A 65,523-nucleotide genomic window follows, 5' to 3' on the forward strand; every position below is an offset into this window, starting at 1 on the left:
TTTCTTCATGGAGAACTTGAAGAAGAGATATATATGCTCTAATCAGAAGGTTTTGAAGAACAAGAAAAAGAAAATTTGGTTTGCAAGTTAACTAAATCTCTGTATAGTCTAAAGCAGGCGCCAAGGTGTTGGTACAAGAGATTTGATTCTTTCATTATCAGCCTTTGATACAACAGACTTATTTCAAATCATTGTACCTATTTCAAGAGGTTTGGTGATAATGATTTCATCATTCTGCGGTTGTGTGTGGATGACATATTGGTGGTCGGTCCCAACAAAGATCAAATTCAAGAATTGAAGTCGCAGTTGTCTAGGAATCTTGATATGAAAGACTTGGGACCAGCAAACAATATTTTAGGGATGCAAATTTATAGAGAAAAAAAGGATAGGAAGATTTGGCTATCGCAAATGAATTATTTGAAGAAGATATTGCAATGCTTCACCATGCAAGAATGTAAGCCAATTTCAACTCCATTTCCTATGAATTTTAAATTATCCTTAAGTATGTGCCCTAGTAGTGAAACAGAGAGGATAGAAATGTCTTGAGTACCATATGCATCCGCGGTTGGAAGCCTTATGTATGCCATGATCTGTACAAGGCCAAATATTGTTCAAATAGTTGTGGTGGTAAGTCGATTTATAGCAGATCCGGGTAAAGAGTATTGGAATGTTTTTAAGAGGATATTGAGATACATCAAAGGGACCTCGAATGCTACATTATATTTTGGAGGATCCGAATTCATTGTCAATGAATATGTTACTTTGGACTTTGTAGGTGATCTTGATAAATGAAAATCTACTACAGGCTATGTGTTTACACTTGCAGGAGAACTTGAGAGCTGACTATCTAAGTTACAGACTGTTCTAGCTCTATCTACTATAGAAGCTGAATATATAGCAGCTACATAAGCATGTAAGGAAGCTATTTGGATGCAAAGGTTAATGGAGAAATTCGGACACAAACAACAGAAGATTTCTGTATATTGTGACAGTCAGGGTGCCTTGCACATTGTAAGGAATCCTACCTTTTATTCAAGAACAAAATATATTGGCATACAATATCACTTTGTTCGGGAAGTAGTAGAGGAAGGAAGTGTTGATATGCAGAAGATTCACAATAAAGATAACCTAGCAGATGCCATTACAAAACCAATCAATACTGAAAAGTTTGAATGGAGTAGATCTTCATATGGCCTATCGAATACATGAGCAATATAAATTTTGAAAATTTACCAAAATTAACTTTAAGTGGGAGATTGTAAAAATAATAAAGTTAATTTTGTAGTTAGAAAGCTAATACCATTTTTACGGTAAACAAATGGACGGAGAGAAGCTCCTAATTAATAACAATTATTAATTGTTTGGTATAGAAGAGAGAACAAGGTCATTGCTATGTTACGAGTGGTTTACATACAAGAAGTTTATCTATAAATTAAGTTCTTTTCTTTTTTTGTTTTTCATCAAGTCATCCAAAGAGAAAAACATAGGCTTCTTTGAGTAAGTTTTCTCTTATATATGTAGAGAGAAGTGTATTCTCTTTTTTGTCAAGAGAGAGTATTATTGTAATCTCCTTGTGATAGAGAGAAGTTGTAATTCTGAAAGAAAATTATTTTATACAAATTCTAATTTTTCATCTCTATATTTTATTGTGTCATTTGTCTAGTACGTAACATGGAGTTCAGGGTTGGCCATAGATTCAAAAGCAGAGATGCAGTACTACAGGGGGTGAAGAATTATAGCATCCACAGAAGTGCGGACTACCGAGTTGTGGAGTCGGATCGATTAAAGTACAATGTGCGTTGCCGACAACACGAAGCAGGCTACCTTTGGTATTTCTGGGTTGCTCTCTGACATAATCTCAGATATTGGTAAGTTCAAGTTTAATCGTGATCTATATTCTCAGTTATCATTTTTATGGTTGGTGTACTGTGAAACATGGTTGTTATACTTCGTTAGGGAGGACCGTAAGGTGGGAGGCACGCACACGTGTTTAGCATCCACCATGTCTCAGGACCACCAACAGTTGGACAGCAGTCTCATCTGTCGTGTCATCCTCCCGTTCATACAATTCACCCCGTCTATCAAGATATCTACCCTACAAAATACAGTTAGGCAAAGCTATTGATGAGCGGATAATTTGTACGCTTTTTGGCATTGTTTTTAGTATGCTTTTAGTATCTTTTAGTTAGTTTTTATTATATTTTTATTAGTTTTTAGTTAAAATTCACTTTTCTGGACTTTACTATGAGTTTGTGTGTTTTTCTGTGATTTCAGGTATTTTCTGGCTGAAATTGAGGGATCTGAGCAAAAATCTGATTCAGAGACTCAAAAGGACTGCAGATGCTATTGGATTCTGACCTCCCTGCACTCGAAGTAGATTTTCTGGAGCTACAGAAGCTCAATTGGCGCGCTCTCAACGGCGTTGGAAAGTAGACATCCTGGGCTTTCCAGCAATATATGATAGTCCATACTTTGCCCAAGATTTGATGGCCCAAACCGGCGTTCAAAGTCACCTACAGAAATTCCAGCGTTAAACGCCGGAACTGGCACCTAAATGGGAGTTAAACGCCCAAACTGGCACCAAAGCTGGCGTTTAACTCCAAGGAGAGTCTCTACACGAAAATGCTTCATTGCTCAGCCCAAGCACACACCAAGTGGGCCCGGAAGTGGATTTCTATGACATTTACTCATCTTTGTACACCTTAGGCTACTAGTTTTCTATAAGTAGGACCTTTTACTATTGTATTTTCATCTTTGGATTATTTTTAGATCCTTTGATCATCTTTGGACATCTAGTTCTTAGATCATTTGGGGGCTGGCCTCATGGCCATGCCTAAACCTTGTTCTTATGTATTTTCAACGGTGGAGTTTCTACACACCATAGATTAAGGTGTGGAGCTCTGCTGTACCTCGAGTATTAATGCAATTACTATTGTTCTTCTATTCAATTCCGCTTGTTCTTGTTCCAAGATATCACTTGTTCTTCAACTTGATGAATGTGATGATCCGTGACACTCATCATCATTCTCACTCATGAACAAGGTGACTGACAACCACTGTTGTTCTACAAGCATACGAGGCTTAGTGAATATCTCTTGGATTCCTGATACACGATGCATGGTTGATCGCCTGACAACCGAGTGCTCGCCTGACAAACGAGCCAGCCATTCCGTGAGATCAGAGTCTTCGTGGTATAGGCGAGAACTGATGGCGGCATTCAAGAAAATCCGGAAGGTCTAACCTTGTCTGTGGTATTCTGAGTAGGATTCAATGATTGAATGACTATGACGTGCTTCAAACTCCTAGCAGGCGGGGCGTTAGTGACAGACGCAAAAGAATCGATGGATTTTATTCTGGCCTGACCGAGAACCGACAGCTGATTACCCATGCTGTGACAGAGCATAGGCAACGTTTTCACTGAGAGGATGGGAGGTAGCCACTGACAACGGTGAAACCCTACATGAGCTTGCCATGGAAAGGAGTAAGAAGGATTGGATGAAGACAGTAGGAAAGCAGAGAGACGGAAGGGAAGGCATCTTCATTCGCTTATCTGAAGCTCTCACCAATGATATACATAAGTATCTCTATCCTTTATCTTTATGCTTTATTCGTTTATCACTATACCCAATTGAGTCTGCCTGACTGAGATTTACAAGGTGACCATAGCTTGCTTCATAGCAACAATCTCCGTGGGATCGACCCTTACTCGCGTAAGGTTTATTACTTGGACGACCCAGTGCACTTGCTGGTTAGTTGTGTGAAGTTGTGTTTATGCCATGGTATTGAGCACCAAGTCTTTGGAGCCATTACCGGGGATTATTTGAATATGGACAAAGTAGTGATCACAATTTCGTGCACCAGCTATCACTTCAAACCATCATACAGAAAGGTCTTGATGGCGAAGTAAAAGGCAATTACGTAGATATACAGCGATTGGGAAGAGTCATACAATAAGGTGCCAAAGTTACTGTAAGCACTGCAGAGTTGTTGTCCCGGGACAGTATGTAAGATCAGTGTTGTACCGTACCAAGTATGGAAGTCACGAAAACATCCACCAACGGACTCTCCGTTAGCGCGTAGCTCGAGGTGGTAGGCGATGTCATGTAGTGTGATCGTCCATGCACCCCACGGCATGTGGAAGGTGTGGCTGGATGCCAGCACTCCATAAATGCTGTGATCATGGAGTTATCGAAGACAAAGTCCCTCGGTACCACGACGTCGCCAAGTCCAACCTTCCTCATGTAGGGGAGAATGGCGTCCGGTGATGGGAGTTTATGACTAACTCTCCTGGGCAGAAGTAGGCGACCCATCTGGTAAACAATAAAAAATCCAAATCAGGAGTTTGTCATTGTCAACCTATAAAGCTACAAAACTTCCAGTTTACATAATCCTACCAATAGATGTTTACATAACAACTTAAATTGAATTATAAAATTAAGTTAACAAATAACTAAAAATACATCTATATTGTAAAATCATTTAAATACAACCGGTTACTTATTGAATGAATAACTAAATTAATAAACATCTATATAATTAAATTTAAATAAAAATATATAAATAAAAAATTCGTAACTAAATTCACAAATGTCTATGTAATTTAAAATAAATAAACATAATCACTTAAATAAATAACAACAATATTAATTTTTCATCTAATTCATAACGTAGATTACGTAAAAGCATTTACCAAAATAAGGAACAATGACTACATGGTGCGGAATTTATAACCACAGACTAACCGACAAGTGCACTGGGTCGTACCAAGTAATACCTCAGGTGAGTGAGGGTCGATCCCACGAGAATTGATGGACTAAGCAATAACGGTTAAATGATTTACTTAGTTAGGCAAGCGGAAAAGAGTGTTGGATGTTCAAAGAGCATTTAAATAATAAATTCAGAAAATTGGAAGACATGTATGTAAATAAGTTGAGAACCAAATATGGGGAAACAGTTAAGGTTTCAGAGATATCTATTTTCTGGATTGACTTTTCTTATTAATTTATTTTAATCATGCAAGATTTAATTCATGGCAAACTACATGTGACCATACGCTAATTCCTTAGACCTTCCTAGTCTCCTCTAAAATTCATCAACTGCCAATTCCTTGGTCAATTAATTCAAATTAGATGGTGATGATCAAATTCCAGTTTATATGCCACAAAAATCCTAATTACCCAAATATAAGAGGATTATATGTCACGTATCCTGTTAAGTCCAGATAATTAGAAGTTTAGGAGAATATGTTTTCAAGCTGTTGTTCAATTAAAGAGCTTTTCCAAGTTATACAAGAACTCAATTAGAACATGGGTCATACTTCCGTTCCACCCAAATTCATAAACTAAAGAACGAAAATAATTCTTGAAATATAAATCAAAACATGAATTAAAATAGAAAAATAATAATATCAATTCATATAATAGATAGAGCTCCTAACCTTAACAGTGGAGGTTTAGTTGCTCATGGTTAAGAGAGAAAACTAGGATTGTAAATTGAGCTGAGGTAGAATGAAAAGTTAACTAATGGAATCCCCTAAAAAGGAAGTTTCTTTCCCTTTTATATCTAATCCTAATAAATTTAAAATCTTGTTTCTAAAAACTAAAATAATATCTTTTCCTAATTTAAAGATAAAAATAAAGTTTTAAATCAGAATTAACTAAATAATCAGCAAGTATTCAATTGATGGATGGGGACCACTTGCTTTGTAGGGTCCACACTTAACTTGGGAAGTAACAGGAAGTGTTCTCCTGAGTCCTCCATTCTGCAGCCTCTAATATGTGTTTTCTGAGCTGAAAACTGGGTCAAAAACAGCCCAGAAATCGCTCCCAGTGTTTTCTGCATTTTCTGCACGTGGCGCATGTCACGCGTACACGTCAGCCACGCGTACGCGTTAAGTACGCGCACGCGTTGCTGTGCAACTTTGCTTTTCACACGTACGCGTCAGGCACGTGCACACGTCGCCATGAAAAGTTCCAAATCACGCGCACGCATCCGGTACGCGCACGCGTCGCTCCTCGTTGTCATCTCCTTTAATTCTTGTGCTGCAGAAACTCCATCAAATCGAGATGAATGCTACCTAAAATAAACAGAATTGCACAAGACTCAAAGTAGCATCCATAGTGGCTAAAAGACAATTAATTCTTGACTAAACTTAACAAATTAAATGCAAATTCTCTAGGAAAAGATAAGAAAGATGCTCACGCATTATTACACCTTCAAGTTAGTAACTTAATATAAGTTATAACAACTTAAAATTAAAAATTCAGGGATTTTTATATTGGCTAAATACAAACTTTTACATATTCGGATGTAATTAAGTTTACCAATACTTTTTTATAACCCTTTTTTCATAACTAAAGTCATTAAAAAAAGGTTTAATTACTCTGTTGATCCCTATAGTTTCACGAAAATTTTAATTAAATCCCTATACTTTTTTTCTTTTCAATTGAGTCCTTATATGTTGATTTTTTTTCAATTAAATCCCTACCGTGATAAAAACGTCTAAAATAACATAATATTTTCTTAAAAAAACGAATATTCTCTCTTTTAGGATAGCAGAACACTCTTATATTTTTAAAATTCCAAAAAATCCTTCTCACTTCCACACTCACATCTCTTCAGCCGTGACTTCTTTATCGAGCTCTCTCCAGATCTGCCGCACGGTGCCCTCTCGCTGCGCCTCCTCCTCTCGGCATCCCTATCGTGCCCCCATCGAGTGTTCCCCTCTCATCCCCAGTTCTCGAGATCCATACTCCTTCATCCAAGGTGTGCGAAATCCCTCACCTCTGCGTTACCCTGCTCCTCCAAGTGGATTGTCGAGTCACGCCGCTGCCATCCATGGTGCTCTCACCGGCGTCGAAGTTGAGCATCTCCTCGATCACGTGCGGAACCGTCACACCGTCCTCCACCGTGAGCCAATCTGACCTATCGCCCCAATCTGACCTATTGCGGCATCTCCCCTTTCACTGGTTCGCTCTTCGACACTGATCTTTCCTTCTTGTTTTCAATCTTGGTTCAGAATTTTGAGCAAGAATTTGGATTTGTCTTTTATTAGTTGGGTTTAATTGCTGCTGTTTAGAGTTAGGGATTTGATCATGTGACTTGATCCACTATGGGCAAGCTCAGTTGGCTAATCCTTATTCCGTTTCATTCATTACTTTAACTATTTGGACTGGTGAGAGTTGATGATATAGATTGCTAATTGAGTTAGATTAACTAACAGATTGTAATTTTTTCTTTTAAATTATGATTTTAATTAGAGTAATCATACATCTGTATATGATCAGCAAGAATGAATTGCTCAAGGTTGACTGGTTCTCAATAAAGCATGTCTTAATCGCATCCAATTGAACTAATTTTTAAAGATCCTGTAATTTTCAATCGAATGTTCATTTTTGCCTGTTTTCTCCCATTGTTCTTGCTGCTTAGTTCCTAGGAAGGTTGCATTATTAGAGTATTTCGTTTATTTTGTGCAGTTAGTTGAATTTATGAAAGCCCATTGATTGGATTTTCTATATATTGTGAACCTAGTTATATTCCATGTTTGTGCAGTTCATTGAATTTATGAAAGCCCATTATTATTTATGTGAAATTAGAAAATAACACTAAATTAATTTGTGCAGGTAGCTAACTTAGTTGGTTTATGTATTAATTATTGGTAAAGAATTTGTTTTACAGAAGGGAGGATTTATCTGCCTTTACAAGTATGAATAATAATGGAGTTATTATAGACTTTGCAGGTTTATGTGCAAATGATGCCAGGATTATTTATGAGCTCTGTTATATGCTTGATTAGTATTATGCCAGGATTATTTATTATAAAACTCTATATGCCCGAATTTTCACATACACTATACACTAAGAATGAAAGAAAAAAAATTGTTCAAGAATTGACTCAGACTATTCGTTGATTTTTACTACTCATACTATCTTTGTGTGTGTGTCCAAACTTCTAAACCTATATTAGTCTTTCCTCTCTTTTATGTATATAGCAATTTTTCAGTGAGCTTTCACTTTATATAATGATAATAATAAAGCTAAATAACAATAAATGATTATATAATGGATCTTTTACATGAGTGTAATGTTCTTGTGAGTCATCAAGAGGAGTTTTTCCCATATCACTATATGTAATGGATTTTAGTTCATCTGCTCCTCCAACAGCTGGAGTAAAAAAATTGAATTGTTCACTCCAACCATATGTAATGGATCTTAGTTCATCTGCTATTTTCATTCCAACCGGTTGTCCTCACCAAGTCAGAAATCTGAAGGTAAGAACATACATGATGCATTAGTCACATCTTTAGTGTGCTGAGTTGTTTCTTTATATATCTGCAATATTTTAATTCAATAAAAATATAAAGAATTTTCTTTTGTGAAGTGAGCCGGATGAAATTGCTAATCATATTCAATGTTCACGATTAGTGTTTGTGATCTTTACTCCTATTTGATTTGCATTGTGATGCATGCATGATTTGATTACAATGTTCACTTTGATAAGGCATTGTTAGATTATTGTTTTTAGGTTCATGAATCATGACTATGAATTTAAGTTTATTATTTGATTTACTAAATTGGTGATTTTTATACAGGTCTGGGAAAAGTGAGGTTCGGGATGGTTGCATATAGTTACTAATGAACTGAAATCTGCTCTCTCAGAATTTTTCTTGGCTCAAAACCGTCCGTTATCAATGTTATTATTGATTTCTATGCTAGTTCAGGGAGTGGGAGGCTGCAAAACAAGAACTGATTTTCAGATTTTAAATTTCAATAACACAAATTACATATCCTTGTGATTTTTTATTGTGTACCATGATATGATAAAGACACAAATTATATTCTATGAATCCACACAAATGTAAAATGTTACATTATCATAATGAATACTTGAAGGATGAAAAATGAATTTTATATATGCTTATTACTATTATTTCTATTTCATTTTATCCATTCTTTTTTTTAGGTTTTTAAGATAAGATATTTTGAAAGAAAAAAAAGTATTTTTGGTACAATTTGTATATAAATAAGCAAAAAAATGATAGTGACAAAATAAAATGGATTATAAGAATATTTTTCATGTCTTAGAATCATTGAATAGGGATTATAGGAATATCTTTCATTGAATATTTATAGTTTCACCGAATTTTCAATTAAGTCCATATATATTTTTTCTTTTCAATTAGGTCCCTAAGGGTATAAAAGTAATTTTACAATTCACTAACATTTTTTTGACGTTTAACGTTAATAGGGACTAAATTGGAAAAAAAATAAACATATAGGGACCCAATTAAAAGGAAAAAAAGTATAAGGACCTAATTAAAAATTTCGCGAAAATATAGGGACCAACAGTAGTTAGACATAAAAAAAACTTAGTAACCTACATCAAAAGAAAACAAACCGAAATAAATATTTAATTACCAAATCCATGTCAAAGTATGCATAATATCACAGTGGGTTGTTCAAACCATTCCGAACAATATATTCCTATTCATAATATCTACTGCACACTACTTCTATAAAAATACTCATACAATGGTAACACATTTTATGTTTAACATAAACATCAAAAGAAGTACAAGACCAACCTCAAAGTCGGCTGCCCCGACAACGTGCCACGTCGCGTTTAGCCTATTGATGTTCGCATCGTGTTGATCGACGCGCACCATAATCTTGAAATAAGTCGTAAATTTGATTAGAGAAGGATAAAAGAGGGAGAAACGTCCAGGAAATGTGCGGTTTAACCGTTTAAGGTTCTCCTCGTGAACGAAACTTCTGTATATAGGCACCTCTATGTCTTCTTTCATTTACAGTGTAAACAAAATAATAATACACGTATTTTATTTACACCGTAAACAAAATAAGTTCGTTAAACAATACGTGTGTAAATGTCATACGGCCACCACGTTTTCAGTCTTATTTTGTTTACAGTGTAAACAAAATACGTGTAATATTATTTCATTTACACGGTAAACAAAAAAAATGGAGTGCATTTTCATAAAAAGACTTAAAAATATTTATGTCAGTAAATAAAATATTTATTTAATTTATTTAAAAAAATCCCATGCTTATGATATATTATAATAAAATACAATGTTTATTAATTAAAGAATATGAATTATAAAAAACATCTATGTTGTAGTATTATATTTATTTATGAAAGTGTTGGCAGAATTATAAGTATTGCTGCTACTATGTGAATGGGTAATGGGTTCTCTATCAACTATGGTGGAAAAAACTCTTTCCACTTTGTATTATTACGGTAGAGTAGTGGACAACTTCCCATATTGCCAAAGGCTCAATAAAATGCTGATCAACGCTAGCAATTATAATTCGAGAACAAGAGTTTTAAATATCATTAGAGAACAAAAGTCACAATTTTTCTTCTACTAAGATTAGTATTTTTCACAATATATTTGTTTTAACCTGTGAGTTATGGATTATTTCACAGATAAACCTGTTTGAGACTACCAATTTTAAGTGCTTAGACAAATTCTTCTTGAAAATTTCTTTATGCTAATGCACATGAATAATGAATTAACTTGCATATATGGTGGTTAAGAATAGTGCAATATTGCCCTTTACTGAATTATAGTGTATGGAATATTGATCGAGGTCGAAATTGTTTGTCACAATTAATTTTTAATAAATTATTTTTTAAAAAATAAAAAAATATGATTTGGCTTAGTATTCTTTTAACAGATATTCTTTATGTATAAGTCATTATTCCAAATAAATTCATACAAGTCTTTTTAACCTAACTAGAATGAGACCTGCGCAATGCGCGGGGCGGTAAATTAATGATAGTATATAATAAATATTAAAATTTGTTATGTTTTGTAGAAATAAATTAAATATATACAAATTAAAGATAAATTTAAAAAGTGTTTTATTTAAAATAATTTGTAGTATAAAAAATTTGGATGTTGAAGTTGTAAAGAGTAACATTTTTTATTTGATGGTTTGATTTTTGCATTTGTTTTAGTTGGTGGTTTGAAGTAGTTGTGCCCAATAATTTTTTTGCTTCGCCATCAAATAGTACAAAAGTTGTTGTAACACTTTGATCTGAAATCTTTAATTGAATTCTGAACCTAAAATAAATATTGGGTTAGAAACTAATAATTTGATAGATGGAATTATGAAAAGTATATAGAATTACCTTATTGTTGGATATTGTGGTGTTTGATTACATGTGTCATAAATGTTTATTGTTTCTTTTTTTTTATATGCTTTTTTCTGACACTTTTCACATTCAACATAGTTTCATCCAAATTTGTCATCAATTTTGTTTATAGTTGCTAAAGTTTCATTTCTTCTTTTCTGGAGTCTTAATAAATGACTTGCTGTCTAGATTCATGAGATCCATCGAAGACGACAACTAGTTGAGAGACATAGACATTAGTTTCTTGAGTATGAATTGATTGAGAATAAGTTGAGGAATTTTTTTCTTTTTTTTAGATAATTACATCTCCACCCAATTCCAAACAAAGTGGGAGTAGTTCCAAAAAACAGTAATAAAAACAGAGCAATAATTACAAAAAAAACATAAAAACTAGCATAAAACAGCAAATGGGAAGCAAAAGAATATAATGATTTTAGCTACTCCAAAGACACTTCAAGATGAACCCGATCAGTCATACAACATCAGATCATGATCATTCTCCTTCCAACTTTTACTCTGCATAATTATTGGCCTTTTTCATAGATCAGTAAATCATGCATCAAATATCAACTTCACTTGTCTTCTTATTCACCTTAGACTTGATATTTGCACTCATAAGTACATCAATTACTCCTATATTGTCGATCTTGACACCATCGATTTGTGCATTCTACAACTTTCTCCTTTAACTTCTCTAATACCAACACTCCATTATTAAAGACAATGTTATTTCTACATCTCTATGTGCACCATATTACAGAAAAAAATAACACCATCCACACTTCCTTCATATTTTTTCTTATCTTTCTATCCATCCACACCTCAAAGCATTCTTTGGTGGTTCCTGGCCAAACCCAAATCACACTCCAATCTACCAAGATTGATCTCCACAACTTTCATATACAATCACATGAAAAAAAATAAGTGATGTACCATCTCCAATCTATTATTACATAAGACACAAAAGGATTCCGCTTCTGGTACAATCTTAAACTTACATAATCTATCTCTAGTATTCAATCTTTCTAAAATTACAAACCACATCAGCAACTCAACCTGTGGAGGATTTGTTTTCTTGTGAACATTAAATTTATAGAGTGTGCATTGTGTAGTTTAAAGTTACAGTGTTAGACTGTTAGTGTTATGCGAGATATGATGAAAATTGGGAGAGAACAGTGTTGTTTTCGAACGGAGGAGATCAGAGACCATTTCGTCCCTTGTTAGAGTTGTCAGGGACTATTTTGTCCTCCGTTAGAATTAACGGAGTAAAGGATCTAAGTGACTGCCGGAGTTAATTGTTAGGGACTAATTGAGTAATTAATTTTAGTTAGGAACTAAAATGTCCAGTCTAAAATTCTTTGAGGACCAAAATGAGTATATACTCTTTTTAATTTCTTCTTTGAAAAATGAAACTCACTCCAATGAATTGTTTTTTATTTTTTTTTAAGTACAATTTGCTCCAAGTGAATTGCTTTTTTAAAAAAATTTAAAATTTGTCTTTATATTTTGTTTTCTTATTTTCATAAATTGAATTCAAGAATTTATAAATAACTTACTTTTTCAACTAATTATATTTTTATTATTTTAGCACATATTCAATATATAAAAAGTGAATCAATAAATACGTTAGTGTTTATTTGTATGTTTTTAACAAACTTTAATTATTAAAATCAATTTTTACTAAAAATTATATACAAATAAATTTTTAGTATTATTTAATAAAAACATGAAAATGTCTAAAATTTTTTAAAATTCTTAGATCATTTATAGAAGAACAATCTAATTTAGAAATTAATTTTTTTATAAAAGAAAAATTTAGAATTTAATTTGATAATTAAAATTTATAAAGTACATGGAAAACTTTTTCGAGACTGAATCATATATTATTCAAAATTTTTTCAAATGTAGTTAGTTTTCTTATAAATCAAACCAAACCAAACCAAACGGTAAGTTTATTTAGTCGAAAAACTACGTCGTTTCATGTTTTTAAAATTTTCGGTTTAATGATCCGAAAGAACCCTAAACCCCAAAACCTCATTTCACTTTCCGAGACCTCAGTAGCTCCACTGATCCTCCCAGTGCCAAGCCAGTCCGCCACCGCTGCCTCATCGTCGGCCGCCTCTGATCGCCGGAAAACAAGACCGGCATCGACGAAGTTACCTCCAGCTCAGGAAAGCGAACGACGTCCGTGCAGGTTAGGGTTAATATGCTATTCTTTTTTTAGTTCGATATGCTTCTCTCTGTTATTTTTTTCCTTGCTTCTCTTTGGGAAGCGTTGTTGACTTGTTGTGTTGTTCCAGAACAGTGTTATTGTGTGTGAAATAATGTAGAAACTGTTTAATTATTTATGAGTTTTCACAAGCTTCAAGAACGTATTCTGTTGCTGTTAGTGGTAGTGGAAGTGTGATACAATGTGGGCTATTTAGAGTAGTTCAAGGTTGAACTTGATATTTTTTTATTTTATTAGGTGAAAAATTAACTTCTTATCATGGTTAATTTGTGAAATTTTCGTAATATTTCTGATATATATTTCTTCGTTGCTGGCCTTTTTATTTTTTTCCCTAAATTTTTTGTATACTGGATATGGAAGGAAGCCTTGGAGTAATGATTTAAGTCTCTCCCAGTCATTTCTAGGTCACAGGCTCAAGCTGTGTAATTAGTAACTAACATTTGCATTGAGTTATGTGTTTCTTTGTTCTGTTGCACAGAGGTAGCAGGATAAGAAAGAATGGTATCTCCAAAGCTGATGGTAAGCATCCTTGAGTCAGTGCTTCTGGGGCCTTCCCCTCCCACAGCGGCCCAGCGAGTGGAGCTCCTGCATGCCATTCGCACTTCTCTCCCTTCATTCCAATCCCTCCTTTCCTATCCTGTATGTATTAACTGCCATTTCATTTCGTTTCGTTCTTTTTTTCAGCAATTTCATCCGCTTCATTTATTTATTTTTGTTTGTTCTGTGACTGACTATAGCCACCAAAGGCATCTGATCGAAGTCAAGTGCAGTCTAAATCAGTTAGGCTTCCCGATTCTCCACCTATCTCTCTTGATGACCATGATGTCCACATTGTGAGTTGCATCCCCATTCTTTCTTTCTAGTACACTTTTATTATATTTCATTTATTTTACCAAGCTTTGTGTATAATAGTCTTGATTAAGGTATTATACGCATGTATAAGTTGCCTATCCTTTTTCTATCTAATATTTGCTTTTATGAAGCATAGGCACTGAAACTGAGTGATGATCTCCATCTCAACGAAGTCGATTGTGTTCGCTTGCTAGTATCGGCTAATCAAGAGGTATGTACTTCAGCTGCTTCTATGCCTACTAACAATGTAGCCAGTCACAAATTAGAACTTTGAAGTTCAAGCTTTAGTCTGTAAAGTAACAAATTTAAAAGGTTCCAAAGTAGGAAGTACTGTATTAATTGAATCATTAATTTGCTTATATGCAGTGGGGCTTAATGGGACGAGAACCACTGGAAATTTACAGACTTGCAGCAGGACTCTGGTATACAGAGAGAAGAGATCTGATTACATCCCTTCATTTGCTTTTACGGGTATCTTCTTGCAATCCCGGCCACCATTAAGGGTCATTTGGGCATCACTTTGGACATCTGGCTTTTGGTTTTCAGGTAACACAGCTTTGTATGTTTTTTTCCCTCTACAGGCTGCGGTGCTTGATCAGGGACTTGAGGACGATATATTGGTTGACTTTCAAAAATATCTAGAAGAACTTATCAATTCTGGACTTAGACAGCGGTTGATTTCTCTTATCAAGGTTCGCATTGTGTATTATGTTATATTGCTTGGTACTTTCTGTATTACATTTTGACTTAAGAAAAAGTATCCTGAAAGTTATCTTGTTTTCTAATTGTCGGCCAGAAGAGATAAGCAAGTATACTAGAGTTTGCAGCTATTCCTTTAGTTTTGCATGATGACTATACATCTTAGTTTTTTGGTTTACATTAGTTAAGCTGTTTAAGCTGAAATGATTGGACTTGATAAAATGTTTTATTTAAACGTGAAAAAGAAAATTGTGCATGTTGGTTTTGATTTGATTAACCTCTGGGCAAAAGATGGCCTCTTTATAACCTCCGAGTAAGATTTTGAGTTTGATTATAGCCTCTTTACAATTGATGTTTGCTTAATATTTTTTATTAATGAAGATATATTAATTTTTCTCTATTGAACTTAGTTGCTTATACACAATATGTATTATAATGTTTGTTGTTTACTTTGCTCTACTATGTGCATACTGGATAACATATAAATCCTACAATAACAACATTGAAATTTGATACACTATATGGTCTCCAAGCATAGTATATTGTAAATGTTCATTATTTACCTTTACTAGATATTTAACTTATGTTGTAAAGATGTTTATACAACAGCTGGTTAGAATTTTCGTTATTTCTTTGGATGACGTAAGATATGGTGGGAGGGCCATTTTTTATCAAACTTTGATCCTAAAAATGTTTTTGTTTTGTTTTGTTGTGTGTGTGCTGAAGAATTTGCTGTTAATGTAGGAGCTTAATAGAGAAGAACCATCTGGGTTGGGTGGTCCTCAGTGTGAGCGCTATGTTCTTGATTCGAGAGGTTCTCTTGTGGAGAGACGAGCAGTGGTTGCTAGAGAAAGACTTATTTTGGGACATTGTCTTGTCCTATCAGTTCTGGTTTTGCGGACAAGTATGCATGATAGCTTTTCATGTTGATTGTTTACTTATCTAATATGACTGCTGAAGTCCTATATGGTTTATTATTGTATTCTGTGGCAGACTATATTTCTAATAGCTTATTGATTAGGGTGAGGGTGAAACTTGTATGACAATCTGTATTTTCAGGTCCAAAGGATGTAAAAGAAATATTTTCTGTTCTAAAAGATAGTGCCGATGAAGTCAGTGACAACAATGCCACTGTAAAACATCAGGTACATTTTTATAACCATTTGCTGAGATTTTTAATTTTTATGTATCATAAGTCATATAAGTTATTTTTTTGGGGTTTTGAGGTGTGGTATTTTTCGTAGCACAAGTAACTATTGAATGTACTCTATGATCTTTTGCTAAAGAGGTGGTCAAAATTTTCTCTTACTGTCTCTTCATTCATTGAACGTATTCTATTGAAAGGAAGAAAATGAGAAAAAGGCATATCAAACCCATATGTCTAAACTACATAGTGGAGGCTGGATTCATGTGCTGATACAGATATATGATTTCCCTAATTACATATTCCTCCACTGATTACATGATTCTAATATATTTTTAATGAGGATATCATTGGGGTCAAAGAGAAGAAGATTGTCATGAACCATATCTGCCCAAAATTTAGGCATTTTGGTAGAGACATGAATGGTTTTTAAATCTAGTGCACCTTCATTGTCATGATATTTTATATTCCTTTGTCAAAAGTACACTATTAAATTAGCTTGGTAAACTGATGAATGACTTCTTTTTGTTGTGTCTTTTTATGTGTTGATTTAATTTCTGAAGAAAATAAACAAAATATTGTAGATATGAAGATGTTGCAATGGATGAGTGAACATTCTAGACAAGATAAGATTAGGAAATAATCCATTAATACCTATTTCTGAAAGATGACTAGGTGGGTTTGATATATGTGGAGAAGGCATGTTGAAGGTATAGTAAGGAAAATGGATCAGATGGAGAATAGCTCTATGGCTAGGGGTAGAAGGAGAACCAGGAAAATCACAGGTGAAACTATTAAAAGAGATTTAGAGTTAATAATTTAAATATGCATGATTTTTGACTGCACACAGCAGCATTGTTTGATTCGTTTAGCTGACTTCCTGACTCCACCTTGATTGACAAGACTTCGCCTGAATATCAAGCTTTATTTGCCTTTCTGACACACGGTGTTTCTTGTTCTTGAAATTTGTGTCACTTTCTCACAGTTTTCACACTTCATTTTGCAGATTACTTTCAGTCTTCTTTTTACTCTTGTGATATCATTCATATCAGATGGTTTGAATACAGTGCCTGACAAAGCATCGGTTCTGTCTTCTAATGCCTCCTTTAGACGTGAATTTCATGAACTTGTAAGATGAAGTATTATTAATGTTTTGACCTTTGAGAAGCACTGCTTGGCTATTTTGTGCTAATTTTGGATATTGTTGATGTTGTTTCATGCTTAAGGTGATAGCTGCAGGAAATGATCCAATTGTTGATGGCTTTACTGGTGTCGTAAGGCTTGCTTGGTTGGTACATTTAATGTTAATACAAGATGGTATTGTAGCAAGGGAAACTATCTCAAGTGGCTCCTCAGATGAAACGGGTTATCTTAGCCAATGCTTGGAAGTCATATTCTCGCATAATGTTTTTCAGTTTTTACTGGATAAAGTTCTTCGTACTGCTGCCTACCAGGTTCATTTGTGATGACAGATATTTGTTTTATTTTTATTTTTCAAATTGTTTTTATACTGGAACAAATTCATCGAGTCAGAAAAAAAACTTCAATGACTTGGATATGGGATCCTCTATGAATACAAAGTTATATGAGAGCAACAGATATATACTGAAAGAGTAACTAACAAAGGAAAGGTTTCTCAATATAGCAAATACTTCGAATATCCCAACATATCTGCGACAGAATCCTTTAACAAATGATAATTTCAACACCAAATAAAGTCCAAATGCCTAATCTTATCCTACTTGACTTGATGAGAATTATGCTCACCAAGTATACCAACAGGTGGCATAGACTTTACATTGCCCAAAGATTTGATTCCCTTCATTCTCCCAAAACCAATGAAACTAGTACTAGTCATAGGAGCTGACTATTGCAACAGTATAGTGCAAAATAGATGTGAAACAGATTTAGAACTCAAACTGACCATATTGTATAGCAAGGGAAATAGTCATATGTGGCTTCAGAACCCACTAAATATCATCATGACTAATTCTTTTAAGTTTTTAGTTGAAACATATTTTTTTTTGATAAATTAAGAATTCCATTATGACGAGAGAAAAAAAATACAAAAAAGTGGGTGAATAGTATTGCCCTGTATAAAAGCAAAACACAAAACAAAAACCTACCAAAAAGCAAAGCTCTCCAATCTCTCAACATGTCCCGAAGAGAAATTCCTCTAAAAACATCATGAGCTTTATGTGAAATAGATTGAAATTCCTCTAAAAGCTTCATGAGCTTTATGTGAAATAGATGCTAAGTGTCTAATCCTATCCCATAAGACATGTATATCAGAGAATCTGTCATTAAAGGTGTGTGCATTATGCTCCAATCAGATAGTCCAAATAGTGGCAAAAATTGCATTGTTTCACATAATTTTGTTTCTTTTCTACTACCAAACCCAACAAACCTAGTCAATCAAAATATATCTAGAGTTGCAGGTCACACCCGACATTCATCAAAGATGCTAAACAAATTGTCCCATAAGAAACTAGCCATTTGGCAATGCAAAAACAGATGCGAATTTGACTCTGAATTTGCCCTTCACATAATACACACATCAGGGGAGAAGCAACAAGTCATTGGTATTAATTCTATTAAGCATAGCTGTCCATATAAAAGATTTGACTTTAGAGAGAGCTTTGGATTTCCAAATGAGTTTATCTAGACAGAAAGTAGTATTACAGGACTAAGAAAATAAATGGAAGAAAGATTTTAGCTAAAATTGCCAGAAGAGTCAATAGATTAAATCCTTTTATCAGGGATAGGAGACAAAGAAAAATCATCAATGAGGCCTAAGAACTCTGGACTTTCAAACGTGTCTATAAAGGATAAAGGAGGTTGTATTCAAGTAATGAAATAGGAATTAAAATTAGGATTTACAAGATAAAAACCCAAAGGTATCAAGGGAGGAGGAGCTTTGCTTTGTGCTAGTAAACTAATGGGCATGATGCAAGAGATTCAAATGGGTTTTTAAGTTGAGGATTCATGAATTTCAAGGTCGTTGCGGTCTCAAAGATAATTGGAACCTTTGCTTAGTTAAATTGTAGTCTAGGTAGAGGAATTTGGTAAAGTGATAAACGATTAAGGCATCAAAGGGTTTGGAGTGTTATCCGTAAGTGTTTTAGAAATGGTTTTGTTTATATTATCTGGAATAAAAAATGGCTATTTTAATTATTTATTGATTTTAGCTTTACATGATATTATACTTCACGGATGTGCATTTGAGATACCAGCTTTTTGTCTTACAGAATGAAGACGAAGATATGATCTACATGTACAATGCATATTTGCATAAGCTGATTACCTGCTTCTTGTCTAATCCACTTGCAAGGGACAAGGTCAGTGTATTTTTATATTTTATTTTCTGTATTTCATCCATAAAAAAATGTCAGTTAATTTATTTCTGACCAACTATAGAACAAGCTGATTTAGTTGGTAAAATGCATAACACATTGGGAAGTTTGGTTTTGACTGCCTGGTTACTTTATGTAGCCTCTTATCTCGTTGTAGCTGCTGTATCTGCATATTGTTGTCTGTGATTTTCATGATGGAAAGTTATTATGTTATTTGTAGCTTCCATATTTCTGCTACCCCACCTCACTAGTGTATGTTGGCTGAAGTTGAGTTTGTTTTTCCCAAAGGAAATGGATGTTAAAATTTGAAATGTGGTTTTTCCATTCTTCTTTGGTTCATTGCTAGTTCCCCTACCTGGCCTTAGAATGAAATTGCAGTGGCTTTTGTGGTTTTCAGTTGTTTTGTTTAAGGTTGATATTTCAGACCAAAGGGCCACACTTCATTATTTTGTACTCTTGGCCTGAAATTTATGTAACTGCTCAACACAAAATGCAGCTTTTATTTTGTTCAATAACTTAGATGTTTAACTGCACTTCTGATAGAAACTGACATCAAAGTAGTTGCAAAAATCTCTAGTCTCTATTACTGTAGCCACACTGCTACAAGTGTGATATCACAGTTACTGTTAATGAAAAATTATATAAGAAAAAAAATTGGACTATCCTTGAGCTCCAGTTTTGATAGGCTCAAGTTTCCCCAGTTTTCACTAATGTCTTTTCCTGCCTACTCCCAAAATTGCATTTTTGGGTTCAAATCATTTGTCTGTCATTCCCCTTGTGAACTCAGAAATAGTTTGTTATGCTTCCTTCTTTAGGTTACCCTCTTCTTTAGTGATTTTCGGTTCCTAAATCCTATAAAATTATAATTTGATTTGTGCTATTGAATTTCTTGAGGTTGATTCCCCATTTTTTTCTTGATAGAGTGAACTGGTACTAGAGCTCAAAGGACCTCCTGTGAGATTAGTTCTAGGGGATCACTTCCTCGCGTGACAGGTGTCATTGTTAGTTGGGATTTAACTACCTGACCCACAATTTACATTTCTCTACCTGTGTAACTTGCTGAGCAAGTTAGCAAGTTATCCAAGTCATTATGGCTGCTATACCATTCTACTCCCATGCCTACACTCATGCATAGTTCAACTCAGTTACTTCAATATTCATCTATCTGATTTTATTTCTCACAATACAATGCTTCATTCAAGGACCATATTGCCCATATTCCTTCCTTGGAACAGCTTGTTGACCTTCTTAAAAAAAGGCACTCAGCAATACATATTTGTGACTAATGGAGAAGATGAGATTCGAAGATTTATAGCTCCTAGCTCAGGGAAGTCCACCTAGGCAAAAATTAAGGGGCATGATATAATGAACTCATCTTATAGCTTGAGTGAGTTTATGCGAGACTAGTTTGTAGGACTAGAATCTGCAAGTGGGCAATAATAACCACAGAATGCGTTTGATACCATATTAGTATTGAGTGAGGCAGTGAGCCTATCTCAACGCCATATAGAAGTTCTCTAGACATTATCTTGAGGCATGTGGTCTCTAACTGTAGTTATTGCAGTATATCAGCATAACAATGTTTTTATTCTGCTTTGTTCTTTTTTCGTAAAAATATTCACTTATATTTTGTATACTTTTTGCAGATAAAGGAATCCAAGGAATGGACTATGAGCATGCTTAGTTCATATCGAGTTGTTGGATCACATGACTTTTCACAGGACAGTAGCACAACTTCCCGTGGCACTGAAATGAGCCCTTTACCATTTAATTCAATCTTGGACTTTGTCAGTGAAATTTATAAGGTCAGTTAGAACAATTGGCTCCTCTATTTATATACCCTAGATGAGCTAGGGGGATGGGGAAATGTTATGCATCCTTGAGCCAACAGCAGCTTCATTGTACAATGAAATATTTACACTTATTTATTCAGCAAGCAATTATGTTTTTTAGATCTGAGTTTCAGCTCATTGATATTAATTTTGTTCTGCTGTTTGATGATTGTTAGTATCTCAGTGCAAATGATTCCACTAATTAATTCTAACGGTTTTTCTTTTATCATTAGTTATCAGAAAGTTGATGTTCAAAAAAAGTAATTCTTTTTTCTGTATTTCCTTTTCTTTTTGGAACAAAAGAATAATTTAAGATGAAGAGAAGAACAATAGAAAAGAGGATAAGAGTTCCTCTATACAAAAGAAAAACAAACAAAAGATTTCTCTTTAAGAGATGCGAATCTCCATCCATGATTTCATGACCAGAGTTTGGTGCCTCAAAATCTTGATTAATTCCACTTATAATAATAATGCAAGGCATACAAACTTAGCTAATTTATGGGGAAATAAACTCATCTAAACAGTACGTATGGCTGTAACTTAACAAATATTATTGGTGTCAATTACAATCAATCCGGTTGGCATAATTGATTAAGCATAGTCTTCTTCAATCTTCAGAAAGAACCAGAGCTCTTGTCTGGCAATGATGTTTTGTGGACGTTTGTAAATTTTGCTGGAGAGGACCATACGAATTTCCAAACTCTTGTGGCTTTCTTGAATATGCTGAGCACCTTGGTAAGGAAGTTTCTGATTGCCTTAAATTGATGCTTTAGTGTTGGACTGCACCTTTTGATTCTGCTGTTTTTGTATACTTCTTTTCAGGCTTCCAGTCAAGAAGGTGCTTCGAAGGTTTATGAGTTGCTTCAAGGTAAAGCATTCCGCTCAATTGGGTGGAGTACTTTGTTTGAATGCCTAACAATTTACGATGAGAAGTTCAAACAGTCTCTTCAAACTGCTGGATCAATGTTGCCTGAAATTCAGGAGGGGGATGCAAAGGCACTTGTGGCATACTTAAATGTCCTAAAGAAGGTTTAACTTCACCTTCTTTTTCGAGTCAGCTTATGTTGTCAAACCAGTTATAATTTACACGTGCTTATACTTGTTCCTAAAAATAAAAGGGGATTCATTTCTGTTTTTAAATCTCAATCCCGTATGGCCTAACTGTAATGGTCTCTTCCACCACTTTGTCCTTCGTAGACTCTCCATGTTTTAACTTGGTTTATTATGAGTTTGTCTAAGACGAGCTGAAGTATCAGGGTTTTTTTCCTGTTTGGTATCATATTTGCATGATGCACTCATACTAGGCTAAATGCTTGGTTTAATTTGCACTATGGGGGGTCTAATTTCATTGTTCGATGAAATATTGCTATATTATTTATCTCCCAATTGTATTTTACTTTTTATTTGTCTTATATATACAGGTTATGGAAAACGGAAACCCAATAGAAAGAAAAAACTGGTTTCCTGATATTGAACCACTGTTTAAGCTTCTTGGTTATGAAAATGTACCCCCTTATTTGAAGGTAGGATTTCTTTACTGTGAGGTTCTTGTTGGAAGTCTAAAAGTGTACTTGGAGTGAAATAATTGCACTGTTATTCTAAACAATCTGTCATTGTTTGCGATGGGAATATAGGGCGCTCTGAGGAATGCAATAGTCACATTTATTCGTGTCTCTCCGATGTTGAAGGATAGTATTTGGACCTATCTTGAGCAATATGATCTGCCAGTAGTTGTGGGGCCTGATGTCCAGAATAATCCACAATCTATGGCTTCTCAGGTTGGTATATTTGTCTTACAAAATAAGTGAAGGTTTTCTTTTTAAAAGTTACATTTCATTCTCAGGAGCAAATCTTATAGAACCTCATACTGTTAGCTGCTACCTGCTAGATCAAGAAATCCATACATTATATCTCTAGGACATCCCTACTTTGCAAGCAATACATTTAAAATGTAATTATCTAATTATTTGACAGGTCTACGATATGCAATTTGAACTCAACGAAATTGAAGCAAGGAGAGAACAGTATCCTTCAACTATATCATTCCTTAATTTGATAAATGCTCTTATTGCTGAAGAAAGAGATTTGAGTGATAGAGGGAGAAGGTAGCAGTCATAGAATTTTAAGTATTTGTTGTAGTTTCTAATATCTACTCCCTTTCTTGCTTGCATGCTAAAGTCAAAGTGTTTGTTAATTTTTCAGATTTATTGGCATATTCAGATTCATCTATGACCACGTTTTTGGGCCATTTCCTCAGAGAGCCTATGCTGATCCCTGTGAAAAATGGCAGTTGGTTGTTGCTTGCCTTCAGCACTTTCATATGTGAGTTCTTTTTGTTGCGGATTTGAGAAATAATGTTCTTTCCCCCGCCCCCCCCCCCCCCCCCCCCCCTCCAATCTCTTTTGCTTAACTAGAATCAAGAGAACAGACTTCTCTATCATGTTAAGTGAAACTCATTATTTGTAATTCAAGCTTCATCAAGAGCTTGTATCAGAAGATTATTAATAGGAAGTGTTATTTTATATTTAAGTTAATAAGAGAAGTGAAGGACATTGGATGGATTAATTATGAATTTCTTTAGGCCTTTGGCAATGCAAGTACTTTGTGTGATCCACCATCATAGTTTCTTCTTGGCTCAAAGGAAGTAAGGGAACTTAAATTATTTACTTTGATAGAAAGAACGTCATACAGGAATAGTAAGTTATGGAGGTGATAAAGGGTTTTTAGGGTTCTTGGTACCGTGTTTAAGAGGTGATTAGTATGTGAATGCTCGAGAAGAAAACCTTCTCAGCTTGTGGGTTTTATATACACTGAAGTAATTGAGTAATGGGCAAAAGTAAACACGAAAGAGTATAGAAGGGACAAAAGTACACCCAAATGATTATAAAATAGTGGGATATATCCCAAAGATTATTTCCACAAGTTTAAACTGCCCTTCCATTATCTAAACTTCTTCTAGTCTAATATAAAGTTGCAGCCATGCAGTTGTAATACCTCAAATTGCTATACAATAGTTTAAAAAGCATTTCCAGTTTGCCTTTGTCTGAGTCTATTGCTGCTGATGCTGCATATATAGTTAGAAGGGCAATTTTGACTTGTGGAAACAATCTCTTGTGTGTATATGACTATTTTCTAATCTTTTGGGTGTACCTTTTCCCCCTCTATATAATTTTGTGTATACTTTTGTCTATTTACTAAAAGTAATAATTCATGATAAGTACATTGTTTTGTAATGAAGCTAATTATTCCTAATTGATACATAAAGGAACTTCACTCTTATCAACAGTTTTCCCTTTTGTATGTGTTTCTTGTGGTTGTTTTTGCGGGGCTTGTAATTTTTCCTTTAGCTTTGGGGCTTTTATTCAGGATTTATCTTCTCTTAGTATAGTCTCATCTGACACTATTTCATATTTGGGGGAATAAAAACCACAATGCAGGATTTTAAACATGTATGACATCAAGGAGGAGGACTTCGACGGTGTAGTTGATCAGTCACGACTTTCAACAGCTAAAGAAACATCACCAATTCAGTTCCAGCTCCCTGTTTTAGAATTGCTGAAAGTATGTGCTTTTACATGGTGTATAAAATTGATATTCTAATGGTCATTATCCTTAGTTCTGAATTTGCAAGTTTATAATACTAAATCTTACAGTTATGTCACTCATTTGGACAAGCATACTACTAGTGCTTGACAACCTACTATCAGCCACACAGTTTATTCCACTGCTTCGATTTCTGTTGTGTCTAATGTCAATGTTCCCGTCAATTATGACATTAGTTCCTCAATCATTTATGTGTGCTATGTATTATGGTTTTTACGAATGTTTATGTTAGTTACTTTGTCGATTAAACAATTTGATTGGTTTCAGGACTTCATGAGTGGTAAGACTTGCTTTCGGAACATTATGGGTATTATTCTGCAAGGGGTGAATTCTGTCATTGCTGAACGCAGTAGCCAAATATATGGCCAGCTTTTAGAGAATGCTGTGCAGCTTTCTCTGGAAATAATACTACTTGTCTTTGAAAAGGATTTACTTCTTTCTGATTATTGGCGTCCCCTATATCAGGTAATATTTATATTTTTACAACTGATTAGTGAATTTCCCCACGCATGCTTGATTTCCCATTTCCCTATTGCATGGCTAAAACTTATTTTGTGATTTCAATGCCATACTAATGATTTCGCCTGGATATTAATTGATGATAATAGTGCCAAGCCACACTCTCCAATGTCCTTTTTGAATTGTGGAATTAGTTTAGGAAACCGTCAATCTGTGATTTTGTTGAGATATTTTCCATTCCTGTTTCTTTTTTAAAAAGAAAAAGAGTAAGAAAAGAAAAAAAAAGGACATCCCGATGCACAAGTATCCAGCATTAACGTAGGGTCCAGGGAAGGGCCGCACCCAGAGGGTGTAATGTACGCAGCCTAACCTGATAATTACATCAGTGGCTATTTCACACGGAGACAACTCAATCGTTGCTCCAAGGCTCCCCTTCAAAAGGAAAAGAGCAGCTTTATTTTTAGTATCATATTCTATTGCATTGGATAATTGCTTATTGTGGTGTTTTTTCTTAAAAATATGCTTGCAGCCCTTGGATGTCATACTTTCTCATGATCATAATCAAATAGTGGCACTCTTGGAGTATGTAAGATATGATTTTCAGCCAAAAGTTCAACAATCCTCAATCAGAATCATGAGTATTTTAAGGCACTCAAATTACCTTCCTATTTCTTATTCTTGATGTGTAATTTTGGAGTTCTGCAAACTAGATATCATAGTGTGAAATTGATAATGTTGTTTTGGGGCCACAGTTCTCGCATGATTGGTCTTGTTCAACTCCTGCTAAAATCTAATGCTGCCAACAGCTTGATAGAAGATTATGCAGCCTGCCTTGAGTTGCGGTCGGAAGAGTCTCAAACAATTGACAATAATAATGATGATCCAGGCATTCTTATTCTGAAAGTTTGTTGCTGTCTACTGCTTGTTTTCTTTCCTCTTTCCTTATTTGTAGTCTTCCTAAATTGCCATTTGGAAATGTCGAAATTATCTTTTCAGCTTCTAATTGACAACATCGGCAGGCCAGCCCCTAATATTACTCATTTACTACTTAAATTTGACCTTGACATGCCAGTTGAGCGGACGGTTCTACAACCTAAATTCTATTACAGGTTTGGTTTGTTATCTATTGGTGCTTAATATTTTTCTTCTTGTAAATGCAAGTGTGCCCTTAAAGTTATAATGTTGTCTGCAGTTGCATGAAGGTTATTCTTGATATCTTGGACAAACTTTTGAAGCCTGATGCAAATGCTTTGCTTCATGAATTTGGTTTTCAGGTCGTAAAGTGCTCATCTTGCTTTAACAATTGTAAAATAGTAGATGAGATCTTTGCATCTTTTACCACCATTAATCATTTACGAATAAGATGTCTAAAGGAATCTTGATTGTTCTCTTGATGCAGCTCCTTTATGAGTTGTGTGTAGATCCACTAACATGTGTACCTATGATGGATCTGCTGTCGAATAGAAAGTACCAATTCTTTGTTAAGGTGCAGAATTTGGGATATATCTGGTTTTCATTATTGTGGTTCTTGTTATTGCTTATGTTTATTTTTAATTATCTAAAACTCCTTTCGTTGGTATTATATAGCACCTTGATACAATTGGTATTGCTCCACTTCCTAAACGGAACAGCAACCAGCCTCTCCGCATCAGTTCTCTTCATCAGGTCTTACCACAAACTTTCAGTTTCTCTGATTTTGTTTTCCGTTATATGATTTTGACATCTTAGAACTCTTTTCTATTGTACTGGGTATCAATTTGGTTTGACACTCTTATCACCTGCGAGTATTTATTTTGGAGTTTTGTTTTTGTTTGTTTGACAAAATAAGTATTCTATCTATTATCGATTATCAATTATCTATTATAAAAGGAGAGCCGAAAGTAATGTTATAGTGACACATAAGCTTTTAAGTTTCATAAGAAATTGCCATGTCATCCATTGCAATATCATAGAAAAAAGCATCTATCATAGAACTACATTTATACTACCATAGAGAATAATAACATCTATACTGTTAATCTAGTATTATTCTCATAATTTCACACATTAAATTATCTTATTCTACAAAAAAAATAGAGTATAAAGAATGTTCATGCATTATATTTGGAGAATAAATTTTATTTTATGAAAAATTATTTGTTTATCTATTTATCTATCTATCAATTTATTTATAATGTATAAATTAAGTAATGATACAATGAACTCTTGATTTATTAGATAACTTATAATATTGCTACATAAACATTTTAGTTAAATTGCCATTTTATAACTTTTCTATCGCATCACTTTTTATTCTTCTTATGTAGATATAAATTAGTTAATAAAACCTAATTCATTCTCTCTTTTTATTCTCATATCTATTCATATTTACTATATAAATTCACATTCACTTCACATATCTTCTATGTCTCCTCTTGCATAATCTTATGCCTCTACTCTCTCTTCTATCGTTGTTAATGTTTTGCACAATTATTTGAAAAAATTGGTTCATGACCATCACAGATCCAGGAATTTTAATATGAAGGGACTGGATTTTAGACGAACTTTTTAAATTTTTTATTATATTTTTTCATTCCATAAAAGCAATTTAGACATAACATATAGTTATTGAGTTGGTTTTTCAAAAGGTTTATCAATATATATATATTAAAAAAAATTATAAATTCTTTTTCACAATTTTATTTTTAGCATGACAGTTATATAAAAGAAATATAACAATATCAATAATATATTATGAAATTAGAAAATATCAATAATTTATAGTGTGTTTAGTTAAAAAAATATCACATCTTATTAATTAAAATTAATTCTTTCAAAAATTTTAGAAAATTTATAAACAAATTATAAACTATTAATTATGTGAAAGACACAGTACTCTAATATTTCATATCCTATTTGGAGAATAAATTTTAGTTTGTGACAATCTATTTATTTATCTAGCTATCTATTTATTATAATGTATAAAAAGAAAAATCAAATAATATACAATGAACACTCGACATATTAGATAATTTCTAATGTTGCCACATGAACATTTTAGTGAAATGCTGATTTTATAGTTTTTCTGACATCATATTACTTTTGTGTTGTACCCGCAAAAATTCATTAAAAAAAAACTAATAACAAACAACAACAAAACCTCATTTCATTAGGTGAGATCGGCTACATGAATCAAATAACGCTATTGAACTCGATCATGTATCATGTCTCCAGTGAAACTGATAGACGCAGATCTCCTTTGACTACCTCTAGGATGATTCTTGGATCTTCCTCTACCTTTTACCCCTCGTGTACCTTCCATCTCATCCACCCTCTTAACTGGATGTCTTACCGATCTTCCCACATGTCTAGATAACGTGAGACGCGTTTCTACCATCTTTTCAACGTAGGCGCTAAACCAAATTTCTCTTTTATATCTTCATTCCTTATTTTGTCTATACATGTGTGCTTGCTCATCCATCTTAGTATCATCATCTTTGCCACACTTAACTTATCGTCATGTTCACCTTTTGCTTCCTGACACTCTGTTCCATATAGCATAGTCAGTTTAATGGTAGAGCAATAAAATTAGTTCAAAAGTTACATCCCCCTCTTCTGATCTGCATACTTCTTCATTGAATTTTGTGCTTCCTGCCATGGCTGAAGGAAGAGGGTCACCTTTCAACAGAATTCGGCCCAACTCAACCATTTTGGCTGTGGCTTAGGCTTACCACTAGAGAAACACCTCAAATAAGCCTCAAGGCATCTATTGACAACTCTAGTTTGTCCATCGATTTGAGGATGATATATAGTGCTGTATTTTAACATGGTTCCAGCCAATCTTAACAGCTCAGTGCAAAGTGTTCACTGTCTCTAACCGAAGCATGGAATCCCATGCAAGCACACTACTTGCTAAGTTTATCAACCACAACAAATACAAGTTAATAATCAAATTCATCCCTGAAAGATAACCCTTTTTTTCAAATTGGTCTCCGAAAGATTTTGTTATCCATATTAGTCCCTGAATGATACAACCGTAAGTTAAATTGATCCTTTAATTAGATGTTGACGTGTCACATTAGGTGGCATGTGGTATGATGACATGGCATGTTAATGTCACGTGTCACAAAATGATTTGTTGACGTATTATGTCATGTTAAGATACAACCAATCATTTTGTGACACGTGGTTCTTCCCCCTTAATATCCTTAGATGCCTATGAAGATTCTTCTGTTAATGATGATAGTTCATGTGTGCGTTTGAGATATTCAAATAGACCTCTATAACTCGTTAGCAACTTTTATAAATGAGATTAAGTCTAGCCCATTTTCTTGTCAGTAGTCTCAATGTTACTTGTAATCTTGGGCTGACTAATTTAGAGAGTCATATTTTGATACGTTTGAGATGGGTGGTTTGTTCCATTCCTTTCTTGTTTTAGAGAGCATGGTTATTAAAACTTCTAGCTGTTGAGCTGCACGCTGGAGAAGTTAGTAGCTCAAAACATAGAGAAGCATGCCAGACAATCCTTTCTCATCTTTTTGGTCAAGGTATAACTGAAGTTGATGGACACCAAACCATGTCCCCGTTTTCATTTGAAGATACTTTGGAAACTGCTGCTATAAGAACTGTCAGCAAGAGTCAGGTAATGAAGGTCATTGAACTTTTGTTGTACTTCTTTTAATGTGGACTCTCATATCGCATGTATATTGTTGAATTTATGTTGTTTACAGTATATTATGTGCAGTATCATTTACATGCACCCTAAAGAATAGTTTCCCTCATGGCAGCTAAACACTAGCAGTTACTGTAACTAACCTTTGACCTTGGTATCCCTGCCGCCTTGTGCTATGTATTCAGTATTGTAAATGTAATTAATAACTGTTTTTCCTTAATTTTATATATCCATGGCATTCAAATTAAATGAACACTTTGGAAATACACAAATGTAAAATTATAAGGTCATTCATCCTTGATCCTTAATAATACTACTTTGTTGGTTCTGGTTTATTCATTCATTCATTTTTAGTGTTATAACAGTGTCTATATATTCACACTACTTTACTGAGGTGTTACAATATTTGGCTATCATTTGAGTCAATTATTACTACTGTGATATTGTAGTTGCATGTTTTCTATATTATTGTTTGGTTTTCATTGTGCAATACCCGGGTTTCAGAAATAACGTGGATATATTTGTCGGAACATGTGAGAATGTCTAATGTCTCATGTCATCATATAAGAGTATGTAAGATGATCTGATCAGCTGCTTTATCATGTATTCTTCTCCTGAGTTGTATTTTTCTTGAAATTCAGGTGTTAGAATTGCTTGAAGTAATCCAGTTTAGATGTCCAGACGCCACTACTAAGCTCTCAAATATTGTGTCTAGCATGAAGTATGACTTGATGGTGAGATACTTGTCCAAACTTTATTAATTCTATATTTCTTAACCCCTCCTCTCTCTCTCTCTCTCTCTCTCTCTCTCTCTCTCTCTCTCTCTCTCTCTCTCTCTCTCTCTCTCTCTCTCTCTCTCCAAAATCCATTACATTAACTTTTCAAAAATGGCTCACTCTCAAATTCAGAATATAAGTTCCAATGATCTTCAAGTCTTTGACTATCTTCAAGTCTGTAATATTCTTATGGTCGGATATCTTATTCAGGCGGAAGAAATACTTGGAAATTCTGGAAAGAGTGGTGTCTACTATTATTCTGAGAGAGGTGACCGGCTAATTGACCTTGCTACCTTTCATGACAAACTTTGGCAGGTTTATCTATTTTTCGATTCTTTATTTCTTCATAAAATATTTCTGTTTGAATTTAATTTAGTGTTGACAATATTAGGTTTCATCTGCATTCTGAACATTCTGTATTAATTTTCACTTCCTTTTTGGGACAATGTATTCATAAGAAATTTAATCTACTTTCTTGTTGTAGACATACAATTCTGCTCATCTCCAGGTGAATAATATTGGCAGTGAAGTTGAGCTAAATGATGTGAAAGAGATAATTCAACAGTTGCTGAGATGGGGGTGGAAACACAATAAAAATCTTGAGGAACAAGCTGCTCAACTGCACATGTTGACTGCCTGGTCTCAGGTTGTTGAGGTAAGCATCTTTTTATCTATTCTGTATACTCTTTTTTTAGAGGATTATTCACTGACTTAGTCGTTTTTTTAAAGGTGTCCACTTCTAGAAGATTAGCAATGCTTGAAAATCGATCTGAAATTCTGTTTCAGTGAGTTGCCACAATCCTCCATCATCAAAATAGTTATAGTGGCTCTCTGTTGTCGTGCGTTTTTGTAATCATTGAATTGCCTTGTCAGGGTCCTTGACACATCTCTTAGTGCTTCTGCTTCTCCAGACTGTTCATTGAAGATGGCATTCATACTATCACAGGTTGATAACTATTGATGTATCCTTTGGATGTGTTGAGTGAGTCATTATCCATGATATACCGGTTTATATTATTTAACATGCCTGCAATTCTCTCAGGTGGCATTGACTTGCATGGCCAAACTACGAGATGAAAGGTTTTTATTTCCTGGCAGTCTGAGTTCGGATAATATAACATGCCTCGATCTCATTGTGGGAAAACAATTATCAAATGGTGCATGCTTGACCATATTGTTTAAGCTTATCATGGCTATTCTTAGAAATGAATCGTCAGAAGCTCTTAGAAGACGGTAATTTACTAGTTGCTTAACTTATTCTGTTGGTATGGATGTACTGTGTTGCTGGCAAACTAACTTGTGCATGTTTTTGTACAGCCAATATGCCTTGCTCCTTAGCTATTTCCAGTATTGCCAGAATGTGGTTGATCCAGATGTTCCAACCACAGTTCTTCAATTCTTGCTGCTTAATGAACAAGATAATGAATATATTGATCTCCCAAAGGTTATGCAAACAAATTAGAATATCTAATTCTAGTTTATAGATTAATACATCATCATTACATCCTTTTTCTCCAATTTGTTTTTCACAGATTGATAGAGAACAGGCTGAATTGGCTCATGCAAATTTTTCTACTTTGAGGAAAGAGGCTCAGAGCATCTTGGATTTGGTTAGTTTATCATCTTGTTTTATTTGTTTCTTTATAAACATTAACTATTTACTGACATTTTTCGCTGATGTGCTTATGGTTTGTTTATATGGGGAAATTATTATTATTATTAGGGATAAGTACTGTTTTGGTTCCTAAGGTTTAGGGTCAAAATCAAATTCATCTCTAATCTTATTTTGGATTTAAAATCATCCCCAACGTTTCATTTGGTATTAAAATCGTCCTTTTAACTTTTTTCGGACAAAAATACCCTTATGTTTTTTCTTACCCTAACCCCATCATTCACCACCACCACCACCACCACCACCACCACCAGCTTTATTACCACCAATTATTCTTCTTCTCATATCTATTCATTTTAATCCATCAACAACAGCAACACAACAAAACATTTAAATTTAAAAATTTATCAACAACAACATAACATTCAAATTCAAGAACAATATCAACAACCTCATTTATTTCAAAGAGATTGAGAAGAGAGTGAGACTGCCGGGAAGAGAAGGGAAGTGAGAGAGCGAGAGGGAGAGAGCTGAAAATCATGGCCACCACCATCGAAACCGCCGCCGCTGTTGCTCTTGGAAATTGCCGCCGGAAAAGGAAGGAAAAGGAGATCTGGAACCAGAGAAGTCCCTGCAAACGCTAACAGAGAAGCTCAGCCTCAATGTTCACCACCATCTTCAACGCTTCAAAAATTTTTGTTTTAAATGCAACATCAAATCCTTCAAATTCAAAAACAACAACAAAGCATTCAGATTCTTTTAAAAAAAAAGAATGAAAATCTTAATCAATTACGGAGAAAGACAAACGAGATCCACGGCGAAGCAGAGACAGCAAGGTCGCCAGTTTGCTCCGCCACTGCTGTCGCCGGAGAAGGTCGTCAACAGCCGACAAGGTAAATGGTGACGGTGTGACGGCACCGTGACCGACGCCGAAGAGGAGGGCGACGACGGCGGAGAGAATGTCCTTCAATGGCGAGGCGAGGCGAGGGTGCGGCGTGGCAAGGCTAGGGCGACCGTCAATCTCGACGGCGGCGGGGGAGTCCTCGATGGCAGATCTCTGCCGTGGTTTCCCCTTTCAACACATGCAACAACAACACAACAACGACACCATTTTGAAGAACACCGAAATGACGGCAAGGATGCTCAGGAGGAAGAAGAGGAGTGGGTTCAGAGGGTGGTCCGATTAAGAAAAGAAGAGGAGGAGGAGGAGGAGGAGGTATTTTCTTGAATAAGGGGAGAGGACAGTCAAACAAAGAATATAAGGGGGTATTTTTGTCATTTAGAAAAATATTTTATTCAAAAGGACGATTTTAATACCAAATGAAACGTTGGGGACGATTTTAAATTCAAAATAAGATTAGGGACGAATTTGATTTTGACCCTAAACCTTAGGGACCAAAACAGTACTTATCCCTATTCTTATTATTATTATTATTATCATTATTGATAGAAAAGAATTTCATTAACATGAGGAGAATGATAATCCAAATTAAATAGGTGTTTAAGGGTTCCCCTATACAAAAGCCAAACAAAACTGAAAATTTATCAGTAAAGCATAGCCTTCCAATCTCTCAAAATGTTTAAAGGGGGAATTTGAGAGCCCCTTTTTGTCCCCTGATCAAAGAATTAAGATGGGAACTGAGAGAGAAGATTTAGGTAAAAATTTCCGTATAGATTTGGGTCCAAATCAGTCTATTTTCTCCATTAACGACTAATACATCAAATACCCACTGGATATTGTTCTATGGGTTGTTACTTCCATGTGCTACAAATTCTGTTGCTTAGTCTGCTTTTTATCCATTTTGCGTATTTTGTTTTTATTTGGATAATACCCAAGTGAATTATTTACAGTTTCAAGTGATTTGAAATTGTAGGTAATAAAAGATGCAACCCATGGCAGTGAACCGGGAAAGACTATATCTTTCTATGTTATTGATGCGCTCATTTGTATCGATCATGAGCGATATTTCTTGGGTCAACTTCAAAGTAGGGGATTTTTAAGGTCATGCTTTACAGGCATCGGCAATGTTTCCATTCAGGTATTTATTCTGTCCACCATTAAAGGTTGCTTCACCACCCTACATTGTTTTTATTTTACAGATGTAGACTAATCATCTCATTAACCAAAAAATCTGACTGATCTTTTAAGGTTACCTGTTTATTTTAGTCATGACTGATGATGGTACCATTATCGTTATGCTTTCCTTATTTCTTCAAGTGGTTTCATAATTTTGACTTAGTTTTGAAACTAAGATAGTTTCTTTTGCATACTCCTGTACATTTAATATAGCCTTGGGAGTGTATCTCTGTATATACTTGTTAGTGTTTGATGTTGCAACTGCTTTTATATTGTTGTTTCAATATAGCGCAGAAATGCCTTGTTGATACTTCTATATTTGAATTTGTTGCTTCAAAGTCTAATCAAAAGTGCTTGGAATTACCGTAATTTGTATATCTTTAGTTGATAAAAAAATAACCGAACAACACATACTAAACTTTTGACAAACGGAACTTTTGTCTGTTGATCTAGTGGCATTATCATTGCCTTCCCAATGCCTGTACCAGGGCTTGATTCCTAGCTTAGCTAGAATGTGGTACGAAAGGAACCTGTTAGTAGTGTGTGAGTTGATGTGATGATGACCCAAAAAAAAAGCTAAATCAATCATTTGGTAAGACACTTGCAACTGAAATTATTGATCTAGTGGTGATATTATCTCAATATCTTTCACCTTTGACCATCCAAATTTGTTTCGTTGAGTCGCAATTATCATGACAGCACAAGATGAGGTCATCAAAATTTTTCTTTAACAATTGGTCTGCACAAAATGTTGATTTTGAGTCCATATTTTACCATAGTGCATGTTTTTTGGCAAGACATCGTGTTATCTAAGCAGAGATAAGACAGTATACAAAGTATAATATTTCCAGGAAGCAGGAGGCATGTAAATTATATGCCTAATGTAGGTTAAGTATCTTGGCTATACTATTCAAGATGTTGTGCAAACAAAGGGTTGTTTAAAGCATGTTATCAAATTGGGTGGAAGAATCAGGGGATATATATGATGGAAAAAACTGACTCAAGCATGAGGCAGTGTTCACTGCATAACTAAACTTGATAATGTGAGATGGAACTGAATGTTGGGCATAAAAAGCCCATAGGTAGTAATGTTACAGAAGTATGTGCATTGGATGGGTGGATGTATATTAGACTTGACAGAAATAGGAATTAGAGAGAAAATTTAGGACAGTATCTGTTGTGAAAAAAATGGTAATGCTGTTGCGCAGTCCAATAGCTAGATTTAGGAGACTAAGAAAAATTATAGGCAAGACTGTTAAAAAGGATTTAGATTTTAATGTTCAGTATGGACATACTAGAGTGCCATTTGATCCATATAATCCCATGTAGTGTGGCAAGGCCTGGATTTTTTAATTTTTTAATTTTTATTTTAATAAAGGAACGAGAAGGGTGTTGTAATGATGAATATAAAGGACTTTGGGAAATTCTAACCAGCTAGTTGGAATAAACTATTAAGCTTTAGGCATTTAGGCCGCATACTTGACTAAACATAACTGAATATCATGTTTTTAGAAACCCAACATGTGCTGATCCTGATGATTTTATTCAGTAAAGGTTCCCATCTCAAGGAGATGATAATACTGATTATTTTTTTCATCATTTGTTCAAGGATGGTGGTCTTTCACTGGACTCGTTGCAGAGGGCTTGTACGTTCGAGGCTGAGCTTGCTTTACTACTAAGAATCAGTCACAAGTATGGGAAATCTGGAGCACAAGTACTATTTTCCATGGGCCTATTGCAGCATCTTGTTTCAGGAAGGGCAATCAATTTACAGGTGAGTGGGTAGTTTCATTTTTGCACACAACTCATTCATTTCAGCTTTCCTTTTCATCTAGCTTTTACTGACGATGTGAAGCTAAGCAATCTGCAGGGAGTTGTTAGGTGGGTTGAGACAAGGCCTAGAAGAGATGTTGCAGTGGATGTTGATAGACAAAGATTGATTGTAACCCCAGTCTTGAGATTAGTTTATTCATTAACATCCTTGGTTGACACATCAGACTATCTGGAGGTTTGCTATTGTGTTTATTCTGCAAATTTTAAATCTCCTATGATTTTTTTTCTTGCTGCCTTGCTTGTCATTCATTTTACCTCTCAATATTTTGTGGCTTTCAATTGCGAGATAAAGCTGTGTACAAGTATAGCAGTTGTATAGCCTTTATGAGTTTCAGTTACTGTGGTTATATAGCTCTTGCATTTGAGTAGAAGCAGAAGCTAATTACATGGTCCTATTTGTTCCTAAAATTCTAGTTGTAATAAATAACGAACAAACTCATGAAATAATAGTAAATATGAAAACCAATTATTAGGAAACTACCAACAGAATAAGAAGGGATAAGTGTATACGTATTATTAACACTCAGTGAAGCTGGATCTCAGCTTATTTATGAAGGATATGATAATTAGCAAAACAGAAGGGATAGCACAGGGCATATAGCAGCCCCACTCTCCCAAGTCAATTCCAAAATCAGCCTAAACAATTTTTTTTCTCACTCTCCCCACATCTATCACTCCTGTGCACTAACAGAATGCACACATGCACTCTGCTCGCTCTACACGCTCACATGGCATTTCTCTTACCTCACCCTCTAAGTATGTCTGTTAGGCCTTCTATTTCCCTGATTCTGCCTAATTGCTAGGCTGTCCTTGAATATTTTCCCACTTGTAGATCCTTGGGAAATTTATCCTTAATACTAACACCAATCCCAGGGCCAGGAGATGATTAATTGTACTTTTTGATATTCCAAGATACGGTAGAGAGATTATATATCTTATTTACTTCTATCATACCTCCTCAAGCTAATGCTTTCTATGCCTTAAGCTTGCACAATTAAACCCTCTGAGTGAAGATCAGCAAGCTTAGTATATGTGTATATGTTTTTCTGTATGTAGGGAAATGTTAACATTCACTCCTTTGGGTGAATAAGAACGTGTCTCCACATAGAGTTACATGATGGCATCCATTGTAGTAATTCAATGTATAAAATTCAAAGGACCTTGTTATTTGTACAACTATTTATTAGGCCCAAAAGCTTACACTATGATAACTTTAAAAAAAAATGTAAATTTCTAAAATAAATGTGGTAACTTCAAAAAGCATGTGAAAAAATGTATGCATGTAATAATTGCCAGAATAAATTCTTTTTGTGAACTATTAAATTCATAACATAGATCTATTATCACATTTTTAAAGCTAACTTCATTAAAGATAATGTATAGGGTGATTGATGATCACAAACACATAAGTCACAATGCCTATAGTAGAAGGCATCTTCTAAGATATGACTATATTATAAGATATCTTCTTTATCTAAATTTTAGCATTGTAAATTTTTGTTGTGTTGACAAAAATTGGTGTCTTTTACCTGTATATTATAGGTCAAGAATAAAATTGTGCGCGAAGTAATTGATTTTGTCAAAGGGCATCAATCATTCTTTGATCATATTCTACGTTTGGACATGGTTGAAGTGGATGAGTTGAGGTTGGAGCAGATAAATCTAGTTGTTGGTATTCTTAGCAAGGTAATGTTTTCTCTAAAGACTCTCAGCTAGATAATGGTTACTGTCAGTAGGCAGTTTATAAACTAGCTTCTCTTCCTTAAGTAGATGAAGGTGGGATTAAGTGATACTTTTTACTCAATAATCTATTTCAGAGCATGGTAGTTTATTCTATTTTATGGTTTTGTAGTTTCTATTCAGAAGGCTTCTGAACTTCCTTTTCTGAGTTAATGTAATTCTCTGAACATTTGGCTTTTCTGATTCGGTTTCTGTACTTTTTTATTTTTTACTTTAGGTTTGGCCATACGAAGAAAGTGATGAGTACGGTTTTGTACAAGGACTTTTTGGTATGATGCATGGTCTGTTCTCTCGTGACTCTAAGGTTCCTAATTTTGTTGGATCAATTGGATCATCTGAGGTGAGTTTCAAGCACTAGCTTTTTGTAAGTTGTTCAAAATGAATAACATTGTATTATGCATGCGTATTAATCTTTGCCATGGCTCTACTTTTATCAGAACCAAAGGAATTCGGAACTGCATATGTATAAATTATGCTTCAACTTGAGCTCATATCTATACTTTTTAGTCACCAAAAAATCACTGAGATTGCAGGTATCTTGTGTATAAAATATAGAGGTTGTTAATTACTTTGAAGTCTTTTTCTCATTATGTGTGATTGTTTACATTTGTCTTTTTCTCATTTGTTTAACTGATAAGTTTCTATTCTTCTAATGTGATGTTGCAGTTTTCAGATGCCATGTTGGGTTATCCTTCTTCCGTGGAACTTCAACAACCCACATTGAACTTACTTAATTCTCTTCTTACTTCTGTAACAAGCGCACTTGAAAGGGCTTCTGAGGAAAAGTCTTTACTACTTAACAAGGTTAAAAAGAATAATCAACTACTCCACATACCTTTTTCATTATGCCTCTGTTTATATTTGTGGTTTTTGAGGAATGATATATGGGTTTTCATCATGTGCAGATTCGGGACATAAATGAGATGTCAAGACAGCAAGTGGATGAGATCATCAATATGTGCATCCGGGAAGACACACTTTCATCTTCGGACAACATACAAAAAAGGTTGATCCCATTACTATGTCATTCTAGAAATCCAGAAAATGAACATCTACCTGATTATATGGCATTTTGCATTTTTACTGCTGGAGGGAGGAGAAAACGGGAATAGAGACTTTGGATAATACGATTTTTTACTAATATGATGCAAAGAATTGTGATACAAATGACAAATCAATAACCCCTATCTTTGAATGCTAATGCTAGACTCCCAATTTTAAATATGGAAACAAAATGGAAATATGATGTGTGTGAGGGGGAATAATTTTAAGAAATTAAGATACTCTAGGTAGTTATAATTAGGATATTTGAGATGTTTTTGTATTTACTGATTCTAATATATTTCCTGTTGCAGGAGATATATTGCAATGGTAGAAATGTGCCGAGTTGTTGCTGGTAGAGATCAACTAATCCATTTGTTACTTCCACTCGCTGAACATGTGCTAAATATCATTCTCATCCATCTTCAAGAATGGTAAGACTTTTAAGTTTCTGATATAAGTAATTAGAATGGGAGAAAGTCAAGATACAGTGGTTAAATGGGGTGTTTAATCTTACATTATTTTAAAATGGGTAAAGTATTACTTTTTGTCCCTGAAGTTTGACAAAAGTTTCAAAAATACTCTTAAATTTTATTTTGTTTCAATTTTGTCCCAAAAATTTTCGATTTGCATCAAATATACCCCTGACGGCTAATTTTTCAAAAAATTTATGACTAATTCAACAACAATTTCATAAGAACAACCCTCAACACAAGCAAATTAAGTATAATTTTCATGCATTATTGTTAGATTGGTCTTAAATTTTTTGAAAATTTAGTTGTTGAGGGTATATTTGATGCAAATAAAAAACTTCTGGGATGAAATAAAACTTACGGATATTTTTGAAACTTTTGCCAAAACTTCAGGGAGAAAAAATATACTTTATCCTTTTAAAATTGTTGCATTATTTTCGAACTTATTTTCTTTATTTGGGAAGGAAAATAATTTAAGAAATAAAAGTTAAAATAAGATGGCTGACTGGCTTCAGCACGTCAGGCAAAATTGAAACAGAAAATGTACTTTTCAATAACTTAAAAAGTATAGGATTAATATTTGTCTTTAGATTGACCTTTTAATACGTTTTGACAGTTCTGATTCAAACTTGGTTACGAAAACAACTACCTATAGTGCAAAGCATGATCCAAAACAAGACATTGCTTTGTTATGTGGAAAGTTAGTTCCAAATCTTGAACGACTCGAACTGTTGAGTGAGGTATGCCGTTTTGTAATAACAACTATTATTATTAAATATTTAAATTGCAATGCAAGTTCTGGTCATTTTTTTTTATGCTTTTTGCATAATTATGGTTATCTGTTTTCTCAGGATAAAGTAGGGCACCATCTCAAAGTATTTCGAAGACTAACAACTTCAGCAAAAGAGATCGCAATTCAAAAGTCAATTTTGTAGATAGATACTATTGCTGCTTGTACCGATTGCTAGTGTATCGTCACTTAGTGTGTCTATAGATAGTGTAAGTAATCAGGCAGATTTGTGTCTCGCACTCGGGTGATGATGCTAAAATTTTGCTGAATTAAGTATATATTGCTTTTAGTTGTAGAAATATTTGTATTTGTATGGTTATCATATATTAAATAGGTGCCAGAGAAAGGGTGGTTTCTGCCTTCAATGTTGGTCACCTTCAATACTTTCAATCCATTTATATTAATTGTTACCAAGTTCAGATGGAATGAGTTTCTGCAATGTTACTCTTTATAATTATGTCATAAAAAAGTTTTCATTATATGTCAATAGGCCACTTTATATTATCATTCCTCTTTTTCTAGTTCTCTTTTCTATTGCCTTATTCTTCTAAACAAATCTTTGCCATTCTGTTCTGTTCCTTCTCTGAGTATTTTCAACCCCCACTTTCCACTCTCCACCCCAACCTTCAAAGGCAACAGCAACTGCAAGCATCATTCGAACCATCAACTGCCTTGCACATCTATCAACCAATGATCAATGATACTTTGCCACATTGTCGCAGTTTAATGTCACTGACTCCTGCGTACTCCGACCTTTTCCACTACATATCAGTAGCCTTGCACCTCTCCGTCACCGATATTGTTGCACTGTCTCCGTGTCTCTCATGTGTATCTTTCACGTGGCCCTTCAAGTATTCTTTCTCTTTTGTACCTGACGCAGCACCATTACTTGAATGATGTTTGATGCCACTGCTCTTGAATCCTCTCTGAATTGCAGGCCTACCTACCAAAATCTATGCTGACTTCCGAACACATCTCTTGTGATTCCTGTTGGATTTACCACCATGATTGTAAGAAGCAAGGAAATCAAGGAAACTGTTTTTTAGTTCTTGTATAAGTTTTTGAACTTATTGTTTACTTAAATTGAAGAGCGACTTGTCATAATTAAGATATCAATGATATCTACAAAAGGAAGATAAGAGGATATATACCTTCAACAGGAGCTTATGGGCCTTGCTTAGTTTACTGTAATTAGGAAGCCTATTTTATTTTGTCTGAAATTGATTTATCCTAGAATTGATGCATATTTTGCAAAATGGAGAAACGCTACTATTTGGAGAACTTAGATTGCCCAATTTAGACATATGACAACTTAGCTTTGAGTTTCAAAGAAGGACTGTCAACTTAGCTGAGTTTCAGTACTAAGTACTTTATAATGTACTTTGACTTTTGACATATGACATACATTTGGTTTTCAATTTTGAGAGTCATAATTTAGTGTGTATACATTATAAAAGTTTGGGATATAAGAGCACAAATGCTTTATGAGTAACATAAGCAAAAGACCTCAAAAGGGTTTATTATTTAGACATATCAATTTTTTGAGATGCAATTTAGTGCGTATACTTTTGGAAAGTTAGGGAACAAGCGGATGTTGTTCCACCAATTCTTAGTAGCATTATACCATTCTCAATGAAAAGGCTCCCTCGGTGTACAAAGTTGCCATTCAACATATTTTAATCTCCCAATTCATATTTTGTGCCCAGAGAGGGTGAAGGCATGTTATATAGGTGTCCTATTTGGTGGTATTCTTTGTTCTTTTAGTAAAGAATGCGTACAAAAAAATAAATAAAATCCAATACATTACCAGTATTGCACACAGCTTTGTGTTTGTATATTTCTGCTTGTGATTTATCAACACTTATTCTACTTTGTCAATTTGCTAACAAATGTAATACTTTGAGCTCTTCTTAACTGCAATTCCTCATGTCCAAGACCTGAAACATAAAACGAATCTAAAAGATTCCATTCATTGGTATAAATTTTATTTTTTTTCTGAATTTCATTTAAGGGTTTGCCGCCAGCCAATAAATTGCTGCACGAGTCGAGACTCGAACTCCTGACACTTGCATATGCTTACGCAGGACTAACCCAAGTTGCTTTAAATTTTATAACTATTAATCAAACCAATATCCTATATTTTGTAACTTAGTCCAGACATTTAAAATGAACATTTTTCGATCATTTTATTTAGCTATACTCATTCCAAAATTCTTCTAGATAATTCAATGTCGACCAATGAGAGACGGTCGACAGTGGAGAGACAAAGAGGGAGAGTGACACAGAGAGAGAAGGGAGGTGTTTCTGCCTCTGCTCCTCTTCCACGAGCCGCCACCACCAATGCAAAAAGTGCAAAGGAGAGCGGGGCGCCCAGGAGGAAAGGAGGTTTGGCGGTTGGTATTATTACTACTGTTGCTTTTCATTGTATTGCCTCCCCGCTGTCTCTGCCACTGCCAGGCGGTTCTGCTAATGTCCCCACTATGTCACCATTGACACTGCTAGGCGTTCTCATGTCTGTTGCTGCGAGAAACATGATACAGTAGTTGTCCGTTATGGCTTGAGGGAGGTGGCAAGGGGCCGGTTTGTGGTACGGGTTTGGGCAGGCCCCTTTTTTTTTTTCCCTAAACTATCTCAACTGGAAAATTTTTAATGGTTCAAATGGTGCGCTGGTCTATGCAAGTGTTCAATTTTTTTCATTGATTTTCTGCAAATAGGTTTTTTGTACTCTTGTAGGTAAGCCAAACCCGACATAAATTGAGACCAATCGACCCATAAGACAACTCATTTTATAATCATCATTATAGCTAAGCAAGTAAAGGGATTTGGTTGACTGATAAGGGTGATTTTTGCAAGTTCAGGCCAAACATACCATAATCAATAAACTCTTACTTAAATACTCATCCTCAAAGGTCAATAATCCAACCCATCAAACAAATTGTAGCATACACAAAAACCAGCAACGCAGAAAAAAAAAAGCGGCGATCCGGGGACTGTATGAGATTTTACTCAAATGTGTCATCATCATCATCCGGAAGTGGCTGGTTAGCAGCTTGAACAAGCTCAGCTTCATGCCTGTAATACCCAACCAAAAACATATATCAATCACAGGAATTGAGACAAATTCATATGGGCTACATAACACTTTAAGACTACTATGAAATAATCAAGGCTTTTAACTCGTTTTGAGAAACTAAAAAGTGTTAATCCTACAACCATTATCCATATATATATTTTTGATGGTGAATTTTGTAAACATATCAGTTATATTATCATGACAGAAAGCTTACTGTTGCTGTGCGGCCAAATCGATTTGAACTTCTGGAGGAGCCAGTGCAGGTGATTCTACAAAGTGCAAGTTGGGATCACTGTAAAAATGACAGAAATAACAAAATATAAGTATAATAATATTAAAAAATTGATAATTTATTATGCAGTAGAAAGTAGAAACCCGAGAAGGTACGTACCCTGCAAGCTTCCTGGCAAGGTAAAGGAAAGGCTTCTCGAAGTTATAGTTGCTCTTGGCTGATATTTCATAGTATTGCAAATTCTTCTTCCTGTGGAAGGTAACCTGTTTTGCCTTTACTTGCCTGTTCTTCACATCAACCTTGTTACCACAGAGAACAATTGGGATGTTTTCACAGACCCTGAAAATCAGATATGCAGAGAAAACACCAAGTAAGGTACCCTGAGTAGGCATTAAATGATTAGAAATAAAACAGTAAATGGATTAACGGAGTTTATTTACCTGCAAAGATCACGGTGCCAGGTAGGAACATTTTTGTATGTCAATCGAGCAGTGACATCAAACATAATGATCGCACATTGCCCATGGATACTGAAACATTACATTACACACTACGTTAGACACACTCCAAAGGGAAAAACCCAACACATAAACAGAAACAAATGTGAAATAATAGACTGGAAGAGGAAATACAAAAAATATACAAACATTTCAGTGGAAAAAGATTTAGCATTTCAATACCGTTCCTAAAGGCTAAATTCCTATACAAATAAAATTAGCAACAATGTGTAACTTTGTGCAATCCCACGCATGGCGCGGGTGTGTATTCTAGTATTCCTTGAAATGTGGACATAAAAAATTAAGTCGGCGGCATAACTGCTGCAATTGAAAGATACAAGCATGACCAAGAAATCAACGAATGCTAAGTTTATCAATTATGACGAAGTAATTATGTTAGAACATAGAAGTTAAGCACTGTAACATGATCATATCAAGTAGTCACAGAAAATATAATTCAAAAGCACAGTCAAAACCGAGAAAGTATCCATGCTCATGCGAATGTAACATATAATCTCTCAACTAGTGCTCAAACAACTTCACCAAAAGCAATTTCAGATATAACACAGTCAGGGAATGTTGATTAAACTTTCTCATACAATGATGTCGAAAGAAAGAACTTACTAATATCCATCTCTCAAACCACCAAACTTTTCTTGGCCAGCAGTATCCCAGCAATAGAAACGAATCTTCCCACAGTTTGTGAAAAAATCCAAAGGGTGGACCTCCACACCAATAGTTGCTGTTACAAATCAAAGATACATAAATCCTACATATTAAATATATCCTTAAATTAAATCCTTATATTAAGTAAGAAGCTAGTTAACTCACGTTCATATTTCTTCTCAAATTCACCAGTAAGATGTCTCTTCACAAATGTAGTCTTTCCTGGAAAATTAGAAATTCCAAATAAGTTAATATCAATCAAGCCAAAGCTCATAACCATCAATTAGGTATTATTCTATCTCCTAACAACGTTATTCAATTAAAAAACGCAAGAACAAGCGACGAATTTAAGCACCGGCCACAACCAACAATCCGTTCAGTTATACATTCATTTAAACATGCTAAACCTAGGCCTAAAATTTTAGGTCGGAAATGAAAATAAAAGAAAGAAGGAAAAACAACGAAAACAAAAGATATTAATGAGAGTGAAACCTGTTCCACCATCGCCGACGATAACGAGCTTGAAGCTAGGGTAATCAACGGTTTGCTGATTCGGCAAAGCCTGCATTCAACAAAACACGGAAATGGTGAAAAAGAAGATCGAATTTGAATTTTCAACGATCGTAAGCGAGAGAGAGAGGGAGAGAGAGAGTACCATGAGTACGTCGAGAAGAGGAAGATGAAAGTGTGTTTGTGTAGCGTCGAGAAACGGCAGAACCAAGTTTTGGAGAAGCGACGAGGGTTTATATATATCGGAGTTAGAGGGTTTCAATTTCCCCTGCTCAGCGTCTACCTCACGCAGCTCTTTTTAAAAATAAATAAATAAATTTATAAATTTATTTTACTTATTTCAGTACGTCGAGAAGAGGAAGATGAAAGTGTGTTTGTAGCGTCGAGAAACGGCAGAACCAAGTTTTGGAGAAGCGACGAGGGTTTATATATATCGGAGTTAGAGGGTTTCAATTTCCCCTGCTCAGCGTCTACCTCACGCAGCTCTTTTTAAAAATAAATAAAATAAATTTATAAATTTATTTTACTTATTTCGAGTTTACTGAGCTTTGTTTTTTTATTTTTAGTTTTTTATTTTAATTTTTAAACTTCCAAGTGTTTAAAAGACCATTTTGCGCTTGAAAAGTTTTCTTTGACAAAATAGCCCTTGATCAATGAAAACTTGTCTATGACCTTTGAAAGATGAAAAACTTCCGACATAACCACAAAATTGTGAAAATACACACTATTCGTGCGCTGTGACGACTGTAACACACCGAATTCTGTATACAATAATTAAAAATGACGAGAGTTAAGTTTTAAAATAGTGTTTTTTTTTTTGTGTCTGATAAAACAAAAAACAAAGAGTAACTAGGATGGAGATATCATCTCCTTCCTAATGATCTGATCAATAATACTACAAGGAATTAAAAATTCAGTGTAAGGACGAGAATGCCTAGTCGCTGTCTTAGCTAAACGGTCAGCTACCGAATTCGCTGTTCGTTGAATCAATTGAACTTGAACCACCCAATTACGCTGCAGGATCTCAGAAATCTTCAAAAGAAGGTCTGTGTATTCTCTCCACATCTGGTATGGATCCTTTTTAATCAAGAGATAAGCTTCTAGACAATCTGTTTCGCAAATTACCTCCCTGTGACCACTTTCCCAAGCCAAACAAAGACTCCTCCAAATTGCGAATATCTCACACCAAGTAATAGTTCCTATTGGAATGCTTGCTGAACAACCCAATAACCATTTACCCGTACTGTTCCGAATAGCACACCCAAAACCAACCAGTTGATCTTGTTCCAAAAGACTAGCATCGCAATTTAATTTAACAACATTGATTGGGGGAGGACACCAAGAATCACATAAAGAGGGATTGTGTGTCACCTGATTAGAACGCTTGCTTGAAGCATACTCGGCTGCAGAGTGCCTGATAAGCTGGAGAACTTTTTCCTTGCTCTAAATGTCATTCTGATTAAAGATATCATTGTTTCTATCCCTCCAAATCCACCAAAGACCTGCGGCAAAAATTCCTTCATTGGTCCAAAGTTTTATACGAAGCCAACTTTGAAAATCCAAGGCGACATCCCAAGTTTCCATTGCCACCTTCAAGCTCTCCCAAATCGGGCTCACTTTATTACAAAGTCTGATGCAATGTTCAACAGATTCTGGTGCTTCATTGCATCTGGGGCAAAGATCCGTTGCTGTTAAGCGTCTTCGGTAACGAAGGCTGGCAGTGGGGATGGCCCCATGCAAGATGAGCCAAATCAATCCCTTGACCTTCTCAGGCATTCCTAAACGCCAAAGCCACAACCAATTCTCATTTGTATTCCATGCAACCTTTCTTTCAAGGAGCCATTCATAACCATCCCTTGTTGAGTAAGTCTTTGAGGCATTAGATCCCCAACACCAGTTCGGATCACAACCTGCCTGCACTATAGGGTTGTAAGCTGTAATATCTAGTTTTAGGGTCTCAGGCAACACAGTATAAAGATGGTCCAAATTCCAAACTCTCCCAGACCACATGTCACCTAGGAAAAGACCAGTATCTGAAATATGCACAAAAGGGATCTCTGGAGCCAAAGACCCCGACGGTCTCCAAGGATGATACCAGAAAGATTGAGTTAAAGAACCAATGCACCAAACATAGCCATGTTTAAGCCTACTAGCTGTCTTTGTGATGTTGCGCCATATGCTCGAGGATTGCGTAGGGCATTGAAGATCTAGCCCCAAGCTTCCTTGAACATATTTAGCTAGCATAATGCGCACCCATAATTTGTTCTGACCATGGAAGAGTTGCCAAACTAGTTTACCAAAGAGGGCAGTATTAACACATTGAGTGTCGCGAACACCAAGGCCCCCATACCTCTTGGGCGTGATCACAGTACTCCAATTCAACAAGTTTAAGCCCCGCTCATCTGTCTTTCCTTTCCACAAGAAATTACGAAGAACAGAATCAATCTTAGAACACACTTTTTTGGGGAAGAGGGAGACCTGCAATTATATTTTTGAATAGACAAAAATATAAAGATAAGGTTTAATTTAAGTAAATAACTTAATTAATTTTTTTTTAAAATTAGTTTAAATAATAAATAATTATATTAAAAATAGTTTATAAATAAGTTATTTTGTATTTGGAATTTTAGTTTTAAAAGTGTTTATTTTATAAAAATGTGATAAAAGATAGTAATATTATGAGAAAAGTCATTTTTTTTACTCTATAAGCTCCTAAATAATTTTATAGAAAGCCGCAATTTAGTTTTAAAAACTATACCAGACATTAATACTACTATTTTTCATAAGTCAAAAGTTAAAAAAAGTTACTTTTAAATATTTTCAAACAAGCCCTAAGTACGATGTTGGTCCCTAATGTAGAAGTCAAAAATTTATTTTGTCCCTGACCTTTTTTCGCTACAAAATTGTCTCAAATGTTTAACTTAATTTTAAAATCGTTTTTTGGACGAAAATACTCCTCCCCTCTTCTTTCCTAAAATCAACCAAAAGTAGAGGCACAGGCAAAAGCAGAAGCAGAAGCAGACAAAAGCAAAAAACAGAAACAAAATCAACAACAATCAAACAACGACAACAATAACAATGGATAATAGAATTAGAGCAACAACAAAAGTAAAACCAAAAACAAAAACAAAAATAGAAACAGACAAAAGCAGAAACGACTAGAAGCATCAACAACAACAATGGAATAAAAAGTAATAAACAGAAACAACCAAAAACATCAATAACCACAACAATAATAGAATAAACAAAAGTAAAACACCTCCCTTTAAATTTAAAAAATTAAAGAAAAAAATAAAAAATTGAGACAACATTACCGAAGAAGAGATAAAGTAATACGAAGATAGAATAATAAAGTAATAACCCAGAAATCAGATTGTTGTTTGGCCATTTTTGGGCCCAAATATCAAGCCCAAAATAAAAATATATTTCAATTACAATACTATGCAATTAAAATTAAAGATATTTACTTCCGACTAATGCTAAAATTTAAATAAAATACAAGGAACATAAATAATTTCAATTTTTAAATTTAGGCAGTTTTAAATTATATTAATAGAAATAATTATATTATATAAATATAATTAAATTTATTTTAAATATAGAAGATGATATATATTGACAAATTTTAAGAATTTCTCATAAATTTTAAAACTAAAAAACATATTTTATATTAAAAAAGTATGAGTTATAAACCTAAGAGTGCATAAAAAAAAAAAAAAGCCATTTTTACTTTTGCGACAAGACACGAATATAAATGTACATATAACAATAAATTTATTACATGTTCAACATTTTCCTAAATATGTTGTATAAGAAGCACATTTTTTTCTATTTTTTAGTTGTTATACATCTAAGTATTTTTTTTATTTAAGTTCATTCAAATAGATCAAACACCAATAAAAATCATTCTCATTAAAAGAGTGTGATTACATGTGCATCTTTTTTTTTTTCACGCTCATTTACGCATGCTTCTTCTATCTTCTTCTTCTTCTCACGCTCGTTTTACGCACAGAGTATCTTCTTCTTCTTCTTCTTCTTTTTCTTCGCCTTCTTCTTCGCGTTCTTCCTACTATTTTTTTCACGTATTTTCTCCTTATCGTCATTTTTTTATTGTTGTTGTTGTTGCTACTTTATTTTTTTCCTTCTTCTCTCCCTGGTGAAGAAGCAGTAAAAGGTGAGGAGGAAGATTTTTGAATTATGCAGAACAGAAATGAACCGAAATTATATTTAGAATGAACCGAAAATTAAATTCAGAATGTAAACTCGTTTCAAAACGAGCACAGACTAAATGCACCTTATTTAAATCCAAAATGAATCGAAATTATTTAATGATTGTAACACACAAACTTAATTCGAAAACAAACACACAAACAAAATTGAATTATGAACAAAAATACATCCAAATCCATCAAGTGATTTTGCAACATTATGTATTTCTTCTTCTTTATTTGATTAGATGAATGAGACAAGAAAAGAAGAACATGATGAGAGGTTTTGAGAAATTTTTTCTTTTTTGTTTCTTCTTCTTAAGATAGTGAAACAAGAAGAATCATAACAAAATAATTCACTTAAAAATGGATCGAAATAATATTTAGAATGAACCAAAATTATATTTAAGGTAAACCTAAAATCAAATTCAGAATGTAAACTCGTTTCACAGACCAAATGCACCTTATTTAAATATAGAATGAACCGTAATTATTTAATGATTGCGACACACAAACTTAATTTGAAAACAAACACACAAACAAAATTGAATTATGAACAAAAATACTTCCAAATCCATCAAGTGATTTTGCAGCATTATGTGTATCTTCTTCTTTGTTTGATTAGATGAACAAAACAAGAAAAAGAAGAACATCATGAGAAGTTTTGAGAAATTTTTTCTTCTTTTTTTTTTGTTTGATTTTTTTCTATTTATCTTGGTTTTATTCCTCTCAAGATAGTGAAACAAGAAGAAGTATAACAAAATAATTCACTCAGAAATAAGCCGAAATTATATTCAGAAATAAACTCATTTCAAAACAAGTTTAGACCAAGTGCACCTTATTAAAATCCAGGATGAACTGAAATTATTTAATGATTACACACAAACTCAATTCGAAAACAAGCACACAAACAAAAATTAAATCATGAACAAAAAATGAGAAAAGAAGAAGAAAGAGGATGAGGAGGAGGAGGAGGTGGTGGTGGTGGTGGTGACGACGGTAATGAAAGTGAAAAATAATAAAAAAGGAGGAGAAGAAGAAGAAGATGTAGCATCAGGGAAGAAGCGCGGAGGAGAAGAAAATGGAAAAAAGAAGCGCGTGACTCTAAATTATTTGGATAAACTTGGATACTAAAATTGCTTGGATGTGGAGAATATTTTTTTCCTATCAATATAAACTTACAGATAACAAATTTAATATTTTCTCAATATTCTTTAACAATTATTCTCCACATACAAGTCATTTTTTTATACAAGTCATTTATATTCACGCGTACACGTTCTTCTTCGTGCCGTTACTGCACGTTTTTCTTCGTTATTTTTCTCTTTCGTTATCGTCGTCACCAACACCACATCCTCCTCCTCTTCCTCCTTTTTTCATCGAAATTTCTCCTCCTCCTTCATTTTTCTCATTTTTCTCCATCATCAGTTATCTTGTTGTTGAAGATAATAAATAATTCAAATTCAGATTATCAATTGAATCAGAACAAAATTGATTATTGTTTTGAATCCAATCAAGTGGCTGAAGTGTGGTTCGATTCTACTTAATTTTTTCGTTAGTAATTTATGATTCTTTAGGTGAATAATGTTTCATCATTGATGTTTTGAATTGAATGTAATGTAAAAGTTCTGCATTAAAGAAAGTATTTTTCTGTATTTGCAGCAAATTTGGGTGTAACATGAAGATATTTGGGTGTAACACAAAAATATTTGAGTGTATTGTTTAAGAATTTTCGGTGTATGTGTGTTAATAAGTTTTGCATAATTCAAAACTCTTCTTCTCCTCCCTCCTCATCTTTTGCTGCTTCTTCTTCTTCTTCTTCTTCTTCATTATCATTATCTTCTTTTTTTTTTCTTGTTTTACCTTCTCAAGTTTATTCTTGTTTTACTCTTTTAACAAGAGTAAAAACAAAAAAATCAAACAAAGAAGAAGAATAAACACACAATGCTGCAAAATTACTTGGAAGATGATGAACTTACATTCATTTAACTAAAAGAAAAAAGAATAAGGAAAGAAATAAGAAGAAAAAAATCCAGCATTAGAGGAAATATTTTTCTGTATTTACAGCGAATTTGGGTGTAACACGAAAATATTCGAGTATACTGTTTAAGAATTTTCGGTGTATGTGTGTTGATAAGTTCTACATAATTCAAAACTCTTCCTCTTCCTCCTCCTCATCTTCTGCTGCTTCTTCTTTTTTTCATCATCATCACCATCTTCTTTTTTTTTATTCATCTTTTTCTTTTTATTTTACCTTCTCAAATTTATTCTTGTTTTACTCTTTTAACAAGAATAAAAACAAAAAAATCAAACAAAAAAGAAGAAGAAACACATAATGTTGCAAAATTATTTGGAAGAGGATAAACTTACATTCATTCAACAAAAAGAAAGAAAGAAATAAAGAAAAAAAGGAGAAAAAAAATACAGCATTAAAGAAAAATATTTTTCTATATTTGCAGTAAATTTGGGTGTGACACAAAGATATTTGGATGTATTGTTTAAGAATTTTTGGTGTATATATGCTGATAAGTTCTGCATTATTCAAAGTCCTTCCTCTTCCTCCTACTCATCTTCTGCTGCTTTTTCTTCTTCATCTTCTTATTTCATATTCTCATAATTTTTTTAAGGAAAAAATTAAGCAAAGAAGAAAAAAATCCATAATGTTGCAAAATAAATAGAAACAGGAGGGGGAAAAATGTAGCAACAACAACAGTAATAAAAAAACGATGATGAAGATGAAACACGCGAAGAAAAAGGAGAAGAAACGCAAAGAGAAAGAAGATGAAGGAAGAGGAGGAACGCGGGATACAAAGAGGAACAATGTAATTTCACGCACACGTTATGTAAGGCTGCGTTTGGTTTATGTGTAGTTTGAGACATAGACATAAATACATAGACATTGAAAACATAGACACAGTGATACACGTATTTTTTTAATTTGTTTGATAAGTAAGCACAAGACACAACAATAAATTAACTCTTTATAAAATATCAATATTGTCCTTACCACAAAATATCACTACCACCATCACCATTTTTTCTCTGCTACTGTTTAAACAATCACCTCCACTTTTCTACTACCATTAACAACTCTTGAACTAATAAAAGAAATTAATCAAATAAAATAACCTAAGATATTTAACAAATGGTCCTAACCAGCCTCCAATAAAATATAATTTGTTTTTTAAAAAAGCAAAGAACACTCCATCAACAAATAATCTTAACCATTTGCCTCCAACAACACCAAGTACTACCTTCCATCTTCAGTTTAAAGATCTACCAGCAAGGTCAGTAACTATTGTTGTAACATTGATTTCAAAAATGATGAAAATGATGAAACTCTTGAACAAGAGAGAGAAAGGCGGAAACAAATTGAGAAAAGGAGAAGAAGAATGGCAGATCTGGAAGTTAACGACATTAAAGACGATTATAGATGCATTATAGAACAGTAACAATGGCGGATTTAGACATAAACAAAGGTAAATACAACAAGAAATAGAAGAGACAGAGGAATAAGTGAAAAAGAAGAAGAATTAAAAAAAAAAAGAGATTAGGGGAATAGACAAAAATAAAGAGAAAGAAGAGAAAAATATGTAGCTATTTTGGAAGAGAAATAGGCTATGATGAAGAAAAAGAGAAAGATGGAGGTGAGGAGATGGAGGAGTTCAGGTTCACTAGAAAAAAACGAAGTGGGAGGAGATGAAGTAGGAAGGAGGGTAGTGTTAAGAATTTTATAAAATTAGTAAGGATGAAATTGTCCAAAAAAATGATATAATTTGTGTCCACCCTTAAAAATCTGTGTCTCATCATTTGGAAGAGACACAAAATACACGTATTCCGTGTACTCTTGTATATAACTGTATCTCTCACTTTTTTGTGTCTCATACAACAAACACTAAACGTGTGTTACCATATCTATGTCACCAAACTAGCCCTAAGTGACTTATATGACATACATATCAAAAAGACTTGTATATACAACAATACTCATTTTTTAACAATCTAAAATAAAAAATAATAATTAATTTTCAATCAATACCAATTATTTTTTCAGTTATCTTTTTATTAATTTCTTTTTTTTTCAAACACTATAATTTTATTTTTCATTGGGGTTGTTAGCCACTATTTCTAGTCAATCTATATCTTAAATTTTAAATTATAAGTTTTAAAATATAAATTTTTAAAAAAATAAAATAAAAATTTAATTAATATTAACTAGTAAAAATTCCGATCCTATACTTATTTTTTTTCTCGTTACCGAACTTAAATAATTAGGAGTTAGTGCAAAAAGGTAGTGAAGGTATTGGGCAAGTGCCAGATCATATGACAATTGGCAATCTAAGACCATCCAACGAAAAAAATAATCCGACCAAATTAGATTAATTTAATAATTATTTTATTAGTTTAATTAAATAAATATTAAAAAATAAAATTTATTTTATATATATAATAATTTATTAGTTAATGATAAAATTTTAAATAAAGTTAAAATTTATAACAAGTTAAATATTAAAAATAAATTTTATTTTACATACTGGGGAGATACTATTAAACGGAAAAAAAAAAGAGGCACATCTCCACACTCCACTCTTACGTGCTCGTCACTGTGGTCTGTGAAGTGACTTTCTTCTCATTTCATGAGAACAATAGTCACGTCAAAATAATAAAAGCTGGTACTACATTACACGTAACCATGTGACATATTCTAGAATTTCTTTGAAAAAGTCTAATTACTACTACCACTCTTTACTGTCTAATAAGCTTCCCTGCTTTGCTTACTTCATTTTCTTAAAAAGCAAAGATTCCATTCAACCTTCTCTCTCTCTCTCTCTCTCTCTCTCTCTCTCTCTAGTTTTTGGTTCACAGAGGAAGCTTAATTACAAAGCAACTCTGCAATTTCGACTATCCGAATTCCAATCTGTCTTACTTTAGATTCTTGCTGTTCTTCCTCTTTTTGTCTTTGTATATATCACTCCACACTGCTTCAGTGTGTGTTTTTATATCTCTTATATTTTTGGTCTCTTTTATATATATATATGCAGAGTCTTTAAAAAAAAAAACAAACTTCAATTCTCTAAGCTATCATATAATTTCAAGACTTGCTTTATTTGTTTAAATGAATCACTAAAATTTAGGTGATGAAAAGTTGCTTTGAGCTACGAATTTAGCATACCATATAATATGCCAGCATTAGTTTGATTTATTTCTCCGATGGAAGGTGAAAAATCTAGTATCTTTTATGTTCTGTTGTTCTTGAATGTGATATGGTTAGTGGGTTCAGTGAGTGGAATTGGTGTTAACTGGGGAATACAATCGACACACCCTTTGCCACCATCCACAGTTGTGAAATTGCTGAAAGACAATGGAATTCAGAGGGTTAAGCTATTTGATGCTGATCCTGATATCTTGGATGCTATGAAGAAATCTGGGATTCAAGTTATGGTTGGAATCCCAAATGACATGCTTTATACACTTGCTAATAGTGTTCAAGCTGCTGAAAAATGGGTTTCAAAGAACGTTTCTGCGCATCTCTCCTCTGGAGGAGTTGACATCAGGTATCATGTATACATACACTGATTCACCCTTTTTCCATTTTTGTTGACAGATTCATTCTAATGATTCTATTCAACCATACATTTTGGGTTGGTTCTAGAGTGCTGCTCCATGCAGTTAATTTTATCTGTTGTTTGACTTTATTGATTCATGAAAATTAGTTGTTTGGGACTAAAATGAACAATTTTTTTTTTAAATAATAGTATGTGATCGTTGAAATTTTAAGGAAAATATATGGGTCCCACATGATTTATGTTCTCCTTGTTAAGAAAAATAGTAATGGTCAAGTATGGGTGGAAATTGGCCGAGTGGAGTCCGAGTTTTGGCTTTGATGAGTCTCTCTATGTTTGTAAAATGTAAATAGATGGCTCAAAAATTTAAGGTAGTTACTTTTTGTAGGCATTTTTTCAACCTTAAGTCCGGCCTGGTTAAAGTCTTGCCTACAAATCTATTTAAAAAGTCTATTTTATGAATTAGATTCCAAAAAATAATAAATTTAAAATATTTAAATGCACATTAAATAAATTTTAAAATTTAAAATTTATAATTTATAAAAAAATTATTTATATATTAATTTTTAATTATATATCATAACCATATTTATAATTTATAAATTTTTTTTTGAAAAAAAATTATGATCTTAATTAGCATTGACTATTGATTTGTTTAGTGTTATTTTGTATTTAATATAAGTAAATATCTTTTTTGTGACTAATATAAGTAAATATTTAAAAGTCTAAACTAAGAATAACTTATTTATAATACAAAACAAATATTTTGACGAGTCGTCTCAACGAGTTTTGTAAACTTTTTTTAAGCTTATGACCTGGCCTTTTTAACTAATAAGTTTTTACAAAAGCTCAAGCCTAGCATGTTTAATAAAACGAGTTATGAATCTCCATTGAGTAGCCCGGTCCAGTTCCACCCTATAGTCAAGTAAAGTTGCTCGTTAGAATTATTTATATTGTTATATTCTTTGAGTAATTATGGTGTGGATTTTGCTCATGCTGTCTCTTAATTTGGAAGTTACAATTTTGTGTAGAAGTAGTTAACATTTTAAACTAAATGTCATAAATTATTTGTATAAGTTACCAATTAAAAAATTTATTAGATATAGCCACAACTTTCAATAGTTGTAAGAACTAACAATTAAGCTTTCTTATTGCACTAATACAATTGTAGATTGTGTGCGGATGCTAAGTTCAACTTGTTAGATAATTTTCATGGTTTCTTGGTTGTTTTAGGTTTTTAAAGTTTAGAAGAAGTACAGAGTTACAACTTAATTGCTTCCAAAATATCTTCCAATAAAGATCTCTGTGATTTTTTAACTAATATAGGAACATTTTCATCTGATTTTTGGGCTAAGGTATGTTGCAGTGGGAAATGAACCATTCTTGTCAACATACAACGGTACTTATGAATCCACAACGCTTCCGGCTCTGCAAAACATTCAAGCAGCTCTCACGAAATCCGGTCTGAGCAACCGTGTCAAAGTGACTGTCCCTCTAAATGCAGATGTATACCAGAGCTCATCTGAGAAGCCTTCGGACGGAGACTTCCGGCCGGACATCCATGATCTCATGCTGCAGATTGTCAAGTTCTTGAGCCAAAATGGTGCACCATTTACTGTGAACATCTACCCTTTCATTAGCCTCTACTCTGACCCAAATTTCCCGGTAGACTATGCCTTCTTCAACGGCTACCAACCTGCCATCAATGACAATGGAAAAAACTATGACAATGTCTTTGATGCAAACCATGACACACTAGTTTGGGCCCTGCAGAAGAATGGTTTCACAAATGTCCCTATAATCATAGGCGAAATTGGTTGGCCTACTGATGGAGACAAGAATGCTAATCTTCAACTTGCTCAACGGTTCAACCAAGGCTTCGTGTCGCGCTACTATGTATCTCAAAAGGGTACTCCAATGAGGCCTGGTCCGGTCGATGCTTACTTGTTTAGCCTCATAGATGAAGATAACAAGAGCATTCGACCGGGCAACTTCGAGCGCCATTGGGGAATATTCTACTTTGATGGACAACCTAAGTACCAACTTAGCCTTGGACAATCAAAGGGGTTGGTAGCAGCTAGTGGTGTTGATTATCTGGCTAAGAAGTGGTGTGTGTTGAAGCCTTCTGCAAATCTTAATGATGACCAAGTTGCACCAAGTGTGGCATATGCTTGTGAAAATGCTGATTGTACTAGTCTTGGCTATGGAACTTCATGTGGTAACTTAGATGTTAAAGGTAACATATCTTATGCTTTCAATAGCTATTACCAGATTCATGATCAATTGGACAGTGCATGCAAATTCCCTGGCCTTTCTATGATCACTGATAAGGACCCTTCTGTTGGAACTTGCAAGTTTAGGATCATGATTCAGACAGATTCTGCTGAAGGGTTTGATGGGAGAATTTGGTTTCTAAGAAAAGTGTTCTTTGTGTTATTGTTTTATATAATTACTATTATTATGTAAACCTTGTAATTTGGCTATAGCCTTGATTTATTTTCTGTGGTACAAAATGTTGATAACAAATTCAATTACGGTTGATCCTATGTATCTACTGTAATCAGTGTAGTGCAGTTAGTTAGCCATGTATCTGTTTTTCTTAAGGTCTTTAGATCATAGTGATGCATGATACACCATACTTTGTGTGGTCTACTACAACTTACGCCTACATAAAGAAGCTTAGCTTCCTGCAACACAAGTCCACAACCTGTGTCTCAAGTTGTTGCTACTTAGTATAAGATTTGTGTGGTAACCCTTTGCGTTTAGGAGAGAGAGCCAGAGAGGGAGGGATCTCGTAGCTCATAAACAGTTAAAACCAATTGACTAATTGAAAGTATAAAATTTAAAATTTAGAATTTATTATTTAGAATTTAGGTTTAACTCATTTTTTATTTTTTTATTTTTTATTTTCAACGTTGATAACAATGTTATTTTTTTATAGGTGTCTTTCATCTTCTATTATTATTTTCGCTAATTTTATCATTTTATTTTTTTTTATGTATTTTATCTTTGTTTATATAAATTTTTTACCGGTTATTTTTTTATATAGAATATTTTTTTATACTATGATTCTATTAATTCTATTAGAATCTGAAAATACTAAAAAAATATTAAAATTTATTTAAATATTTAAAATAAAATTATAAAATAATATAAAATAATTATTTAAATTTATATTATTTTTAATAATTTTTATTATAAATAATTTTAAATAATATAATCCAAACGACATCTAATTTATTATTATCTATTTTACTATAAAAATTATCAAATATAAATCACATTAATATCAACTCATTTTTTCTTATCAAAATCAATTTTAAAAAATCAATCCCATCCAAACTTCTATTAAAAAATTTTAATCCAAATACATACTAACTAATTAGTAATTACTTTGGCCTGCTGTCTGCACCGTCTATTTCAGACCTAATTTTGATCAAAGCCATTAGCTCTTCTCGCGGCCACCGGTTCGCGCCGCTTGAGTTCCTCTGCGTCTGCCTCTCCTCGCTTCTCTCAACGAATTGAACCAAAAATACGACTCTTGGTGTTCTTCTTCTGTTCTTGATTCGCAGGTTTCGTGGTAGCCGAAAAGAAAATTAGTTTTGCATTTTATATTTCCTACGTTTTCAACTTCTAATTTTTTAGGAGGGGCCAGCATGGATAGTTGCTACCGTTGTAGCCATGGATGCTGGGAAGGATGAATGGTACTATAAATCTTGCTGGAGGTGTTCCAAGAAATGCATGGGCAACGGGAAGTGATTTTGGTGTGAAAACTGCAAGGAAGGTGCATACATGAGGTACCTAAATTCATTATCAGTAGATTTAACCTAGATATATGCAGCAATGATTTAGATATCAGAAATGTGGCCAATATGGCAGCACGGATATTTTTCTAAATTAGATGTGGTTTCATTGACAGATATAAGTTGAATGTATATTTGACTGATGTCATTGGCAACTTTTGCACACTTGAAGCTTTAACACATCCAAAAATGAAAACAAGGGATCAGTTTTGGGTCTTGCAATGGGGAGAGCTCCTTGCTGCTAGAAAATTGGATTCAAGAAGAGTAACAAATTATCAATTTGCGTAAAATGCACAAAATTAGGTAAAATTCATCAGTTTCTTTTTGCAAATGATTGATAAAAAAAATATTATTTGTAGTTGTAGGTACTAAACGAGGATAGAAATTGTATGTCAATTGAGTTCTCTTTGTCATCGAACTTTTTAATTGAAGTAGGAAACGAAGCCTCTTTTCTATTTGTGCTATAGTTTGCGTTTGTTTGCAAATTAATGTTTATGTTTACGGATGATGTGCTTAAAGTATACTTGCTTCTAAGATATAAAACCTACTTCAAGTATCATAGTTTTCTAAGGAGCTAATTAACCATCTCTGTGCACATGAAAATTGAAAACCAAATTAAGCATACAGGTACACTGGATCAAGATGCTTATGTTTGTGAATGTTTGCTACTCAGAGAGGTTGGATTAAGCTGAGTATACCTTTTTCTTGCCTCAATTTAAGATATCTAAAGCAATGTTGCTTAAACACTGCTCAAATCCGAAACATATTTTTCAACACAGAAATGTGCACACCCTCAAGGAGACAATTCTTGGGCAGATAAAGGGATGTGTGACAACAAAAACACTGGAATTTGTCTATGCCTCCATGATCAAGACCAATGCCAACCAAGATTGCTTCTTGATGAACCAGTTTATAAGTGCATGTTCTCTATTTTCATGCATAGATTTAGCAACTTCAGCTTTTACTTGGATGGAAAGTCCTAACGCTTGGGTTTATAATGCATTGGTCAGAGGCTGTGTTCATTGCTGTCACCCAAACCAAGCGTTACTTTATTATACACATATGTTGAGGAACAACGTCAAGCCTACCAGTTATTCGTTTTCATCTTTAGTTAAGGCCTGTACTTTGTTGATGGATTCAGCTTCAGGCAAAGCTGTTCATGCCCATGTTTGGAAACATGGATTTGATTCTCATGTGTTTGTTCAGACTACGCTCATCGAGTTTTATTCAATTTTAGCCGAGCTGCGTGACTCCATAAAGGTGTTTGATGCTATGAATGAAAGAGATGTTTTTGCTTGGACTACAATGATTTCTGCTCATGTTCGAAATGAGGACATGAATTCTGCGCGCCAGTTATTTGATGAAATGCCTGAAAAAAATATTGCTACATGGAATACCATGATTGACGGGTACACAAAATCAGGGAATGTTGAGTCTGCTGAAATCTTGTTCAAGCAAATGCCTTCTAGAGATGTTATTTCTTGGACAACCATGATGACTTGTTATACTGGAAACCAAAGGTATGGTGATGTAATAGCACTTTTTCATGACATGATCAACAATGGAATGATCCCTGATGAAGTGACTGTGACCACTGTCATTTCAGCCTGTGCCCATCTAGGAGCTCTTGAATTGGGAAAGGAGGTACACCTCTATTTGATGCTGAATGGGTTTAATCTTGATGTTTACATCGGCTCTTCGCTTGTTGATATGTATGCAAAATGTGGGAACATTGATAAGTGTCTTTTGGTGTTCTACAAATTGCAAAGGAAAAACCTGTTTTGTTGGAATGCTGTGATTGATGGGCTTGCAACACATGGATATGCAGAAGAAGCATTAAGTATGTTTGGCGAAATGGTGAGGAAAGGAATCCAACCAAACGCAGTTACATTCATTAGTATCCTAACTGCTTGCACCCATGCTGGGTTCGTAAATGAGGGTCGTCGCTGGTTTATGAGCATGATGCAGGATTATTGTATTACTCCTCAGATTGGGCATTATGGATGCATGGTTGACTTGTTGAGCAAGGCAGGGTTGCTTGGGGAAGCTTTAGAGATTATTAGAACCATGACATTTGAACCTAATTCCTTTATTTGGGGTGCCTTGTTGAATGGGTGTAAGCTTCACAAGAACTTGGAGATTGCTCATATTGCAGTTCAGAATCTGATGATTCTTGAGCCGGGTAACAGCGGGCACTATAGTCTTCTTGTTAACATGTATGCTGAAGTAAATAGGTGGAATGATGTTGTGAAGATCCGGAAAACCATGAAGGATTTTGGCATAGAAAAGAAATATCCTGGGCATAGCTGGGTAGAAATCGATAAGAAAATTCATCTATTTGCAGCATCTGATAAACATCATCCATTGTACGGTCAAATTCACTTGTTGCTAGCTGAACTCGATGAGCAGTTGAGGCCAGCTAGCAATGTCTACGATATGGAGCTTTTTGTATAATGACTTAGACTCTTTAAGCAAGAGTCTTTAGGAGTTAGAAGGAATATCATTGTATCAAAGAAAGGTATAAAATGTGATGAAATTTGTACATAGCTAAACAGTTGAAGAGTAAGCCCAAAAGAATGCTTAGCTTCCTTTATGTGCTGTTAATCTTAAACCCCACTTTGGTCTCTGAGATTGGCGAATTGTACTGATTTGGTCCTTGACTTCCTAATTGTTATAATTTAGTCCTCCGGATTCAAAAAAATACACCAATATAGTTCCTCTTCAACGCCATTAGTTTGATAGCTCAAGTCTTCCCATATTACACATTAAAACGACGTTGTATACGTTTTGGCGCTAAAAGAGCACTAAATGATATCATTTCAGGGTTTGAACAATGATAAAAGGGAGGGGGTATAAAGTTTTAGGATTGTTCAAACCATCAAACGACTTCATTTAGTGCTTTCTTTAGCGCCAAAACACATACGGCGTCGTTTTAATATGTCTAGTGTGACAAAACTTGAGCTACGTCACTAAAGGTGTTGAGTTTTGGCGACAGAAGATACACGAAGGACTGTATTAGTGCATTTTTTTGAATCTGGAGGATCAAATTGTAGCAATTAGAAAGTCAGAAGCCAAATGAGTGCAACTCGCCAATCTCAAGGACCAAAGTGGGCTTATCTCTCTTTTGGCAGCTGATATAAGTTTGGTCTTATACTAGGCTTTGAAATTGATTTTGAGAATCTATTTTTTTTATTCATTGTTTTATGAAAGACCTTGTATTAGACCTTGCATTAACGCCTTAACGGGATTTATTATCGCGATGTATTTGATGATTGATATGCGAGTAAAGTACCAAAACTACCCACAAAGATTATAAAATTACTTCTAAAAGAATGTTGCTGAGAAACTACTTATAAAAGCCAAAGAAAAATCGTCCGGAGCTCCCAAAACGTTTGATTCATCTAACAAGCTTGCTTGTGTTAATTGTGGCCTACAAATTAAAGAGACTTTAAATTAAAGAAAGTCCCAAATTTAATAGAGTTTATAGCCCATCCACAATAGATGGGTAGAAATTATAGCGGATATTAGCAAGTTTTATCTAATGAATACAATTATAAAAAGAAAAAAACATAATTATAAAAATAAGAAGAATAAAAGATCATATTAAAATTTCATTTAGCATTTTCTACCTTTTTTTATTAATAAGTTATGCACGAGACGAGACCCAAAAAGATGAAAATTGAAAAGGTAACCATCCATGAAAAAATAGAGTGAATGGTGGTTACTAAAATAGAAATACTGATGTAAATTTCGTAATTTTTGGAAAAAATATTTAACGAAAGTTGCAAATTAACATGTGATTATCACATGGTTAACAAAAATATTACGTGCATACAAAAAATCAGTCACCATGTATTTGTGTATTAATATATGTGTTGTTTATCTCATTTTTAATGTGTATTTTATATTCTAACATATAATCATGTATTCTATACAGATAATTAATTTAGTAATTTACTTTTTATGTACAAATAATATAATTACATAGTTATTCTAACAAAAAGCTAAATTTTGTTCTTCTAATTATAAGTTGCTGTAATGTAACATGAAAATTTAGTAGCTAAATTAGTTTTATAGTTTTCATCTTATGATCTGTTACGGCCCGGCCCAAAATCAACACGGGCCGACCCGACCCAAGCGACACCCGACCCGGACACGCGCCCCCCCCAACCGGCCCGGACACGCGTCCTGTACAGCTCACACACGGCTGCAGGACAGCGTCCTTGGGAATATGGGCCTGTCCCATGAGGGGCCCACCACTGACATGTATATAAGGGGAAGATTGGCTCTTCCCCCGAGGTACGTCACATTCTCTCACCCCCTTATTCTGCCCGCCTGCATATTGCTGACTTGAGCGTCGGAGTGTCTTTGCAGGTGGCACCCCCCCTTCGTCCGTTCACCAGCACAAGTGCTCGCTAGCTCGGCAGACCCACAATCAGTGCGACCAGGACTAAGGACATCCTCGCCTATCCATCTTTGCATCTTCTGTCCACCCGACCTGTTCGGAAGACGACTAACGAACATTGGCGCCGTCTGTGGGGATCGTCTAAATGGAAGTCGTACTGGGTCCCGGCGACCAAGGCCGGGCTGCCGGAGCGGAGGGGGCAGCCTCCGTCGCCTCGCAAGGGGGGCGGCGAAGGTCCCCCCATCGACACACGAGGACGCGACCATTCGGAGGAACGGGCGGCGATAGCGCCATAATAATGCAAGAGCTGCGCCACAGAGTCCAGAATCTGGAGCGGCAGCTTGCCGACCGGGAGCGGGACGGACGGTCTACCGATCCGAGCTATACCCCGTCTCCCGGTAGCGAGGAGGAAGACTCTTACCGAAGCCGCCCGCAGACGGAAGCGGAGAGCTCGCGGGAGGAGTCACCCATAATGAGGAGACGAAATGACACGATCATCTACTCCCGCGGCAGACCGACCCATCGGGCGACAAGAGGTCGCGAAGACGAAAGAACACGACAACCTGTGATAATGGGCGCCACCCCGTTCCACCGATCTATCCTCGAGGTCCGGCTGCCGAAACACTTCGACAAGCCAACGGACATGAGGTATGACGGAACTCAAGACCCTCTAGAACACCTCACGGCCTTCGAGGCCAAGATGAATCTAGAGGGAGTAGGCGACGAAGTAAGATGCCGCGCCTTCCCGGTAACCCTAGCAGGACCAGCGATCAGATGGTTTAACGGCCTCCCTCAAGGTTCTATCTACAGTTTTTCAGACATCGTCGCATTCCTGGCCCAATTTACAACGCGGATCGCGAAAGCCAAGCATCCGATCAACCTTCTCGGGGTAACCCAGAGACAAGGAGAGCCGACCAGGAGGTACTTAGATCGGTTCAATGACGAATGCTTGGAGATCGACGGCTTAACCGACTCGGTAGCCAGTCTCTGCCTAACGAACGGCCTCCTCAACGAGAACTTCCGAAAACACCTTACCACGAAGCCGGTTTGGACGATGCATGAAATCCAAACGGTGGCTAAGGAGTACATAAACGACGAGGAAGTCAGCCGAGTCGTGGCTGCCAATAAACGGCAGTCCGGTTACGGCCAGGCCCGGCAGACCGGTGACGGTGAGAGAGCAAGAGAAAAGACTAGGGAGGAGGCGTCAAACAAAGCACCTAGGCCGTTCCCTCGAGTTGGGAAATTTACTAACTACACTCCACTCACCCTCCCCATCATGGAAGTCTACCAACAAATAGCGGAGAAAGGAATTCTCCCGAAGCCCCGACCACTCAAGGACCGCACAGGCGGAAACAAGAACCTTTATTGTGATTACCATAAGGGATATGGCCACCAAACGCAGGACTGTTTCGACCTGAAGGATGCATTAGAACAAGCGATAAGGGAAGGAAAGCTAGCAGCGTTCTCCCATCTCATCAGGGAGCCGAGAAGGCGTTATCGCGATCAGAACGAGGAAGGCAAGACACGCCCGGTCAAGCAGCGACAGGAGCCCGAAGACAGAGACCACGGCCTCATGGTGATAAACGTGGTAACAGCAAAAAACACTGCACCAAAATCCCGGTCGGCACACAAGAAAGACGCCAAGGTTCTGGCGATATCATCTCCTCCGGTGCAGAGTACCAAAAAACCTCCGTCCGTTTCTTTCGGCCCAGAAGATCAATGGTTCAGCGACGCCCCGGAAAACCCACCCATGGTCATAACGGCCAGAGTGGGAACCGGCCTCGTCAAACGAATCCTTGTCGACACGGGGGCTGATTCAAACATCATGTTCCGCAACGTGTTCGACGCACTGGGGCTGAAGGATGCCGACCTGACGACCCACCAGCACGGGGTTATCGGGTTAGGCGACCACTTCATCAAACCAGACGGAGTCATTTCCCTACCGATCTCGGTAGGACAGATGCAAGGCCGAAGATCGGCGATGGCCGAGTTCGTAATCCTCCGAGACTCCACAGCCTACAACATCATCTTGGGAAGAAAAACAATCAATGATTTTGAAGCCATAATCAATACCAAGCTGCTGGTTATGAAGTTTGTCACCGATGATGGATCCATAGGGACCATAAGAGGAGACCTCGAGACGGCGGTCGCTTGTGACAACGCCAGCCTCTCCCTCAGAAAGAAGTCCAAAGAAGCATCTGGCGTATTCCTAGCCGACCTTGATGCCAGAGTCGAAGACAAG

The 65,523-nt window shown here is 34.9% G+C and overlaps 4 protein-coding genes across 9 annotated transcripts; 3 read left to right on the top strand and 1 right to left on the bottom strand.

The window, feature by feature from the left end:
* The first annotated feature begins 13,150 nt into the window (after positions 1 to 13,150).
* LOC130944527 (nuclear pore complex protein NUP205) lies at positions 13,151 to 40,749 on the top strand. Its single transcript, XM_057872876.1, has 46 exons — positions 13,151 to 13,352; positions 13,867 to 14,027; positions 14,126 to 14,221; positions 14,377 to 14,451; positions 14,607 to 14,711; positions 14,822 to 14,932; positions 15,684 to 15,843; positions 15,999 to 16,084; positions 17,090 to 17,212; positions 17,310 to 17,537; positions 19,332 to 19,421; positions 21,083 to 21,241; positions 21,887 to 22,003; positions 22,091 to 22,297; positions 22,690 to 22,791; positions 22,903 to 23,046; positions 23,243 to 23,373; positions 23,471 to 23,590; positions 24,706 to 24,829; positions 25,139 to 25,336; positions 25,860 to 25,978; positions 26,083 to 26,233; positions 26,327 to 26,439; positions 26,523 to 26,604; positions 26,730 to 26,816; positions 26,918 to 26,995; positions 29,748 to 29,951; positions 30,623 to 30,715; positions 30,968 to 31,072; positions 31,242 to 31,412; positions 31,487 to 31,542; positions 31,631 to 31,703; positions 31,800 to 31,990; positions 32,075 to 32,201; positions 32,290 to 32,367; positions 34,244 to 34,408; positions 36,056 to 36,220; positions 36,317 to 36,454; positions 37,822 to 37,965; positions 38,237 to 38,359; positions 38,457 to 38,552; positions 38,686 to 38,823; positions 38,925 to 39,025; positions 39,375 to 39,494; positions 40,150 to 40,273; positions 40,385 to 40,749. Exons 2-46 carry the CDS (start codon positions 13,887 to 13,889, stop codon positions 40,466 to 40,468), a joined length of 5,643 nt encoding a protein of 1,880 aa, XP_057728859.1. The 5' UTR covers positions 13,151 to 13,352; positions 13,867 to 13,886; the 3' UTR covers positions 40,469 to 40,749.
* Positions 40,750 to 43,189: 2,440 nt separating this feature from the next.
* On the bottom strand, positions 43,190 to 45,630 carry LOC130944528 (GTP-binding nuclear protein Ran-3). The gene is made up of 8 exons (XM_057872877.1): positions 45,447 to 45,630; positions 45,284 to 45,353; positions 44,957 to 45,013; positions 44,750 to 44,867; positions 44,069 to 44,158; positions 43,788 to 43,967; positions 43,611 to 43,688; positions 43,190 to 43,395 (listed from the first exon to the last, which is right to left on the bottom strand). The coding sequence occupies exons 1-8, from the start codon at positions 45,447 to 45,449 to the stop codon at positions 43,326 to 43,328; spliced, it is 666 nt and encodes a 221-aa protein (XP_057728860.1). The 5' UTR covers positions 45,450 to 45,630; the 3' UTR covers positions 43,190 to 43,325.
* Positions 45,631 to 54,312: 8,682 nt separating this feature from the next.
* Positions 54,313 to 57,676, top strand: LOC130943840 (glucan endo-1,3-beta-glucosidase 5-like). Of its 2 annotated transcripts, none has more exons than XM_057871881.1 (2): positions 54,313 to 55,064; positions 56,429 to 57,676. In XM_057871881.1, the coding sequence occupies exons 1-2, from the start codon at positions 54,721 to 54,723 to the stop codon at positions 57,537 to 57,539; spliced, it is 1,455 nt and encodes a 484-aa protein (XP_057727864.1). In that variant the 5' UTR covers positions 54,313 to 54,720; the 3' UTR covers positions 57,540 to 57,676. The 2 variants fall into 2 exon arrangements, with proteins under 2 accessions (XP_057727864.1, XP_057727865.1); XM_057871882.1 differs by having other exon boundaries at positions 54,765 to 55,064; positions 56,440 to 57,676.
* Positions 57,677 to 58,461: 785 nt separating this feature from the next.
* On the top strand, positions 58,462 to 62,029 carry LOC130946561 (pentatricopeptide repeat-containing protein At1g06143). Of its 5 annotated transcripts, none has more exons than XM_057875336.1 (5): positions 58,462 to 58,645; positions 58,719 to 58,870; positions 58,993 to 59,179; positions 59,497 to 59,553; positions 59,656 to 62,029. In XM_057875336.1, exons 3-5 carry the CDS (start codon positions 59,166 to 59,168, stop codon positions 61,328 to 61,330), a joined length of 1,746 nt encoding a protein of 581 aa, XP_057731319.1. In that variant the 5' UTR covers positions 58,462 to 58,645; positions 58,719 to 58,870; positions 58,993 to 59,165; the 3' UTR covers positions 61,331 to 62,029. The 5 variants fall into 5 exon arrangements, with proteins under 5 accessions (XP_057731319.1, XP_057731320.1, XP_057731317.1 ...); XM_057875337.1 differs by having other exon boundaries at positions 58,478 to 58,645; positions 58,729 to 58,870; XM_057875334.1 differs by having other exon boundaries at positions 58,478 to 58,870.
* Positions 62,030 to 65,523: the final 3,494 nt, after the last annotated feature.

The sequence above is a fragment of the Arachis stenosperma genome, chromosome 8 (assembly GCF_014773155.1).
Source record: "Arachis stenosperma cultivar V10309 chromosome 8, arast.V10309.gnm1.PFL2, whole genome shotgun sequence".
NCBI lineage: Eukaryota > Viridiplantae > Streptophyta > Magnoliopsida > Fabales > Fabaceae > Arachis > Arachis stenosperma.

Excerpts from the sequence above, each read along its gene's own strand:
- LOC130944527 (XM_057872876.1), top strand. The coding sequence starts at position 13,887 with ATGGTATCTCCAAAGCTGATGGTAAGCATCCTTGAGTCAGTGCTTCTG. Across the intron at positions 30,716-30,967 it reads GCATGAAGTATGACTTGATG|GCGGAAGAAATACTTGGAAA; the intron begins GTGAGATACTTG and ends TATCTTATTCAG. Across the intron at positions 38,824-38,924 it reads AGTCTTTACTACTTAACAAG|ATTCGGGACATAAATGAGAT; the intron begins GTTAAAAAGAAT and ends CATCATGTGCAG.
- LOC130946561 (XM_057875336.1), top strand. Across the intron at positions 59,554-59,655 it reads AATGTTTGCTACTCAGAGAG|AAATGTGCACACCCTCAAGG; the intron begins GTTGGATTAAGC and ends TTTTCAACACAG.
- LOC130943840 (XM_057871881.1), top strand. The coding sequence starts at position 54,721 with ATGGAAGGTGAAAAATCTAGTATCTTTTATGTTCTGTTGTTCTTGAAT. Across the intron at positions 55,065-56,428 it reads TCTGGAGGAGTTGACATCAG|GTATGTTGCAGTGGGAAATG; the intron begins GTATCATGTATA and ends TTTTGGGCTAAG.
- LOC130944528 (XM_057872877.1), bottom strand. Across the intron at positions 43,689-43,787 it reads CTTGCCAGGAAGCTTGCAGG|TGATCCCAACTTGCACTTTG; the intron begins GTACGTACCTTC and ends TCATTTTTACAG. Across the intron at positions 43,396-43,610 it reads GATTTGGCCGCACAGCAACA|GCATGAAGCTGAGCTTGTTC; the intron begins GTAAGCTTTCTG and ends TGGGTATTACAG.